Source organism: Cuculus canorus, chromosome 2, assembly GCF_017976375.1.
Source record: "Cuculus canorus isolate bCucCan1 chromosome 2, bCucCan1.pri, whole genome shotgun sequence".
NCBI classification, from domain to species: Eukaryota; Metazoa; Chordata; class Aves; order Cuculiformes; family Cuculidae; genus Cuculus; species Cuculus canorus.
This window is the reverse complement of record NC_071402.1, coordinates 46839214-46911302: the sequence shown is the minus strand read 5'-3', so window position 1 is coordinate 46911302 and position 72089 is coordinate 46839214. Positions and strand designations below refer to the sequence as shown.

The window sequence follows — 72089 nt, the reverse complement described above, 5'->3', positions numbered from 1 at the left end:
AGAACATATACAGACTGTAGCTAGATGCCCTTTTTAGAGATTCTACAAACACAAATACATTAAATATAGAATTCTAATGGTTTTCTACAGGGGTTTGGGGAACAAAACTTGAAGAGTTAGACCTAGTGGAAGTCAGTTCTGGAAATATTACATGTTCTTTAAGAAAGAATTTGCATGAGTCTTTTTTATCTCTGTAAGTACATGCAACTAGATTTACATTTTTTTTTTCTTTAAAGTAAATCTGTGATTTGATCCAATTCCTACCTATACAAGATTTCTTATGTAGTCAAGTGAGAAGTGAGCTTGGAGAAAATAATCTTGTAGCAAATTTGTGAAAATATTATAAATAAAATATTAATGGCTTGCTGAAACTTGTATAATTATGAAAATCAATACAGTTAAGGCACTCAGTTATCATATATGAATATTAGGAAAAGAGGAGTATAGATGAACTCAACTGAAATACAGAAAAATTCTTCACAGTAACTTGAAATAAATTAAGACATATGAAGTCTGTGAATATGTAAATGTTTTACACAAACAATAATCATCATTTTGAGAAAAAATAAGTCATGTTTTCCATTATAAGATGAATATGAATTTTTTTACTTTTATGAATGCATGAGGGAAACAGTGTAAAAAGTAGTATCATACGATGATAGAGCTTTTAACTAGATGTAAAGGGGGAGGAGGACATAACCAGGCTTGATCGAAAAAAGCCTGGGAATGGCACTCTGGTTTCTGAGGGAAAGTGCGCTTGCAAGGACCCTTAGTCTGCCACCTCACAGGATGTGAGGAATATCACTTCAAATGGCACCACAGAAGGGCTAGATAATTCAGTGAGTAGTTGCCTCGGAATTAGGACTATTCCCCTTAGGAGCGAGGCAGGATCAACAGCCCAGATGAACTGCTTCTGCACCAATGCACGCAGCATGGGCAATAAATAAGAGGAGCTAGAAGTTATTGTAGGAGGACTATGATGTATTTGATCTCACAGAAATGCAGTGGGATGACTTTCCCAGGGCTAAAGAAAAATTAGAACTTAGATTGGCCCATTCTGTGAAAGATAATAAAAAATCCGTCTACAAATATATCAATAACAAGAGAAGGGCCAAGGAGAGTCTCTATCCTTTACTGGACATGGGGGAAACAATAGTGACAAAGGACGAGGATAAGGCTGAGATGCTTAATGCCTTCTTTGCCTCAGTCTTTAATAGTAAGGTAAGATGTTCCCTGGGTACTCAGTCTCACAAGCTAGTAGACAGGGAGGAAGAGCAGAACAAAGCTCCCTTGATCCAAGAGGAAATGGTTAGAGGCCTGCAGATGTTACATTCACTTACAAGAAGGGCCGAAGAGAGGATCCAGAAAACTACAGGCCTGTCAGTCTGACCTCAGTGCCAGGGAAGGTCATGGAGCAGGTCATCTTGAGTGCCATCTCACTGCACTCACAGGAGAACTGGGTGATCAGGCCCAGTCACCATGGGTTTATGAAAGGCAGGTTCTGCCAAACTAACTTGATCTCCTTCTATGACAAGGCAATCTGCTTGATGGATGAGGGAAAGGCTGTGGACTTAGTGTTCCTCGACTTCAGTAAAGCCTTTGACACCATTCCTCACTCTACATGAAAAACTGGCTACCACTGATCTGGAGAGGTGCACCTTCTGCTGGGTAAAAAAATGGCTGGATGGCCGGGCCCAGAGAGTGATGATCAATGGAGATAAATCCAATTGAAGGTGTGTAACAAATGGTGTCCCCCAGTGCTCAGTGCTGGGTCCAGTTCTGTTCAATAACTTTACCAAAGGCCTGGATGAGGGGATTGAATGCATCCTTAGCAAGTTTGCAGATGACGCTAAACTGGGAGGAAGTTTCAATCTGCTAGAGGGTAGGGAGGATTTACAGAGGGATCTGGACGGGCTGAATCGATGGGCTGAGGACAAAGGGATAAAACTTAACAAGGCCGAGTGCAGAGTCCTGCACTTGGGACACAAAAAAACCCTGTGCAGCACTACAGGCTTAGGGAAGAGTGGCTGGAAAGCTGCCTGGCAGAGAAAGACCTGAGGGTGTTGGTCAACAGTGAACTGAACATGAGCCAGCAGTGTGCCCAGGTAACCAAGAAAGCCAACAGCATCTTGGCTTGTATCAGAAATGGTGTGGCCAGTAGGACCAGGGCAGTGATTCTGCCCCTGTACTCAGCATTGGTGAGGCCACACCTCAAATACTGTTCAGTTTTAAGCGCCTCAGTATAAGAAAGAAATTAAGGTCCTGGAGCGTGTCCAGAGAAGAGCAACAAAACTGATGAGGGGGCTGGAGAACAAGTCTTACAAGGAGCAGCTGAGGGAACTGGGGTTGTTTAGCCTGGAGAAGAGGAGGCTGAGGGGAGACCTTATTCCTTTCTAAACTACCTAAAAGGAGGCTGTAGAGAGATGGGTGTTTGTCTCTTCTCCTAAGGGATAGGTGATAGGACAAGAGGGAATGGCCTTAAGCTGTGTCGGGGGAAATTTAGATTGGACATTAGGAAAAATATCTTCACAGAAAGGGTTATCAGGCACTGGAACAGTCTGCCCAGGGAGGTGGTTGAGTCACCATCCTGGAGGTGTTTAGAAGGCGGGTAGATGAGGTACTTGGGGATATGGTTTAGTAACAGACAGGTACGGTTGGAGTTGATGGTCTCAAAGGTCTTTTCCAGCCTAATGATTTTATGATTTTATGATAAAAGTCAGGTGTAATACTGCAGTGCTGTTACATCTGTTGACAGGAGGAGCAGCCAACTGTGTTAGCCAGCATTGTACATGCTCTCCTTCACCTTCAGTCAAATGTTGCTTTCATTCATTTCTGTCATGGTTTAACCCTGGTAGACAGCTAACAGAGCCACTCGTTCACTGTCCTGCAGTGGGAAGAGGGAGCGAATCAGAAGGGTAAAAGTGCAAAACCTCATGGGTTGAGATAAAGACAGTTTGAATAGATTAGGCACATCGAACATCCGACCCCTGAGTCTTACAGTTAATTGGAGTAACTCCAGACATTTAAGCCTTTGGCTACAAGGCTAGTACCAGTCCCCTTATAGTAATAAATTATTGAGGTAAAGAATAATATTTGCTACAATCTAAGGCACGTAAACAACACTTCTCCAGCACATAGCAACAGTACGCATTTTTATCCCTAGTTTTCACTTCGGTGGTGTCAGTTCCTTTCTTAATGCTTTTCATGCAACTGGAACAGTTAAGATTAATACCTTGGCAAAAGAGATTGTCTCAACTAGAAAAAAAAATAAATTCAGTTATTGAATAGACTGTAGAAAGGTTACACTGTGTCAAAATGGGGAACTGGACAAAGGTCTCCTTCTGTCTGTCTTAAAGTATTTCATTGTATTATCAATCAGCCACATATTTAGCTAAAGTTGAGCAACCTGGGAGCCTGAATGAATATATAATTAAATCAACATTTGTTGCCAGCTAAGAAAGTGGGTTTAAAAGTAAGGAGAAGGATGTAAGAGTCATCTAAATTATTATGAGAAATTAACTCCAAAACCCCAAACTACCCAAGAAGATCAATATGCATAGAGGCACTACTGACTGATTGTACTGGCATGACTATGACAATGTTTCTCCTCGTAAGTTCCTGAGTTTCTCTTCAAGTTCTCTGTCTGGACAGAAAATCTACCAACTCTTTTATCCTTGAGAATAAAATGAGAATTCAAATACTGAGGGTATAAGTGGAGACTCGGTAATTTCAAGGGAATTTGATATGTCTTACAGTGCAGTTCTTTAATTAAGACCTATGTACTATATGTATATTCCACACTATAATAGCAGCAAGCTTATTTACAACATTAATTCTGTTTTATAGAGTCCACTGGGATGAAAAGATACCCTATACAAGGCTGCCTTTCGCTTTAACTAAAATCTCACTCTTTTTTCACACTTGTCTTTGCAAAATGTTTCCATTTCTCCCTTTCAGAAGGTTCAGCTGTTCATATCCAAGCAAAAGTCTGCTCCTGAGACTTTTTTTATGTGCTTATGATGTACAGCCACATCTGGTTTTGCTGTTTAGGAGGGACATGTGTCTGTGAAAAGGTGATGGACAGCTGTAAAACTGAACATCATTTACCTTTAAATCCATGAAGCACTCATCATTCCAGCAACTTCAGGGCAAAACAATCCACTTTGGTTTGTACCTGTAAAATGTCTTCAACTCAAGAGCTGAGTGCTGCAAGTTTGAAAGGGCATAAAACTTAAAGAAGTACTGACAACTTTCTCTTCTCTGCATTTGTATCTTAGATAGCAGTGAAATACATGCACTCCATCTTGGTTCACTTTTCCTCTGAACGTCAAGGGTTACCACTTACCTCCAAGAGGCATTTTTGCCAATATTTCTTTTGCTTCTAGTCTGCGTTTCCTCTGATAGCTACTACGTAAAACAATATTATTGTTTTACGTGTGAACATCATAAAGCATTTGGGAATGCACTTGATATGACCAGCAGTGAAAAAAAAAAAGAGTTAAATAGCAGCTCCGTCTACAAAGAACAGTGCAGACAAATAGAAACAGGTCTGTAGAGCAAACCAACTGATGTTGATGAGTAGTGTCCGTGCTACATGTGTTTGAGGGTAATTTATGCTCAACTATGGCTATTCTGATCCCATTAACTGTGTGTTTCTGTATGTTTCAGTCTTCAAGGTGAAGGTCAAAAGCAGGACAACGAAAAAGGGCATACAATGGAAGAACAAAGGATTTTAACGAGCAAGAAATAGAGATTATGTTGGTGACGTGTACCTAAGTAATCTAAAGTAAAGATCCACCCCTAGCTTCTGAACTGCTGCGTCTGGGCATTCACTGATCACATTTGTAGTTTGTTGTTCCGTAACAGCTCATTCACTTTGAAGAGTTTAATCTTTCTTATAGTTTAATCTTCATTTCAAATATGATTTTCTGACAACTATGTTGGCCCAGTTGCCTCACAAGGCATTCTATTTTAATGTTACTTTTCAGGAGAGTAATCTAAGGAGTCGTACGTCTTTTGGCAAAATTAGTTTTACTGAGTGTCTCATGTATCAGGAGTCAGCTTTACTTGCTCAACACCTCTCTTCTTGTGTTGCGTATGTGTTTGATCTTGTCCATGACTGAGTCATTGTTGCGGGAAATTTTGCAATTGTTGTTCTTTGAGAATTTTTATTATCATAGTAACTTTCTTGAGAACCAATTAAATTGTGTTGGTACATGTTTGGACAGTAAGAGGAGATTGCCTAATAGCAGCAGAGCAATACTCAGTGTCAAATCACATCAAGCAGCAAACCTCATGAACAAATATATTAATTTAATTTTGCTTTTTAAAGCAGGTTGAATGATCAAAATAAAGACTAAGAAATAAGTTCATGTAAATTGTATATTTGCACATCTGCTGATGTATGTATAGATGGAAAGAATACTTTAAAATATATTTTCTTCTCTCTTCCTTTATCCTACCCTCTCCTCTTCAGAAAGTTTATTCATTGAGCAGCTAGGAACTTTATTATTTTGAAGGGGTTGCTGGAATACTTTTTTGTCTTTGCTCGTTTCCTCTTACAGCCTTTCTCTTTCCCGTGTTTGCCTGGAATGAGAACGAACATTTATGCAAATCTTGAAGACAAACAAATCAGAAATACCATTTTGAGAAATGGGAAATGTTCATTTCAGAATACTAGAAGCTGAAAATGGCATTCTTTCTGTAAATGTGAACAATTACTTTCTCAGTGCATTAAAACTGTAATGATTTTGTTTATATATAAGCTCAAATATGTGTGGTTGGTGCAATAGTTCAACTTTTTTTTAAAACTTGGCTTGAAAATTGTTTTGAACAAATTATATTCATATAGCCATTATCTACATTTAAGATAACTAGTTCTGTCTTCTGCTTGATCTTAACTACTTTTAATATTCTCTTCATTCTTTGTATGATGCTATCAGTTGTCCCAGATTCTACACCTACTATGTCATCAAAAGTTCTCTGTGTTTCACTAGCAAGATATTCACCAGTTCCTGCACAACTATAGACTTACTAGGTGATCCAGACAAACTAATCCTGTTTTACTTCTGCATTTAAGTTTCACAGCCTAGGGTGCTTATGACCTTGACTTAAATGATATCAACAAATTTGTCATTTGATGTTTTCATAATATTAAACCTGTCTCCTTTCTGCTTTTATTGCAATGAACCTGTCTCCTTTCTGCTTTTATTGCAATGAACCTGTCTTTCCATACAGAGTGCCACAGATGTGGTAGCTGTTGCTGAAGGCAACTAGAAAAATATTATATTCTCATCTATCTCTAAATTTAGTGAAAGTTGATAAGAAGCACATGAAGAACCTTATGCAATATTAATTTAGGAATGGCTTCTTACTGTGTCAGGCAGAAGAGAGGTTTATAGCAGATCCCAGATCTCACTTCTTTGACAAGCTGGGTCATACAAACCCTGTGTGGGGCAAGAATGCCGCAGACATTGGAGTGTCTACATTGACACTTTGCTCTAGAGCATTTTGAGCTGAATGTCCCAGTCATCCCTACTTACTGCACCCTGGTGCAGTTCTCACAACAGTTTTGGAACCTGCAAACTGGGTTGTTTTACACAGAAACTCAATCAAAAGCTCTGCTTTGGGTGTTCATCGAACACAGTCACCACCCATAATGGAGATGTAGAGTTTCAGACAGTAAACAGTCTTTTGAATAGCCTCTAATCACATGAAGGGGACGTTCAGACCAGGAAATCACTACAAACCTTGCCTGAGACTACTTGAAATTGCCCTGACCATCTTCAGTGTATAAGCAGAGGCCTTGGCACTAAGTGCTTTAACCTACTGATCTAGTGTTGGTGTGCCAAATTGTTTGCTAGTGTAAAATTAGCCTAAGACATCTTCAACCTCGGCTGGATTAGCCTGTGGGGCTTTGGTTGTTCTTGCATGCAGTGCGTAGGGAGATTCTGGAAAAGCCACCTTGTGCTAGACATTTCCAGCACTGTCTTGTAATGGCCCAGCTGTTGGATTCTAGACAATATTCAAAAAGTAAGTGATTGCTCCCTTGTAACCAAACTGATGTATGAAGATGACAAATAATTTCCAAACTCAATTTTCACTCCACTTCAGTCTTCTCTTGCACTAATTAACTTATTCTACACTTCGTTTGTGCAAAAACTTCCATTTCATTTTACTTTTGCTAAAAAAGAAAATCAGAGTTTCAAAGTTAGGTCTGTTCTCATGATACTTATTGATCAATGCTCTCTCTAACTCATTCACTCTAGAACAGGTATGTATTAAGGCATATATGTTGAATAATTTGCCTTTTCTTGCAATGCCCATCACAGTGCAGGCCACAGAGAGGAAATATATGCTTTACATAGCCTGCAATGGATGTCCCAACTATCAGGCTGTTATTCTAATGTTGAAAGGAGTCAATTAATACTTCCGACTTTAATCTGAATTTACATGCGTCACAGTACATTTATACTCTCTCATTAGACCAATGGCTAAATAATGTTCTGTTCATTCTTGTTGACTGACTTCTGCAGTTAGTTTTTCTACCCTACTTGTGCTCCTATCATCAACGAAACCAACATTCTCTTGTAGTTGTGGTCCTTGTTAAAAGTAACAGTGCACTAAGAGCTTCACGCACAAATGGTAGGGAAGGCTGTATTCTGTCAGTAAGGTCTATCAGTTTCTACCTGTAGGTCTTTATGTACATAAATGTGTATGAAACTGATAGGCACCATCCAACAGCTTGCTATATGTCTGCAGTTGAAAACATAACTTCTGCTTCCAGGATCAGCTGATTAAACAGGCTATCTCCTGCTTAAATCAAACCATATTTTTCAGCTGCAATAACAACAAATCAAACTCTATTTTATTACAGCATCTACCTTGCTTTGTCCAATTAAACTTTCTCTTGTTCAAGTAGAAGTAACTGCCTTGGAACTGCTTAACTGTCCTACAGTTTGCAAGGTTTAGCCTTCCTGTTAAGATCATATCAAACAGATTCTTCATCCTATCTACATATTTTCCTTTTTTTTTACATATTTACTACCATGTGAACATATACCTCCCCCAAAAAGATCAAAAGTATTTAAAGGTCTAGAATATGAGCTCCAAAATATGTACTTGTCAGAAAGGCAGAACTGCACTGGAGAACTCTGAACTGTCAGAGGAGATGTTAGAATCAACCAGTATTCAGGAATGAGTTCCAGTTTTTCTGTAACTGTATCACATTTCATTACATGTATAGGGCCACATTTCTGGCAGGCATGTATTGAATCACCAGTTGGACTCTGCTCTTCCCTGCAAAGCCATTTCCAGAAACACCATGCAGAGCACAGCAGGCCTAGCATTTTTTCCTGGACTTGGCACCTCCTACAATTCTGGCCCGTGGCTAAGGAGCAAGGGCTGCCTCACCAGGGTGCAGAGCTGAGAACAATGTAGAAACATGCACCCTTGCTACAGGAAAGGATGCAAGGTATGTGGTAGATATTGCTGCCAGGAACTCCTTCCTGCCAACAGGTCGTACATGGGTAAGAGTTTCAGTTGTCCTGTCCTCTCACATGCTTCCTAATTGAATGGGTGAATACTAAAAATGGACTGCTGAGAGCAAAGTCACTTTTTTTTAAGTGGAGTTCTTAGAAAAAAAATGCACATTCTTCCAAAAGCAGTGCCTCAGAGAGATCTCACATCATGCATTATACCTTATTCTGATACATCAAAATGCAGTACCAAAAGAGAGTTTCAATGCAAACATCTAACAGAAATCAAAATAGGCTTTGATAAAATGAAATAATCTTAATAAGAAGGATTAGGGAGATATACTTTCATCAGTCAGTGTTCACACTTGGCTTCATTCAAAGATCAGTGAGCCTTACAGTGAACAAAGAGAACATGACTATTTCTAACATTTTCCTGTCATCATTTTTCTAGTAAAAGTGAGCCAGACTTTTTTTTCCTGATAATCACATTACAGACCAGTGTGATTGATGAAATACTGTCACACAAACAAATGACATAGCTACCCTAGGAAACAATCTCATTATCTAAAACTTTGTTAGAGAAAAAGTTTGGGGTTTTTTGTCTGGAATCTATAGTGCACACTAGATCTAATATTCTGTTGAACACTTTTTTTCTCCCATACAATGTCTGCGAGACAGATGAAGGTTAATAACGCTAACACCACAGAGGTTATGGTTGTAGTCCTACCTCACATAATGGTATGATATTTTAATTTTCATTTTGATATTCTTATTTCCTTCAAAATTTTTAAGTGTAAATGATGATATATTTTGTAAATGCTGTTTAATCTTTTCCCTTTAGTTTTATTACTGATGTAGCAACTGCTTGAGCTGTCTACAAAACAAACTCCAAGTTATAAGTTGATCTTAAAACCATGTGTTGTAGTGGCAAGGAAAAGGTGCCAACTGCTTTTGTGTTTCAGAGCACAAGGGGAGCATGAAATCTCATCATCTGTTCTTTGATCTGGTCAAATTACAGCCTCCTTAAAGTGGGAGGAAAGAGATGGGTCTTTATGGGCCTATTTGATCTGTTTAAATGTTTATGTGATAAGTCTGTGGTGGTTTGGTTGTAGTTATGGGATGGCTTAATTATAGGTTGATCCAGCAAAGCGACCTTTAGTTAAAGAGTTGCACAATGCTTCCTTGTTTGCCTAAGACTACTTTTAGTCACTCATAATAATTTCAACAGATGAAGAGAGTTTGCATTGAAAATCTAAGTTGCTGGGGATCAGATGGAGGCTGATTTTTTTTCTCAAGAGTATATATGTCTTTAGCTCAAAAATATAATGCTTTCTTAGAAGGTAAAAAAAAATAAATAGAATAAAAACCACACATCCCTACAGACAATCTATCTGTTCAAAAGTTCAGCTGTCTCTAGCTTTCTAGCTTTTTACAATAAATAAATGCTGGACTATTTCCCAGATATTACTCTGCTGTCAGATATATGTGTATTGGTATTCTTGGGAAAAACACACTGATGCCTGTCAGACTTGATTAAATCATGTGTCTGATTTGCACTTTGCCGATAACTCAGTGTCTGTTGGTTCATACGTACAGGATGACCTTTGTGAAGCTTGTTTCATTTAAGAATCTCTGAGGCTGACCAGGGCTGACCAAGGCTTTCCTTTCAGTTGTCACTGTAACCATGGGCTTTACAATTGAAATTAGGTACACAGGTGAAATTCATTTGACCAAATAGAGTCCACCCTCTTCATATTAAACGAATCATGATCCAAAACACTATTGTTTAAATCTCTTCCAACTATATACTCACTGCATTATGAACATCTCATCTGAATATGTCTACGTTTTTAAATGCTTGTGCTAAGTTATCTGCTTTTTCCTTGCACACCCTGTACTGACTTTTTGAGAGGTAAGAGATGATACCAATATTTATGCAGAGACATGCCCTAGAGCCAGGGCTGAGAACAAAGAAGGCAAAAGGGAACAGAGAACTAGGTAAGAGAGGGATCTGGAGGCTAGAGCTAAAGAGGTCAAGTCCTAAAGTAGTATGCGGAGGCTGGGCTCAGAGAACAGAACAAATTGCTTTGGGAGTTGCTAGAGCATAAACAATGCTGGTTCTCCAGACTCCTCCTCCAAACCATATGAAACTAGTATTTTGGGGCTGCAGATTTCTCCAAGGTACTTGCTGATGGAAAGCATTGCGTACAGAGTTTTAAATGTGCACCAGTCAAAACAAGACTCTAGATGTTTGAAATCTGTGCAAAACGATGTATCACTTCTGTACATTTCCTCGCTTAAGTTTGCGGATCATCAGTATTATCCGGGTAACTTATAGTCTAGCAAATCTCATTTTTAAACATAACCCTTTTTTTTTAACATCACAGACTTATCTGAAAACATTAGAAGTTTGAATGCATATTCATATTGTAATAATCAATGAATATTTGGGAGGAAATCAAGGACACCTCATGGGAAAACACACACTTTCCTCTAAAAAGATAGATCTACTAATGTCATAAGGCCAAAACAAAAATCATAGAAAACAATGATAGATTTCATAGTAGTCTGCTCAAAGTATAAGTAACTCTATTAGACATGTTGGTGCCCTTCTCTTTTAAGGTACATTTCTGTTCCACAAACACATTCCTTTTAATCAAAAAAGCTTGCCTTAGGTGCATTCAGAAGGCACTGAGTGTGATTAAAAAGGTAAGAATGGTGCCTTGTTAATAGCCTTCTGATAAAATACTTATTTGCCCCCTTGCCCTCCCCCTGGGAAAATACTTAAAACCAGGAAAAAAAAAATCAGTGGGAGACTTAAAGAACCATTTTCATCTTGGTGCTCAAGTATAGCTTCAACTTGACATTGAGGTGACTCAACTCAGTTTCAGGACTTTTTTTCTCTCTTCTCCCACCAGTTTCTTCCCAGCTTAGTTGCCCCAGCACTCAGCACTGTGGATTTAACAACCCTCCACCTCATGGATATGGCCAGCACACAAATGCTGAGCTCAGCCTTCTGACACACACTGCTCAATGAGGCAGCACGGAGTGCCAGGGCACACAGACCACATTCTGAGCTAAGGTGGAACTGGGTATGTTGTCAAGGTCAGCATCTGGGTTGATTTACCCTCAGTCATAGCGAAGCACCAGGAAGAAGCAGTGAGTGACAGCACTGGGTGACACTCCCATCTACAAACCTGACCTGGTGGTTAGAGAAATTCGCTGCTTGCTAACTGAGAGTATATGGGTAAGGATTAAAGAACAGACTGACATGAGTGACAAGGTAGTGAGTGTGCGCTATGGGCCTTCTGACCAGGAAGAATAAGTGGGTGAGGCCATGTGTGGACAGTGAGAAGCAGCCTCCCATTCACACAGCCTGGTCTTCATGGGGCATTTTTACCACCCTGAGGGAGGGGCAACAGAGAAGGGCATAAGAAATTCAGAAGGTTCCTGGAGAGCATCAGTGACAACTTTGTGACACAAGTGATAGAGAAGGATAGAAGGTGTTCTGCTAGACTTCATACTCACCAACAAGGAGAGGCTTATCAGGGATGTGAACTTCAAAGGCAGCCTTGGCTGTAGTGGCCGTGAGATGCTGATGTTCAGGACAGAGCAGGGTAAAAAGCAAAGTCACAATGCTGGACTTAGGAGAGTAGACTTTGGCCTCTTCAAATACCTGCTTTGTGGAGTCTCATGGAATGAGGACCTGAAGGGAAGTGGGTCCTGGAAAGGTGGCTAATGTACAAAGATCACCTCCTTTAAGCTCAAGAGAGCTCCACTCTTAAAAATATGAAGTGAGGCAAAAATGCAGGTGTATAGGTGAACAAAGAGCTCCTGGAAAAAAATCAAACTCAAAAACTATACAGGAGGTGGAAGTAAGGATAGGTAACATGGAAGGAATACAGAAACACTACCCAAGCATCCAGGGATGCAGTTAAGAAAGGTAAAGCTGAAACAGAAATCAATTTGGCCAGGGATGTCAAAAAGAAGCATTTCTGTAAGTACATAGGTGAGAAAAAGACAACTAGTGAAAAAGCGGGCCCGTTGCTCAATGAGACAGGTACCTGGTTACACAGGACACGGAAAAGGCTGCAATACTGAATGCCGCCTTTGACCTTTTTCTTTACTAGCAAGACCAGCCTTCAGGAATCCCAGTTCCCAGAGACCACGGGAAAGGCTGGAGTAAGGAAGACATACTCCCTGTGGAAAATAATGAGGGAATACTTAAGTAAACCAGACATATGTAAGTCCATGGGCCCTGATGGGATGCACCACAAGTGCTGAAGGAGCTGGCAGATGTCATCGCAAGGCCACTCTCAGCAATCTTAGGTCAATCATGGCAGCTGGGAGAAATGCCCAAGGACTGGAGGAAAGCAAATGTCACTCCTGTGTTTAAGAAGGGCAAGCAGGAAGGCCCAGGGAACTGCAGGCCAGTAAGCCTCATCTTGATCCTTGGGAAGATGATGGGTCATCTGATCCTGGAAACCATTTTTCAGGTACATGAACAAGAAAATCCCCAGGAGTAGTCAGCATAGCTTCACCAAGGGCAAGTCATGCTTGACCAACTTAATAAACTTCTACAATTAAATAACTGGTAGGTGAGGAGAGAGCAGTGGGTGTTGTCTACCTGGACTTCAGTAAGGCCTTTGACACCGTATCCCCTAAGAGCCTCATGGACAAACTGTTGCTGGATGAGCAAACACTAAAGTGGATTGAAAACCAACTGAAAGGACAGGCCCAGAAGATGCTAATCAGCAGCAAAAAGTCTAGTTGGAGGTCAGCAATTAGTGGTATATACCAGGGGTCAATATTGTTTACAGTCCTGTTTAGTATCTCCATTAATGATCTGGATGATGAGGCAGAGTTTACCCTCAGGAAGTTTGCTGTTGACACAAAAATGGGTTAAGTAGCTGATATGCCAGAGTGCTGTACCGCCATCCAGAGAGACCTCAACAGGCTGGAGAATGAGCCAAAAGGATGCTCACAAAATTCAACAAGGGGAAATGCAAAGTCCTGCACATGAGGGCCACCCACTTGGAAAGCAGCTTGGCAGACAAAGACCTGGGAGGTCCTAGTGAACACCAGGTTGAACATCAGCCAGCAGAGTCCCCTTGCTGCAAAGAGGGGAATGGTATCCTGGGCTGCTTTAGGAGGAGCGTTGCCAGCAAGTTGAGGGAGATAATCCATTCCTTCTTCTCAGCACTGGTGAGGTCACACCTGGAGTATCGTGTCCAGTTCCGGGCTCCTCAGTATGAGGCAGATATGGATGTACTAGAAAGTCCATTAAAGGGCCACAATAATTATGAAGGGACAGAACATATTTTGATGAGGAAACACTGAGGCACATGGGACTGTTAAGATTGAAGGAGGCTTGGGGGTATTTTATTAATGTATACAAATATCTGAAGGGCAGATGACAAGAGGACAGAGCCAGGCTCTTTTCAGTAGTGTCCAGTGAATGGACAAAAAGCAATGGGCACAAACTGAAACACAGGAGGCACCACTGGGAACACTTCTTTACTGTGAAGGTGACTGGAACAGGTTGTACCATCACCATTCTTAAGAGATACTCAAAAGCCATTTGAGCCAGCTGGAGATAGCCTTGCTTGAGCAGGGAGGTTGGTCAAGATAACCTCCAGAGGACCCTCCCAACCTCAGCCATTCTGGGAATCTACCTTTTCACTTGAAGCCAGACAACAAGACCTGTTATTACACTGGTCCCTTAGTCATGGTATCATAGGGGTTGCATGACTGAATACTAATATCTTGCAGCTTTATAACTGCTAAACATGAATGTTTGGCATATCTGCTGCCATTGGTTTTCCTTAAGAGCTTTTGAAAATAGTCACTATGTATTTTTTACAATGAGATGGTAGAGTAGCTCTTTTTACTTTTAAGACCTTCAATTCATCAAGTATTCTGTGATCATTTTAGAAGCATTAAGGAAACCCCACAGACAAAATGCCAGCTTGTGCTACAAATCTTCAGCTAGAATTCACCAATGTTCATGATTCAAGTACAAATGCTATTCGTGTAAAAGCAGTGCAACATCGCAAAAAAAATTCGACTAAAATTTAGAAATCCAATCCCCATAAAGGATAGGCCTACTCATCCTCACAAACTAGCTAATGTACAAGAAATGAATTGTTTTTGTAGAAGTTCCTTTTATTTTGCAAAAAATTTATTACTCACTGTTGTACAAAATATACCTAAAATGTGATGTCTTTGCAAATTGTCTATTTGAAGAGAACAAATCTTCACAATTTTTAAGCTGATTCAACAGTAACAACCAGTGAATTATACATCTTGAAGTATTTCATTTGTAAGCTTTACACAAATGTTATTTGGTACTTAGTATTAGTAAACCTTAGTATTTTACACAAAGTTTTCATTCACATGATTAGAAGATACAATGAAAATGATGTTTTACAGTTCATGTTTTAAAGCATCTCAATTACTTTTCTGCCTTTGGTTTTACAGAAATAGCTGGCTTAGTTCAGTAATTTAATTTTTAAGAGACAAACAAGTAGAAGTGATTACAAATTTGTCCTAAAAATGAACAAAAACACAAGAAATTAATTATCGATGTTTGTTGAAATGTACAAGAAAAACTGAAAACACTAAGGTTAATTAGACTAGAAAACATTATTTTTATTTCATTAAGTTTTTAACTCCACTGTGGAAAGTTGGCAGCCATCTACCTAAACCAGACAAATCCAATTCAACTAAAGTTTTAAAACAATATATCAAATTTGTATTAGTATTATAGTTCATGAGGAAAGAAACCGTATTTCCAGAGGTTTCTCTACACCACCCCCAAATAACTTTCAAAAAGAGTGCATTCTGTTATTTATCCCTGGTCCTTCTGAATGATAGGATTTTTATATAATTTAAAAAACAACATTAAACATTTAAGGGCTGGGGGTAGAAGACATTAACATTACCTTAAAAGGTGTATAGCCAACAACCGAGGATAAAAATACAAGGCACAAAGAAGTAAGAATCATTAGGGGACCGATCTTCACCTTGCATAAAGTCATCAAAGCTCCACTTGCATCAGCAGAGCTATCGCGACATACATGAGCCACAAGTCTGCCTATCCATGAAGAGCAAAAGCAAATGATGTTAGTGAGAAAGAATAAAGAATAGTCTTCAGAAGAGTAGCATCAGCATGCATTTTTTAAATAAAGTAAGGTAATTAACACCTTGGTTGTCATCTAGTATCTTGCTGCTGGTCACTGTCACTCTTTCCACTGGTAGTGTATCCAGTTCAGGATTAATCTGTCATCACTTTCCAATGGTAGACCAATGTTAAATGTATTTTAGTCTATGAAGTTATTAACCACAACTAGTTCTTATCAGAAATACTCTGAAGCCCATTTACAGTGCGAAACAGAAGGTTTCAGAAGTACTGTTTTATAGCTTTGGTAAGATTTTATACTATTATGGGTTTTCACTGACCATTATCTGTGTGGAATGAACTGTAACCACCGGAAGTCATCAGCAGCTGTGCACTGAAATTTAGAGCAGTGTTACTGTTTGTTTTAATTCCTTTTACAGATCTTTATCTACAGTAAATTTTTTAAAAAATACTTCTCTATGGCCTAAGTCTACAGAGCAAATCCTAAAAGAACTACAGCAACAGAAATAAGTAATCGCACAAGTTTCTCTTTCTCACAGGCAGGAAGATGTTCTTTTAAGGCACAAGAGAAATCTTAGAGTGCAGAGGACTGATTACTTAACCAGGAGTGCAAATAATAAAACCATACAAAACCTGTGAAGCAAAGGCTGAATTCAAGAAATGGCTTATAGCAGCATTCAGGTTTCACTACTGTCATCTGCCAAAGGTATTTCAGACTTTTGCAAATATATATAGTGTATATGTATGCTTAATCCAGTAAAATGACAAATGAGATTCAGAGGATTTCTGCCAGAGATCTGTGTAAAAGCTTACCTCTACAACAACCACATAATACACTCAAACCAGACAGATTGTCACAGTGTAGTTCTGCATCTCAAACAGAACTGTCTTTAAAGCACATTGTTAATGCAGTGTATCCTCGATTGATTTGAGCTGTATTTTCTGTCAAGTTCTACTCACAGAAAGAAAGTTTAACAAAGTCTGTAACAATGCAAATAAAAAAGGTAGTGGTAGCTACACTGGACATAACTCTTGGCAATGTTCATTATTTATGCAACGATACTATGTTAGAACTCACAAGAAACCGAGGTACAAATTTAGGTCACGTAAACATGAGATTTGTCTTGCATTCACCCAAAGTACAATAGTTACCTCTATTTCCTGATTTTTTTTTTTTAATCTTTTATTTCCTTAAAAGAAAAATATATACTCGCATACAATGCTGATATTCTATGGGGTGATGTAATAAATCCCTTAGGATAGCAAGTTTGATGGGTGGTAACCCATTAGGAGAAAAATATATTTTTTAATATTATTTTACATATATACAATATATATATTTAATTTTCAATCAAAATATAAAGTTTTCTAATGTATTCATCAGTATTTTTAATGTGAAAAGTGTTTTGTATCTCAGCTTGTATAACTTAAAAATTAACAAGGTATTTGATATCTACCAGTAATATTTTTGGTTTATTTCTACAGAATTAAAAGAAATCAAAGAAACAGTGAGTTAAAAAGCTTTCCTTCTCCAAAGCCAAATACAATAAAATTTTGAAGCTCAATAATTAATTAAAAAGACAACACCAAGTTTTGCATTTTAAGTAATCACAAAGAATAAGAAATATAATCTAAGTAGAAACTAGCATTACTACATTAATATAGTCTAAAGAAAAAATATTTTTAATCTCTTATTTTTGATGCATCGCGTCTAGTAGAGAAAATTGTAAATTTAAAGTAAGAGTTCTTTACACTCTCACCAGTCTACAATAATTTTCACAAACCTCTCCCCCCCTCATTTCCAGAATACCCAATGTCACAAAAGTATGACAGACACTTATGTACAGTTTTTCGGCACTGTGAAAGGCACATTTATCTTTTTATGCATGTTTCTGCTAATGTCCTAAACTTGGGTTCCAGCTGATCTAAGAAGTCAAGTGCTTCTTCTTCATGCTGATCACTGCAACAGCCTACAGAGCCAGCCAAGGATCCTCTTCCTTCATAATTATATGAAAGGAGATAATCTTCAGAATGCTTCTGTTCTTCATCCTGTCTGCATAGGTGCACCTTCTGCATAGGAAGAAAAACACACCTTATTATTTTCTTAAATTGTTATCCTAAACATATTGCATAAAAATAATTTCTTTTGATTTACCTTTCATTGATTAATTTTTAATCAGAGTGTGTCCTCTAATGGATTCCTACATACAAAAAATGCACATGATTGGTCTATATCATTAAGACTACAAAATAAAAGTATTAAATAAAGAAATAATTTCTACTAATCATGTATGTAACAATAGAAGAGGAAGAACCTGTTTAAAAAACCTGTCGAGCAACTAAAATCCACTTGAAATTAAATGACTGATTTACACACAACTAGTTAGGCAAGTAGTGAGTTTTTGATCTCCGAAGATCAGAATAACTACATTTCTAATGCTTTACCTTCATTCCTGCACCACTGCTAAGATAAGTATCAGGTTTAAGTTAGTACAAAGCAAGCAGTAAGAATAAAAGCAAACAGACATTGTCAGAAAAAAAAAAATCACAAAAGCCTGAGTTATGTAAATCAGACAATATTCCAAATTAACAATAGCATACTGCCTATGTTTAAGCTAAAAAAGAAAGCAATTTACATTTGTGTCTAAAATAGATAAAGGTTGACTTTTTGACAGGGCAGTATTCCAAAGGAGAGGCAGGGAAGACAAGGAGAGAAAAAATGCAACAAAACCAAAAACGGAAAGCCACCTTTCTAGCACAAATTCATATCTTCCTTGAAGTCTGCATATATTGATCATAACCTACACTCCAAAAAGAAAGAAAAAACAAAACCAAAACCAAACCAGTTTCAGAATACTTACTTCACCTAAACGAGGGTGTGTGAAATTATGCCACTCTGAGTAGGAGTATCTACATGTATCCATCATAGTCTGTCCTCCTTCTTTGACTGATCCCAGAGACTGATGTCCGCCTCCCTTGACCGATTCCAAGGTATGACCCCTTCCTTTTACCATTTCAAATGTTTGATGGTCTCCTGTTTTTATTCCATATCCTCCTTGATCATTTGTGTTTTGTAGAGGAATTATATTGTGATCCTAAAAAAGATGCAGCAGTGGGGATGCCTTTACTTTTTTTTTTTTCCATTCAGAGATGAAACAGCAATCAGGAACTGCCATTACTGAAAACTGAAAAGTCTCCAGCTTTGCACTATGAAATTCTGAACAAAAAAGCTATCCTTATTATTGTGTGTACCAAGATCAATAACTGATCTTTGGAAATGATGCTATGACAAGGTGTTCGGGGAAGGAAACCTGCCTGTAAAAACGATATGAGATCCAAAAACTGAATCTTTATCCCTGTTAAACAGCTAAAGCTGTATTATACTCCATATGCTGATTTCTTAAATTATCATGTAAAAAAACCCCCAAATTTTCAAATTCAATAACCTGTAATCCGTTAAACCTGACATACAGTCATATGCGTACATTTAATTCTGTTTCTTCACACATTAGCTCTGTCTACCGAATGAAATATGGAAAAACTACTATGGGACCACAAATTAAAAACTACATTATCAGTTTATAACAGCACTACATCATGCTTCATAGGCAATGAGAAATTTGATACTTTTCACCATTAGGATTGCCTGGTTTTCAAGGTGAAGTAAACTCAATGGTTTTCAGAGTTATCTCCTTTACTTGAGAAGGGCAAAGTCTAGGGGTCAGGGACAGACGAGAAGGGAAAGAGTCTGAAAAGCTAGGTCCTTGTAGATGACCACAGTCCTGGGCTGGACTATGTTCATGGCAAACTGTATCTTAAAAAATTTAGCTGCCAAAAGTAAGAACCCATTTCATGAACACAGACAGATCAACTATATTTTTTCCACTGGTTTAAACATTAACTGTATTCGGGGTCATTTCTTAGGGCAAGGGTAGAAATTGCACCTGTGACAATGACTTATCTGCTAAATTTAAAAAACCTTCTCCAAGAAAAAGCAATAATGTTTTATATAAATACACATTTAACATAGGAAAAATATTAAATTTCCATCTAATCTCATTGCTGAAAATGACTGAAGTGATTAAAATGTTTACCTGAAATATCCAACCAAACAGGTGAAGTCTGGAAGAATTATAAGCAGCCGGGCTAACAAACACAGGATACGCTTAAATATGTATGGTGCTACCAACTCTGCCTGAAGTAAGAATTTTCAAATGCTTGTTAAATAGCTAAGTACATCTAATGATCCCTGCATTTACTGCTTATTTCCTTTACAAAATCACTTACCTGCAGGTGGTCCTGTTACCCATAGCATTTCAGTTTGACATCTTAATTACGTGTTTCTACATTGAAGTGAACAGAAAACTTACCATCACTTCTTCTCCTGGAGCTTCTGTATTTGAAATAATTAAGTTGTGATTGGCACAATCATCAGTCACTTGTCTGTGCATTACTCCAGAGCCACAGCAGCCACAAATTGTGATCAATATTACTATGGAACAGAAGTAAGTGAGGAAGATATTATGAACTTTACCTCATAATGGTATCTACTTCTATTTGGTAGTGAATTTGTTGTAGTAGCCTTTTTAAATAACTTAACATCAAGAATGGTTTAAAAAAAAAAGAAATCAAAAATGCTCATACTCAAAACTGTACATACAAACTTTTTTTTTAAAACAGTATATGGAGTTCTCACTACACTGTTGGATTATTTCAGTTTTCTAAAATGCATCTTGGTTTCTCTGAAAGAAATGCAAGCATCCCTTACAGAAATGCTGTGATGGCAAAATTTCACCGTAATGAAAAATTAAGACCAAATCCAAGTGAAAATTTACATCTTATGTCTAGGAGATTGTACACAAGTTATTTTTCATGTATGAACATGCAGATGTCAAATCATGTCATAAGGAACTAATATGCAAAGCTAAAGGTCCAAATACCAGAAACTTCTGCTTCACAGAAAAAATTACCAGAACCCTGGAGGACTTCAAGTATTATGTTATAGAACAATCTTCTTTAATTCTTTGTATTCAGCTTATTCGTCCTATAATAATACTTTGAGTTGTCATGGAGACTCAGACAGAAACTTCATATAAAAGAATCATGAGCAACTAATACCTCTCCTAAACAAACGACTAAACATTTAATTCAGAGAACAACTCTTTCCTTCTCTTTTCAAGTTCATAGCTTAAAAACAAAGAAGCCCATGAGAAATGGAGCAGTTCCGCCCACTACCCACTGAGCAATCTGATCTCTGAACACAAACTTCTCTGAAAATTGGCCAAGAGCCACTATCAAGCTCATCTAGCTTCTGCAGCTATCAGCTGTCAGCAAGATCTGTATCGCTGGTTCCAGCAGGTCGCCTCCTGATGCTGACAGATGGGAAGAAGATATCCATGACAGCACTCAGAGGATATATAAGGTAAAACCTAGCCACTATAAAATAATGGGTCTATCTGGGAGAGATGCAGTCAAGTGACAAAAGGTAGTGACAAAAAGCTAGCTGATTTTCCACACAGTCCCCCTACTGAGCACACCCACATCTGAAAGTTGCATCTCCAGGCTACATCATGAATTTGGGTACCTGTTCTATTTAGAAAAAACATGCATCTATCTAACCTTCAAAACACGTGTAGGTCTCAGTGTTCTATCCACCTGAGTAAGAACAGCCAGCTGAGACTGAACAGGGGTATGATGATTGTCACCACAAAAAATTATGGGTAGAAAAGAAGAAAGAAAAAACCCGAACTCTGAAGTACTTGTTACTGTAGCATGTCTGGTGATATTTAAAGGTGTTAGTCAGACTATCTCTGATTCTTGTAAAAAAAATGACCTGGCTTTTCTATTACATATCACTGTCACCACTTCACTGGTTAACAGTAATGTTAGTCTTTGGGGAACTCCAGCAACATAACATGTTCAAGGGTTTGGTCTGCTGTGAAAGTATCCAAGCTGTCCTTCAACATTACGCTGGCTCTTATAAAATTCCTTGTGAAATCCAGTGTCTGAGATACTCCATGTTTTAATTCATGATACAAGAAAGCCATGAAAAACTCTAGGAATCAGATTTAAGCACAGAAATGTACATTCCAAAACTAGCACTGAACTCAAAACCAAACTTTGCCATACTTGCCACAAGACAAGATCTGATAAGCACCACAAATCCCATGACCTTTCAGCTCAGCGCTGAATGCAGGTTTTTTTGGCCTTGCTGACATGAACACACAGAACATCTTACATAAAAAAGTACTTAAAAGAATAAGCAAAAATCCATACACAGTAACTACAGGACACGATGAGAGCAAGAAGCCCATGGTACTGAAACAAACAGAGCACTTACATTAAGTTAGTGATGAGGGTTAAACAACTGTCTAAATAAAAAATGCAATACTTGAATCAAGTTTGAATCAGGTTCTCTCCATTAATTTTAAAATTAAATGTTCTGCACTTAATGTTAAAAAAAGGCAAGTGTACTTACGCAGCAATAACAGTGATCCTAAGATCATTGCAAGGATGGCCCATAAACCAAGGGTAACATTTGACCCAGCAAACTGACGGTTCCTGATATCGCATTCAGTTGGAGTAACGCAATCACAGAAGTTAACTGTTACGTACTGCTCTCCTACCTTTCCTCCATTATCAGTAACACTTACAGGAATAGTGTATGTTCCAAATGGAATATCACCCTTGGGTGAAAGATACACAGAATTATCTGTAAAAAAAGACAAAACCAGATCTAGTGTTAACTGTATCTGAAACTCTCTTGTCACAAATGTAACTGTAATCACAATCTTTCCTTCTGTTACAGCTGCATTGCTACCAGATCTGCATTAGCTAGTTTAAAGCCAGCTTAAATGTACCGAGACAAAACTACATCTTGGAAGGATTTATACTTTCAACACATTTTTAATGCTAGAAATGAAAAAGCAAACCTTATACATTCTTCTGACAATATTTTATTTAAAACTCTGAAGTTGATTCAGTTCATTATAGTAAATGGCACTATTTGGGCTTACTAATAAAGACCATCAACTGAACTGGTAAAAGGACTTGCTGAAGTGTGATTGGAATAACTAATCGTAAACTTAATTTATACCCCTTTCACTCTTCAGCTCTGTCGCTATATTCAGTGGGAACAGCTTTAACCAATGGGAAGTAAAATCCATTTAGGCTGCTATCCTGCTTAGTGGCACTGACTACTGGCCATGTATTTTAAGAGGCAAAAGAAATAATTTGTAATAAATATGTTAAAGACAGACACCAATGTACATAATGGTTGCTTTATGACAAAGTATATGAAGCTACGTGTACCTTCTAAAACATTTTTTCAATTTGCCTAATATAAACCTTGAAACTGTCTCACGTCTTTGTTCTCAAACTCTGCCATCTTTTGCCTTTCATCAGCATATATTTGAAAGGACACTTCAAAATCAGATTCTTTTCCTGACAAGACAGTAATAAATGTAGTAAATGTATGCGCTACTCTTCTTGTCATCATTTGCCACCCACCAGCAAACCACCATCAGCTATAATTTTTTTATTAACAAATCTTATGAAACAGTCATTCATTTTGTAATAAGTTATCTGCTTCTATCAAAATTATAAAAATTAGCATAAATATATTAAGAGAGATAGTAATGTTTTCTTTCATCCAGCTCAGATTTATCAAATATGTGCTGGCTGACAGCAGTACTAATAAAAAAAAAAACAAAAAAAACCCATCAGGGTTTTTTCAGTCAGTCTCTAATCAATTTTAGATAAAGCTTCAGTTTTCCAGTCCTCCACCACAACAGCAGCCTAAGAAAGGTTGTATTTCTCTCTGGAGTAATAGCCATTTCATTCTTAAATTCCTTATGAATTATGAATGTATATTTCCGTTCCCAAAGGTGTTGATGCAATGTATTACATTAGTTTTTGTACTCCCACCTAATCTTTGTACATCATAATTTCAGATAGCAGCTGATTGCACCCAAGGGTGCTTGGGACAGATTCTCATTTATGCTTTAAGAGGCAGAATGTAATATCTTTTTCCTTGCTTTTGTGACAGTAGTTTCCTGACTTCTGCTAACTGCTTCAAACTCAGGACAGTTAAGATAAAGAATATTTTAGCTGTTCCTCTTTATTCCTGGCAGATTCTTGATCTCTTGTACAGCAAATGAAACTGAGGAACTGCTACAGATCATCAAAGCTACCTTGTTAGCCCTACTGACTACTCCAATTCTCAACATACATTCATCCAATCTATCCTTACCGTCTACAGAAGACAGAGGTAGTAAAGCTTCCTCCAGCAACCTACAACTAACTGAGGAGGAGAAGGAAGTTGTAACATACCATTGTGTTGAGTTATCTTCCATGAGGAAGCCAAACTACGGTCAGTTATGCGATATACAAAGGGTGTGCTGTAAGGAGACTCATCATCATCCTGTGCAGTAAGACAGATCGGTTTTCTGTCTCTGCACATTATATAATCGGTTGTAGTGATTCGTGGGTAGTTCTTGTTCCCAGGCCGGATAACAACTTGGATTGTTCCAGTGCCTGTTTTGCCGTCTATGAGATGAAAAAATAACCAAATACTTTTAACATTTACTTCTAACATTCATTTATTTCTAGTCCAAACTTTCACAATAAAATATCATCAACTGTAATTCCCAAGTTTAGAAGTAGTGTGGAAAGCAGATGCCGATTTAGCCAAAAGAGAGAGGTACTTTTTAAAGCTCTTTTTGGCTGCTTCTCTTCTCTTGGCTAGTTGTAGAACAGATCAACAGCTCCCTAAGCTCCATATTCTGCATGTACAGACAATGTCTTTTGTTAAGCATGTGTATCTGCGTGGAACAGATACTGTTCTAACAGGAGGATGAGAGGAGAGAGTCCATAAATCTGGGACAAAGGACACTAAGGCAAAAAGAGTCAAAAGCAGAAAGTGAAGGTCTCCAAACTTTTTACTTCTGCAAGGAGAAAATAAATTACACTTCTCTTACCCTCACTTCACCTGGGAACAGAAACACTTTCAGAAACATTTGGCTTCCTTCTGCATCCTTCCCCCTGAGTGACCATGGGGCAGCAGGATTCAACAGTGACACATATTATGTCAAAATCTACATGCAAGAAGCCAATGAGCTCTCCTTTCTAATTACACTTTTTTCCAGTACAGGAATGTCAATGCTTGTATATGCATTCCAGTAAAGTTACATTAAGTCTACTTTTTAAAACTTTCTCTAGAGATAACTGACTGTAGATGCATTTATCGTGTTTAATTTAAATGCAACAGAAATTCTAAGCAATGTAAATTCATATTATTTACATTTAATTTTAATATGTAAGCTTTGGTCAGAGTTAGAATTTTTAGCTGTAATGCAGCTTCCAAAAGTCTGCTCTTTACTCCCACTAACGCTTAAGAATATAAGGGCTCAAAATAAATCCTGCAATTAGATTTATAAAGGTAGTCTATTTTTTTTATTTTTAATGTAAGATACATTGTAGAATTAGAAGTGTGACCTGTAAATCAAAATATTTTTCTTTGATATTCCAATTCCTACATTTAGCATTTGGGAAGTGAAAGGTGTATTTTCATCTCTTTGGCTAGATGATGTTGAGGCAAAACTAGGTCTTTTATATAATAAATACACATACTCAAATTAATCATAAATAATAGATGATCACTGACATTAAATAAACAAAAATTTGCTTTAGAAAGAAAAAGTGTACGACCCTTCCTTTACAATCAGAGTAATTTTTAAGAGCTTGTCACTCAAGCAATACATAGTGTGAACACTGTTACAGAACCTAAATGACTAAGAGTTAAGAATTTGGCAATATATATCAGTGAATACAGCTATTCTTAGAGGTCCTTTTAAATTAAGAGTTTTCCAAGATGTCAACAGAGGAGGAAACATTAAGAGTTGCAAGGTCAACTTTTTTCAAGAAGGTCTCTATGTCCGCTCTCCCTGTTGTCAATTTCATCGCTGCTGGGTGCTACCACTTAAAAAAAAATAGCAGGAAAAGAAAGGAATACAATCCACAGGAAAATCTCTCAATTTAAACTTAACACAAGATTTTAAATGGGAGTAGATAACTTTTGAAAACACTGAGAATTTGCTCCAATTTCTTAAATGCTTTCCTGGCTATATAATATTCTCTAAGCATTTGATAGAGCTATCCCAAAGACAGGACAATGGACTAGGTGAGCCTCTGGTCTAAGCCAGTATAGTTGTTGCCACAGTAAATTTTCACATAAACATCTGTCATAAAACACAAAGAATATTAACAACATTTAGTACTCACTTCTGTCTATTGCAAGGACTGTGATATTGCATTGACCTCGTCTCATTTCTCCTATATCTCGGTCCAAGACTTTAACGGTTCTGACTTCACCCGATTTTTCATCTATGCTGATCCAATTGCATTGACCAGGTGGTATTCGGTAGCTGTCAAGAATAAACTTTGTTTAGTTAAAGACTTCAAATATGCATACACACATATATGTATACGTACATACATACAGATATATGTATTCATATGCACTTACTTGTGTGCCCATACACACACTATATATATAATACTCTATATATAGAGTATTAACAACCATTTCCCCCTTCCTGTACACTGCTTATGCTGTACTCCAAATAAACCAGTAGACAACATTGTTTCATACCATATGCCTTCACTATTTCCAGTTTCTGGATCTTCTGCTAGGTATCTCCCAATACTCGTCCCAATATCCTCACATTCTTTAACTTCTAGGAGTAAGTGACAGGGTTTAAACACTGGTCCCTCATCCATATCCAGGACATTTACTGTAACAGAGCTGGTGCTCTGTGAAACTTGTTGTGAATGTGGTGCCAGCATGTAGGGTGCATCATTGTTGACTGCAATCACGAGGATCCTTTGCTTGGCGCTTTCATAGTCCAATCCCTGTAACAAAGGTGAGGTGTCGTTTCGGGTTTTTTCCATTCAAACCAATACAAAACTTGCTATTGCTTTCACTGTCCAGTTATTAACTAGATAAAACTCTACCACATTTATTTACAAAGAAGCCAGCTATCCTTCTGGAATATCCAGACTGAGACACAGTAAGGGGGCATAGTTTTAAGAAAAAAATGTTAAGTTCTAACTCAGTCAAAAGAATGTAACCTGAGGAACTACCCCTCGTAAGATAAGCAGAGCCAGTGCAAAATTTTAGACGAATACTATTAATAGCTATTTACCAACAGAACTGAGATAAGAATTAAATGTAGTGGGGGATTTTTTCCATATCTAGTTGGCCATTAGTTCAGGTCACATATATCTCCTTTCCAGCAAAAGTCAATCACGCTTCTTGCTAGCACCTACATTTATTTCCTAATAAGACTTTGCCCATTTCAAATATGTCTGAACTTGGAAGTATATATCATATATTCTTCAGACACCATCTCCAAGGTCATTGTATGCCTTTAATAGAGCTATTTATATCCTGAAGTTATAATACTCTCTATTCTACTACAACATTACACTAAATGTAAGAAATTTCAGCTAAGGTTGTATACTAGGGACACAGCTTTAGAAAAAGCTCTAATATTCCGCAAAATAAAATCTGGAGAGCTTTATGCTGAGTTATTAAATTTAATCATAAGTGCTCATCCCTCTCCTTCGTTGCCACAGTGGCATTTCTGTTAAAAACAGCAGTTACATCCTTAAGTCTAAACCCCTCCAATCATGGAACCAGGCAAAACCACAAAGCATTTCTGGAATGATAAAACAAAGAATTCCTTCAATTCTGTGCACGCAAAACTGAGGAGTAGTCTGGAAGCTGAGTTTTGTAGGCCACGTACCATACACAAGCCTCATTTGCATTGCATTATACAATGCGCTCTAGAAGACAGTACAGATCCCGAAGAAAGCATGATTTTCCTGATAGTTACACATACTACTTGAATAAAAATGAGTTCTAGATTATTGGCTTCAAAAGTAACGCCTGAAGACATACAAACTTTCCTCAAGCAGTTCCATATTTACTTACCTTAACAACACACAGTATTCCTTCATTTGTGTTTTTGTCTGTTGTAATTTCAAAGGACCGATCATCATTTCCTTTTATAATTTCATACACTGCTGCTGAGCCGGGTGAACCAGGTTCATCAAGATCCAAAACAGTGAGTCTCAGTATTTCTACATTCACTCTGTTTTCCTCCACTTGTGTTTCATACTTTGAGTATCCAAAAAAAAAAAAAAAAAAAATCGATTTAAAACTGAAAATACTGTTCCATGATGCAAGACTGAAGAACACTGTATTTAAATAAGACTACGTAAACCCAAGGGGTCAATTTACCAAGCTGCTGTAATGTTTTATTTTGTTTTCACGCATTAGAACATTTCTCCCATTTCTCCCTTACACCTTGAATGAAACAGTAAACCCTTCCTGACAGCACAGTCGAAATCTCAGCTCCTTTCTACACTCAAACTATCACTCACATAATTAAGTCTGGACTTCTCCTTTCAGGAAAAGTAAATTAACATAGTTCCTCTCAGTTACATCAGCTATCAATGCAAATTTGCATACATGATAAACCAGAGGATTAGAAAAGCATTGAGGTAGGTAAAAGAAATATATATGAACAAACCACAAGAACTTGAAGAAAAGACAAGAAGGGTGAAATACACCTCTGTTTGGATGGTAAAGGATGAAAGTATTTTTCTTCTTTTTTTTATCTTTTTAAAGAGCTGGGTTATTATAATTATGATTCTTAATTAATATTACTGGCAATATTCTATAGCACTGAGTGGAAAGAATAAGGTACATGTATTCCTCATAGATAATGAATTATTTTACATAAACTTCATATTACAAAATCTCCTGTGGTGTTTGAGCTGTATGCATGGTTATTGAGACATACACTCTGTCCTGAATAGTTCAGATGGCTGCAATAAGCAAAGACTTAAGGCTGAGTGAACAAGAAGTGCTTTAAATAATCCTTCTAGAGAAGAAAAAAAAAAAAAAAGCATAGAAAATCTCAGTGAAAAACCTTGCATCTACTTCACTGACACTAACATTTTCATTTGCAACACAAAAGCAGCTAACAGATGGTTAAACAGTAACAAAGTCATGACAATGCTTATAAATTAATGTCTTCTTGAAAATGGTTAAACTATGGGATTTCTAAGACCATGCATTGCAGAACTGCATGAATAAGTTATGTCAGCTTTTTCCAAATGGACATAAGGCAAATGTCTCAAAACAACTAATGTACCAATTAGCCTAATTAACAAAGAGCACAACAAATAACAGGGCATTCCCAACTGTCTATATTGGCATTAAGCATCATGTTTAAGGGACCACTCACGAGGAAATTTGGAAGGGGATAAAACCAGTCTCTTTTTTCTTCACCTTTTCACAGATATTTCATTTATAAAGACTTACATGTTTCTGTTTAAAGGATGGTGCATTGTCATTTGTATCTTCTAATCGAATCACAACTGTTCCTGTTGTGCACAAACCATAAGGCTGACCATCCATATCTCTCACTTCAACTAGCAAAGTGTAACTGGGAGACATCTGAAAAGACAAATAAAAGCATACTGATGTTTGACATTCTCATTTTTTTAATCACAGTTATACGTAAGAGTAGAACTTCCTATTTTATTCCCATTCCCCAAACCTGCTCTAAATTCAGTGCTCCCTTGCCAAACAAGGCAATTAGCTTTAGGGCTTTTTCCCTACAGTTCAAAAAGGAAAATAAGTAAAATATTTTTTAGTGGCTAAGCAGCACTGAGCTGAGCATCTGTAACGTATATGCTGAACACAAAACGAGGAAGTTTGTAAATCAAGACAGTAACTCCAGTTCTGAATGCCTGGAAGTAGCACTAGGTCTCTCAGGTGCTCCACTTCATTAGTTTGTCTTTAAAAGAGAGACAGTGGACTAATTTTTCAAGCTTTCCTTCCCTCTGTAGTCAGCTGTGATTGTCTCTTTAGTAGTCATGGTGATGTTCGCAGATGCTGCATTTCTCTCTTGCTAAAGAAGTTGAGCAGTGTACCTTCAAGCACACAATTGTGATGCTAAGGTGGATTTTCAGCCAGGCAGCATCATACGTATGCCAGAATATGATTCTTGTTACCCTAAAAAACATGTGCCTATAGCAGTGGTTTTTTTCCTAAAACGACTGCCTTAATAGTAATTTGAAACGCACACACCTATCAGTGTTTCTAGCATAAATAATCTTTCTCATTTCACACTTTATCCAAGAAGTCCCTCCAAATAAAATAAAAACTAAAGCTTCCTGTATCTTATTAACTCGAAAGCTAGCTGATAAGAATGTTGTGCTTTAATTTTAGGAAATGTTATATTATTGACTACGCTTCAGATATGGGAGATATTTCTGTTGAGTAGCAGATGACTGACTACTTCCAGAAATACTGCTTCATCTCCTCTGTAAAGAAGCAAGCAGCACCTCAAATGAAGCATGATTAGGAGGAAATAAGGCTCATGGGACGCATGAACAGAGAAAAAGTAAAAATCCATAGGATTTTCTATCCATAGCTTGCATAAGAAAGCAGCAGGAGGTCCCCTACCAAGATTAGCTAGAACATGGTAGATCTATGCAGAAACTCTTTAGACCAGAAGCATCTTAGAGGGAAACAAAAACAAATGTTAAGAAATTTATCTGTCAGTTCCTGGTCCAGCAATTCACAGTTAAGAAGCTATCTGTGTGCTCTAAATGACAGTTAAAGATGTTTCAGAAAAGATCACCTCTCTATCCAGCTGTGGTGATAATACAGAAATGTCACCTAAGTAAGGATGTATAGAAAATGATCGGACTGATTCTGGAATTTGTGACACAATGCTGTATTTCAATGTAGTATGCAGAGTATAAGGCTCATCTCTGTCTTCCGCAATCACTTTTCCAACAAATACACCTGTGAACACAATACAGTATTTTTAGTTTCAGAAGAATCTGTAAATAATCAAAATTTATTCAAACAGCTATTTCTATTTTAGATACATGAAAACAGCTGTTAGGTCATTGAGCTCTAAATGAAAAGAATATTGAAAACACAGTAAATGGTAGTGAAAATACAGTAACGTGTGAAATTGTCTGGTTTAATCCTCTAGCTATTCTTCCCCTTTCCTTGACAAAGTTGTAATTACTGCAGCTGTCACAAAGGATAATCAAAAGAAATACTAAAACTTTAGACTTCAATTAGTCGTTTTGACAGTGACTTCTAGTCGAGTATTCCAAACACAGCTGAAAAGGAGATGCCAGGGAATATGGGGAGGAGGTTTGGTGCTTTCCAACATAGTTCAAACTGCAGCACTGCCTCTCAGGAGCACTGCTTTACTTCATCCCTACAGCCCAAGTGGTTTTAGAATGTCAATCTAAATAAGTAACTCACCCAGAAAGAAGTAGAACAGCTCAAAGAATGAAATGCAACCAGTGCTTTGGAATGAAGGGGAAGATGGTTTGTTTCTTTTTTCGTGAAGGAAGTTAGACTTTCCCTACTCAACTATCCTTAGCCTAGGAGATGAGTGAGAAACGGCAAACTGTTTCTTATTCTCTGGGGTCCACCTTTCTCCCTGCTTTTGTCCTCTGTTACACATGAGGTGAGTAACGGGGAAATCCCTGCCTTTAACAGGTACAGGCAGACACAAGACTTTTCCACCCACCATTCCCAGGAAAAACCCAATCTCAATTTACCAGCTCAGACAAACACTGTAAGCTTAATAAAAGGCTTTTACATCTTAGAACCTTAGAAACTAAAATGCTAAAAACTGCTGTTCTGTCAAATCAAAACATTTTAATGAAACAGATGATTTCTGATAAAATGAAAAGAATAACGTTCTGAAGTTCTTATACCTTTTTAGGAACACTGAATCATCTCAGTTTAAAAAAACTTATTTTTTACACAATACTCATCACTACAATTGAGATGGTGTTTCAGAATTTCTAATGATTAAGAAATCTTGAGCTGCTCTTTGCAAATTCAGCCTTTGCTGTTAAAAAAAAAGCATTCCTTAGGAAATCGCTGAAATTAACAAAAATGCAAGATTATACCTAGCCATACTGGTACGTAACTGAGCTGAGTAGTGGTAACTGCGTTCAGTATTTTAAAACTACTCTTACCAGGTTTGGAATTTTCCGGGACAGAAAACTGAAAAACCTCCTGCGTAAAATATGGGGCGTTATCATTATCATCCTCTATCCTGATTGTATGTACAAGTGGTACCTCTGGAGAATAACCATCTGGAGTGGTTGCAAAGCAAATGATCTGTAAGACATAAACTCAGTAATTTCCTTCATGCTTAAGCAACATGAAGTATTACTACAGTTTTAGTTCAATGGAGGAGTCAATAAAATTAAGCAAAGCATGACAAGCATATCCTTCTCAAAATCAGGCTCTTCAGCCACTCCATAGAAGGGGAAGTGACTGATATCTTATGATGACAGCAACACAAAACCTTCAAATGCTTTCCAACCTTTCCCCCTTCCATTGTGCACACTACAAGTATTTGAATCACCTTCTTTTTTGCCAAAAACTCTGTCAAACACTTTTTCCAATACTCGTGAATATATTTTTTCCAGGTGTCTGTGAGGCCTTACCAAAAATTTACATGTAAATATTGCTATAGAACAAAATCAGGAACAGCAAAACTCTTTGCCCATTACAACATAATCTAATAAAATGCAGTAATATGTACTGCAAATTACCTAACTATTTAGAAGCTGTTTGTTGCTACTAACTGCTTTCTTACACTTCTTAGCCAGTAGAGAGAGCAGTGTACCTTGTTAACAAAATACCAAAACTGAAAAGCTGGAGAAAGAGGCACCAAAAATATGAGTTTGTCATGATTTTGTTTTTCAGTAGACCTTTTCAACCTTCCCTGAAAAACTCTGCGATAAATTCAAACTCCTCCCCAAAGTGATGCAAATCCAATAGCTCACTACATTTATGTCGTAATTAGAGTCTAAGCAGTGAAAAGCAAAACAACTCTCAAGATCTAGATGACCAGCTACTTCTTTGTCATTGATTTCACCTCTACAACACCAAAGACATTACTCAGAATACATAGGCAATTCCAGATCTTGTCTGCTCCCAGTTTTCCTTCTGATCTAGCTTTCAAATATATGCATGACAGAAAAAAAAAAATAATTACATTTACATAATTTAGGCCTGTACCTGAAAGCTTGGATATTGTTCACGGTCTACTGCACGAGTAGCAAATATGTTTCCAGTTTCTCTTTCTATGTAAAACAAACCCTTCGGATCTTGATCAATTCCCGGTCCACTTGCAGAATAATAAATGGTGTAGTTCTGAGCAGTGTCTGACTGGACCTATAAGGAAGATGTTTTTAAGCCCAAGGAAAAACAGAAGCATCGTTCTAATTTACTTTCTCATATTTAGCACAAGTAGAAACTCTTTAAAAAAGAAACCCAAAACCAAACCTTATTTACTTCTACTGCTTCAACAGCTTAAACTTCACACAGTACAAGATCAGGTTGTCATGTAACTGCCTTCCTTTATAATGTGCATTCATGAGAAGAGGTAGTTAATTCAAACTCAGAAATGCTTAGGACTATCAAACTGTTAAAGAAATAACTGTATAAAAAAATGATGAAATCTAATCTCTCTAGAATACTGAACACAGAAGGCACATTCAGTTACAGATGACTTATTATTTCTGTCTCTTTTCAAAGGATTTGGGGTTTAGTGCACTCATTGAGAATGTTGTTTGAAACTAGAGAAGAAAATGCAAAATGGAAGGGGAGGGATTCGAGCGCAAGGGCAAAAGAAAGACAGAAAGAATAGAGACAATGTGGACCACCTAGACTGTAGCCCAGAGATATGCCAATTCATATAACCTCTTTGCATTTCACTGTGAGCACCAAGGAAGTAACATCCGCAGTCATCTATTTATAAACAACCTCCTCCCCAAATACCTTCCTCATCTACAGAACGCCAGAAGTTAGGAAGGTAAGATTAGTAGAAGAATGATTGCTCTGCACAGACTCTGTTATTACACTTGTCTCTACACATCTGCTACCCGCCACTCTGTAATCTAATGAAGACTAGATGGATCTACAATAACTTCAGTTCTTGCTTTCCTTTTTCACACCCACTTGTTTTCTTACAGTAAGTGCTTTTCCTAATAATATAGGCCATACTAAGTCTCCAGTGTTACACGTATACACCTTGAGTTCCAGAAAGGATGTAGACATGCAGGCGGGATTTCCCCCCACTTTGTCTACAAAATCTTCTTCTAGGTAATGTTTCGGGGGGGTTGTCTGTTGTTGCTGTTTTTTCCAATTACACACTTCAGTGATTTCCAGGCCAAAGAGCTCTCTGATAGCTCACCTCTCTTCTTTTTCACAAGTTTTAAACATTTCCAATTCACCTCAACAACTATGATCAGAAGTTATTTCGGCTGCAAGATCACAAGATACACAATGAACAGGACAAAACAAGACAGAGGAATAATAGCAGGAAGGGTATCAGTAGGGAACACAAAAGAGCTCACTCCTTCTTTTACAATAAGTGACATACAAAACTAGCTTTTGTCATAAAATTAGGATCTTATAAAATATACCTGCTGAATTTGTAGTGGAAAAGGTCCCAGGGAGTTCTCTATCATAACAGATGGAATAGGGCCCCACCTTCTTTTGGTTCGCTTTAGAACTGTATCTCTAGCATGCCTGGTCTTCTGTGTCTGGGTCTAGAAGATAAAAAGACAGGCAAGAATAGACCAATATATTCTTAACTGTGTATATTTTTGCTTAACTACTGTCCAGCATTTCCATCTTTTTTCCCTCTGCTCCAGTTTTCCCACTGAACACTTGGTTTTCCCAGGTCTTCATTTCTGATGACACCTGTGATATGATAGTATTCCATGAGGTTTTTCATTCATTGTAATACTTCCCACAAATAAAATCTGCTTTGATTCCTCCAACACGGCTTTTAACATTCTTAACATTCTTGTCTAAGCTCCTTGCTAGCATCTCCCATTGCAGAAAGGAGGCCTGCTGACCTAAGCTACACAGTACTCAACAATTGCTAAATAAAATATACTTTACATCACAGTGCTCGGCCTGATTATTTGAATTCCAAAAGTCAACTACAGTTACACAGCATGAGGCTGTACTCCACAAAACAGTATTTCACATATATACAGTATCTTGAAATTAGAAGCCCACCTTTTTTTCTTCTTCTACCAAACTGACATGTATTTTCTTTTGTACGTGTTCTTTAATGTCTTTAAGTAATATTGTAAAAGTCTTTTTCTCAGCAAAAGAAACAGCAGATGTTGTGTACACAGAGCCATCCTCTAGAACGTTGAAGTGCCCATCGCTGGAACTGATGAACTCAGCAGATGGGAGGCACTCTTTCAAATCAACTGTAAGAAAAAATATTCAGACAATAATGCAAAATGCAAAGAGAAAAAAAACCCAAAACATTCCCCAAGTAAAAGCTATATTTACTGACTCACGGAGTCTTCAAGAATTTGGCCAAACAGTATTTAAACATCACAAACATAGATTCTAGGATCCATTTATACACTCAGATTTGATCAAGTTTACATGAATTTCTACTTTAGCGTTTGTGTTTCCTAAAGGACATGGGTGCTTCACGGCTATCTTTCAAGAAGACTCTATTGCACTGGTAAAATTATTGAAGCATCAGAGACAAACTAGTATCTTTAAATGCAAAGAACACAGCAGACATGCTTATTACTGGACCAGTAGCTATCACATGCTCCATGACCTACAAAATCAGTGAAGGCGATTAACTAATGCAAATGCCCAAAGGAGATGTTACGGCTTATAAGTTTTGCCCTCAGGAGCAAAGTATTGACTGGTACTATGTGATTTAATAGTCTTGGGAGGCAAAAGGCCTTCAAATTAGGAAGCAGACAGATGGGAGACATAAAGACTAACTTCAGAACAAACAACTGACAATTTTTTAGTATGTACAGGATAGAATCCCATGCAGTTTATAGGAAATACCAGGTTAAGCTCAGCATACTTCTCAGGTATTTTGTACTGCATTTTCTATCACTAAAATAAATTTTAATGCACTTCAAACCTGGTTCATCAGTGAGTAGTTCAGCACTACAACTGGAAAAAAAGCAATATCAGAATAATCATAATGAACTGCAGTAGGACCACAGCACTACATAAAATGATTTTGCACCCTGAAAAAGATGAAGGCCAGAGACCTAAACTGTAGACAAGTACAAGAGGAGTCAGTGTCATGTGCTCAAAATCAAAACTTTTCAGTGATCTTTCAATGGTATTGTAGTGGATGGGGCCCTGCTCTATGAAAGCTAACTGAAAAATTTCCAGAGCAGAGTAGGTTCAGAATTTCACATAAATATAGTGTATGCAGATGATATGTTCAATAAAGAAAATTTCATTTCAAAAATGCAAGCAAAATTTTAAATATGACATGCTTGCTTTCTTTCTCAAGTCCTCCTTTTAACTCTTCAATTAAATATTTCCTAGACTTTATATAGCACCGCAGCAGTGAGTCCTCTCCTTTGCCAATATGTACAATAAAAATTTAGCACTGAAGAGAACAACACTGCCTAACTAGAAGGTGTCTCATACTGCCGCATATTACTGCACTGCATTTCCGAATATATCAGATTGAAGATTTTGTTTCTGATGGTTATGGTAGTCAACATCACGCTCAGTTTGCCATAGTTTACTGGAATCTTTTTTTTTTTTTTTTTTTTAATAGCTTCTCATATACATTCCATAAATCAAAAATATAAAATTATAAAAAAAAAAAAAGGAAAACCCTGACTCATTGTACTGTCAAGGTACGCTCCTTGTATCAAAGTAAAATATATTATGCTCTCTCAATAAATATTGAAGCAAGGCCATTCAAGCTACAAACTTTTTTTTCCCCAAACATTTAACAAAACCATTAAGTTCAATGTCATGTAATTTCTTTCACAGCACTAAAAAAGCATGAAGTTTTGAGTTTATATAAATCAAGTTTATTTGCACATGGAAATGCTGAAGTCTCTGAGAACATGTTAAACACTCAAACAGCAACCTTTGATTTTAAAATTTAACAGCAATAACTTTCATTTTTCAAAGCTAGATTTTGTGAGCACTTGTACTGTGATGAACTACTAATCTACTTTATTTGTTCCTTCCATAGGAATATGGATTAGGACTGCAGATTTGGAGCATACTCTTCTGTTGTCCTAGGACTCATACAGGGCACCTCAAAACCAGGCACAGGCAGCAGAGAATCCTGTAGCAGCTCCTATGCCACACCTTTAAAAACTGCCTTTCAAAGATCGGCCCTAAAAAAAAGAAGCGGGGTGTATTCTGGCTTCCCCCACCCTTCGCAGTCACCTGCACACTGCCCTAAACCAAGACAGACCATCCAGTCAGACAGGAGAGCTCTCCCAAACGAATGTGCATGCAGGACACCTTTGCAACACATCTCCTTTCACACCCTGGATGCCTCAGCACTGCTGAGAAGTCTCAGCCCCGTTTCACAGAGCAGCAGCTTCTAGGTGCCTAGTTGTGTGGGGTTTGTCTTCTTTTTTGTATTTTCCATTATCCAAATGACTTGGTGACTTCTTCATATGACTCTGTGGGTTATGGGTGCACTTTGGACTATTAAGCCACTTATTTAAATACTAAGCCCTAGAGTCCAAATTTTGAAAACATTAAACTCTGCCTTTCTCATTTTAAAATAAACACTGAAAGCTGACAATAGTTGTTTACGCAAAAGTCAAATGGATGCACAGAGCCAGCATTCAAATCCGTAACAAACATAGGGCGTATCCTTCATAAAAAATGCTGATCCAGTTGTTTAACTGGCTGTCCAGTCATCCATTCATTCCATTAAAAGAAAATTAAAAAAAAAGTCTCCTTCACTGTTAATAGCATCTCCAGCAAAGGTGCAATGTTGTATCATTAAGTTGGGCATCTCACAGTTTCTCACCTCTGCCAACTAAGGTCTCAGCCTCTAGTTCAGAAGGAACATGAAAAATAACTTGCTTGCAAGCTTCACAGCACAAACTCAGTACCTAGAAAACAAATGAAGAAATTAGGAAAAAAAAAAACCCCAAACCAACAACTATATGGTATTTTGAATAATAACTACAGTCATCAAAGCTGCCTTGGGTTTGTTTGTTTTTTAAGACAAGCCAACAAAATGGCATAGAAAACACTATTCGGCTTAAAAGACAGGTACAATGCAGCACAGCACATACAGTTTCAAACTGGAAACAAGATCTAACCACTGCTCCTGGATCTGTCCATGGCTTGTGGGTTTTTTTCCTAAAATCATGGCAGCATTGACATCAACACCAAGATTTCACCTACACTATTACTTTAATGGTGGAAAGATAAAATACAACTTTGCCATGCACTCTCTCCAATAGCATTCTTGGCCAATTCAGATCGAAGGTCTCTGTGTATTTAATATGGTTCAAATCGCCAAAACTCCACTCAATAGAACTGTAGGGATGTACAAACATTAAAGGGACAAGTGTCATATTAAAACCACATGACGACATTTGCACTTAAATATCACTCTGCATCTTCAAAGTACATTCTCAACGAACTAATTAAATCTAGCTTCGGCAATTAGGTATGACATAAATAAAATGTGTATCGCAGCAGTCCACTCCCATGTAACCAGTTACAAAATGGGGTCCTCCTCAAAATCCAAATGATTAGAAGGTAGCCAGACCTTTTTATAAAACAAATCATATGGAGGCATGAAGATCTTCCTCGGCAGAGCAATCCAGTCCTAACCTTAGATTACATATATTTGTGCCTGATACATATTGTGTCTACATATCTTCCGCAGTTTCATATCCAGATGTTTATAATTGTAAGCCAAAAATCACACAGACAATTAAACAGAGAGGTAGAAAAATGTAAATAAATGTATTCAGTCTTTCAAGTACATTTATTCTTTCAGGATGAAAGTCTAGTGAAAAGGAAAGTCATCTTTATTTTGCACATACCTTTAGGATTAAAGGTATAAGGAGGTAAAACAGCTAATGGAAATTCTGAAAATGACTTGCGATTCTTATTAAGAGAATATTTAGATAAAATTGTTTTAAAAACTTTAAGACATAAGGAACCTTTAGAAAAGCCATGATCAGCTAAAAAGAAAAGCTGAAATGTGGAATCCAGTCACTGCACTAAAGCAATTTAAATGCTGTGTCTGCATGATAAAAGCTCTTCATACTGTTCCTTTTATACGTACACATAGATACAAATACACCTGTATCTAAAACATCTCTGCTTAACTATGAGTCGGCATTTTATTTATTAACAGACACTTAATAAAACACTTCGTATTAAATTTTAAGTTATTAAAATCACACAACCTTATTACATTGTTCCAAGATATTTTAAGAATCAATGACATCTAATTTTCAAATAGGAATGCCAAGCTAGCCTGCTCTTAGTGCAAAGAACTACTCAAGAATTAAACAAATTAAAATGGTAGTTACTTGTGGATACCAAGATAAATGTAAAAATAAGTTGTGGTGTCCTTTCACTTCATACAAAGAAGACATTTCAGCATTTTGGGGGATTTGGGTGTTGGCTTTTTCCCTACTTGACAGGGGAATTTCTTTTATTCTTTTAAATTAGATTAAGTAGACGTATGAGTAATCTTGCTTGGGTTTCTTTGCGTTTTGTCATGAATATCCTGGCAAAGGCAGGCACACACTGTGTCTGGAATAGTAACATTCTCATTAAAATGCACATATATAATGAATATAAAATTAATAAATTCAGTGCTTCAACACTACCAAGTATTTTTCTTTCAGGCTGATACAATCATCTGCCCTCATTTTATGAATGCAATAATAATAGGGAAGAAAGGGGGTGAGAAACAAAAGACAAACCACTTTCACCTACCCACTATAAAAAATAAATGAAAAGAAAAGGGAAAAGAATTGGAGAATTCTCCCGCTCCCCCAGAGAACGGCCTTTCTGAAACACCTACAAATACAGCAAACTGAAGGCAAAGGAAACCGCTGAAATCGTTCGGCGCACGGCTAACTCTTCCAGAGGAGCCCAGCACGCTCCGCACCACAGGCATAAACCTTCCCATGGGGAGATTTAATCGAAACGAACCGCGGTGTTCACTTTTCCAATGGAGAATCCTTGGGGGCAAATCAGCGCTCTCGTCTGCCGCGTACCCGCACCGGACCCTCCTGCAGCCGCCTCACCGCCAGCCCTAAAGCCCCAAACTACCAAATGCTTCTCTTCTCCCCTTTCCGCACCCCGAGATGCGCCCCGCGGCCGCGCAGCCACCGCGCTCCCTGCGCGCCCCTCGCAAGGACCCCCATGGGGGAGCTAATTAGGAGTAAGACGCCGCAGATAAATCCCTCCAAAGTTGTTTTGTGAGTTGGGTTGGGGTTTTTTTTTTCGCGAAGCAAGTAGCAGGGCCAGCTCCGCGGCGCGGCCAGGTGAGCGCGCAGGTTGCGCGGCGGCGCCGGCTCGTTCCCCCCCCTCCCCGCTCCCACCGGGATGCTGAGGACTCACCAGGATGCCGAGGACCAGGCGGGGGGCTGCGGGGACCATGGTTTGCGGGGACAACGAAGCCGCCGCCGCGGCGAGCGAGAAGGAGGAGGTGGAGGTGGCGCGACTCGGCGGCGGGACGTCTCCCTTGTGTCCCCAGCCGGCCGGTGGGGAGGGTGGGACCGCGCGCAGCAGCGGCGACTTTAATTATCTCTTTCTTTTTTTTTTTTATTCCCTCCCCCTTTCGGGTAATGCCCGGCGCTGGCACAGCCCCGCCCTGCCCTGCCCTCCCGTCCATCCGCCCACCTTCGCCCGCCCCGCCGCTGCCGAAGCGGGAGGCGCCGCCTCTCGAGCGGCTCCGGGCGCGGCTCAGCGGCGCTGCTCCTGCAGCCACGTCCCGGGAGCCCCGCCTGCCGTCCTGTCATCTTCTCGGGGTGGGGGGAGGTGGTTCTGTCTAGCTGCAGGACTTTTTGCAAAGGCGTGTAGTGACAGGGCTAAGGGGAATGGCAGTACATTGGAGAGAGGAAGAGTTAGACCAGGGATAAGGGGGAAATTCTTCGCCGTGAGGATGGTGAGGCACTCCAACAGGTTGCCCGGGGAAGCTGTGGATGCCCCATTGCTGGAGGTGTTCGAGGCCAGGTTGGATGGTGCTGGGAGTAAACTGATCCAATGGGAGGTGTCCCTACCCATGGCAGGGGGGGTGGAATCAGATGATCTATAAGGTCTCTTCCGACCCAAACCATTCCATGATTCTATTTGATGAGATCTTATAGCGACCTTCCAGTACCTGAAAGGGGCTACAAGAAAGCTGGGGAGGGACTGTTCACAAAGGCTTGTGGTGAGAGGAAATGGGTATAAACTGGAGGGTGGCAGATTTAGGCTAGATAGTAGGAAGAATTTCTTCACCTTGAGAGTGGTGAGGCAGTGGCACGGGTTGCCCAGGGAAGCTGTGGATGCCCCATCCCTGGAGGTGTTCAAGGCCAGGTTGGATGGGGTCTTGGGCAGCCTGGTCTAGTGGGATGTCCCTGCCCATGATGGTCTTTAAGGTCCCTTCCAACCCTAACAATTCTATGATTCTATGATTCAGTTTCATGTGTTCACCTGCGTCGCCTGAGCCTTCCAGATTTCAGAGTACCATCAGATGAATAAAAGCAGAATAATAAACCCAGAAATGTTGGTTGCACAGGCAGGAGGTGGGCTTTCCAAGGAAACACTCTGCAGTTGAAGACCTTTCAGCCTGAGCCGGGAGTAGATGTGGAGATTCCTTTCACTCTTGTCTCATGAACAATTTCTATCAATGTATAACTTTCCTTTTTTGTCTGCAAATCAAAAAAAAGATCGAGTGGATTGGTAGATATGCTTAAATGTTTGCTTACATTCAAATGTACCATATGGTTTAGTAGTGGCCAGGTACAGTTAGACTCAATGTTTTCAAAAGTCTTTTCCAACCCAATGATTCTGTGATTCTAAGGAAAATTTTTAAGAAGTTCTTATGCAGCCTTCACACCTTATGATATCTCACTATTTTGAGCACATAAGGAGTTCAAAGACTTGGTTGCATCTGGAAGCATAAGACATTCACTTACTCCTTGAGGTCACCAGTAATGTGGGTGGCAAGAAGAGGGGGGTGTAACCATCAAACACTTGCAGTGGAATGCTCGCACATTTTTGTGGGCATGAGAAATGGAATGGCTGAAACCACAGACGTGTCCCCTTCTAGTGATATGGACAATCCATAGAGCACACACTTAGGCAGTGTGTGCCCTATGGATTGCCTACAAACAAGTGCGTCCTGGATGCGGTGTGCTGGGAAAATGAGGTGAACTGCCAGAGTTCCTTGGGCAAAGGGCACCGTGATAGCTTATGGTAAGGTACACAGCAGTGTGCAACAGTACCCCATGGAACGTAGGTGTTGCAGTCTGGCTCTGATGATGGTTGCACTGCAAACATACAACTTTGCACCGGGCTCCGTCATACAGAGTCAGTGGGAGCAGAGGAAAAATGGCTGCAATGTTAATGTTTTTGTTTTAACTAGTAAGGCCCAGTTTGTCTTAAGAAGCAACCTCATATTCCTGGCCTTCAGTTAACTTCACCTGATGTGTCCCACGTAAGTGCAGGGTGAAAGCCTACAGCCCCTTGCAGTCCCCTGCAGCTGTACCCAGCCCTTCACCTTTCCACAGTAGGTTTCACAGCTGGATGAAAAAGCATGGGGCCTCATTTCTAAACATTTTAATTCATTATGGTCTGCTCAAGTAATTGTGCACATAGAAAGGGAATGAATTTGTCTGGACCTGCAACCATTTCCAAACATAATAACCCTTGATACTAACGTTATGGTCAGAAGTTCATTTTTTCAGCTTAATTTTTTGTTTAGTGTCGGTGTGAGAGAAACCCACATCTGTCAGAATAGGTGCCAGGAATCTATTCTAAAGTCCTAATTAACAATCTTTAAACTCTGGCCTAGCTTCTTACCACTTGTGTTTTCCTCCTCCTACATGCTATTTAGTACTTGCAGTAACACACTGGACCCCAACACTGAATGGGAAGCTGCTTCTGTGGTCGCAAGAAATCTGCAGGAGTTCAGGGCAAGACTGATCAAATACTATCAGGAGAGATATAGACAGCAGTAGCAATGGGATGGGGTGGTGGTACCCTCAGCCCAAGACTGTTGGAAGTGTCAAAGCTGGCTGCCTTGTTCTTACATTTTCTGGGTATCAGCTTATGGCCACAGATGGAGAAAGCATGCTCAGCTGGATAGGCGGTTGGGTCTGACACAACGTGACTGGCCATTCATGTGGTCCTGCACTTCCGTGAGCTTCTCCCAGGAAATCTGGAGCCTTCCCTACTGTCAGTAACATCAAAGTTGCTCTGCTGTTCGAAAAACTAGTTGGAAATTCCACCTGAGTGAGTAAATGCCTTTTTGTCACAGCACTTTTTAGAGTCATTCACGCCTTCCTCATGACCAGGAAGCATTTGTGAGGCAGAGAGGTATTTGAAAATGGGCTGGTCTGCCCATCAGAAGAGTTATGTTGTGTAACTGCAGTAAATCCCTGCCCTATTTGCTATGTATCTGAATTTATGGACTTATTTCAAGGCTTTGGTTTGAATGTGAGGAATCTCTCATAGCTGGAGCTCTGAAATAATCTTTTTCCTTTGCAATGCCTTTGATCATGGGTGTGCACAGATATGCTTATATTTAAAATTTGTGTGAGCGCATTCTTGGGGCTAGACTCGAGGAAGAAGGATGTGAGGGGAAAAGTAATCCTTCGTTTCATGCAACTTTGGGCGCAGAGACTTTACAAGTGTCCACAACAGTGTCATGCTATTGCAGAATCAATCTTCCAACAGTGTTAAGTCAAACTTCAGTAGTGTTATGCATCATAGACTTGGAAAAAAAATAATTTTTAAAAAGTTACTTGTATTTTGGTTAGCTTGGAGCCCACATAGTATATGGGACTATTGAAGCATAGGCTCAGTAAGCACATGAATACATATGAAATATTGGAGAAGAATTATCATGACTTTTGTAGAGGGAAGTTTTATAGAATCACAGAATCATAGAATGGTTTGGATTGGAAGGGACCTTAAACATCATCTAATTCCAACCGCACCTACTATGAGCAGTGACACTTCCCAGTAGACCAGGCTGCTCAAGGCTCTGTCCGACCTGGCCTTGAACACTTCCAGGGAGGGGGCAGCCTGTTACAGTGCCTCACCACCCTCATCATGAAGAATTTCTTCCTAACATCTAATTGAAATCTTCCCCTTTCCAATTTAAAGCCATTCCACCTCATTTTATCAGTACATGCCCTTGTAAAAAGTGCCTCCCAAGTTTTCTAATAGCCTCCCTTCACATATTGGAAGGCCGCTATGAGGTCTCCTCAGAGCCTTCTCTCCAGGCTGAACAACCCCAACTCTCTTAGCCTGTCCTCATAGTGGAGGTGCTCCAGCCCTCTGATCATTTTCATGGCCCACCTCTGGACCTATTCCAACAGTTCCATATCCATTTTATGTTGGGAATTCCAGAACTGGACAGAGTATTCCAAGTAGGGTCTTGTGTGGGTAGAGTAGAGGGACAGAATCACCTCCCTTAACCTGGCCATGCTTCTTTTGGTGCAGCCTAAGATATGGTTGGCCTCTGGGCTGTGAGTGCCAACATTGCTGACTCATGTTGAGCTTCTCACCAATCAGCACCCCTGAATCCTTCTCTGCAGGGCAGCTCTCAATCACATTGTCCCGCATCCTGTATTGAAACTGTGGATTGCCCTGACCTATGTGTAGGACATTGTACCTGGCATTGTTGAACCTCATTGGATTCATACAGGCCCACTTCTCTGGCTTATCCACATCCCTCTGGATGACATCTTGTCCTTCTAGTGTGATGACTGCACCACTCATCTTGGTGTCATCTACAAACTTGTTGAGGGTGCCCTTGATCTTTCTGTCTATATCATCAATGAAAATATTAAACAGCACCAGTCCCAACACAGACGCCTGAGGGACACTACTTGCCATGGATCTTCATCTGGACATTGAGCTGTTGAACACTACTCTCTGAATGCAACTATCCAGCCTATTCCATATCCACCTGTCAGTCCACTCATCGAATCCATATCTCTCCAATATAGAGAGAAGAATGTTGTGCAGGACCATGTCAAAGGCTTTACAGAAGTCCAGATAGATAATATCCATTGTTTTTCCCATGTCTGCTGATGGGGTCACCCCATCATAGGAAGTCACTGGGTTGGTCAGGCAAGACTTGCCCTTGGCGAAGCCATGCTGGCTGTCTTGAATCATCTCTCTGTCCTCCTTGTGCTTTAGCATGGCTTCTAGAAGGATCTGTTCCATGATCTTCCCAGGCACAGAGGTGAGGCTCTCACAATTCAACTGTGATGTAATGCTAGACTCAATAAGCGTCTTGCTGTATTTCACCAAATTAGTACAGGAGCATTCAGAAAGTTTGATAAAGCCCATCACCAGAAAAATCCTAGAGAAAATTATAATAGAAGGAGAGGTTTTACTGTGATCATAGGTGATTTAAAATGAGGAAAAGAATAGTTACAGAAGTTCTAGTGTAGGGGGATGTTGACAGCGGGAGCCGGTCCACATAGTCATAAAAGATATAGGAAAGGACATTAGTAAAAATACAGTTAACTGTGGAGAATTAGTCATATTCGTTACAGCCAAATCTAAAGCTGACTACCCAAAGTTACACAAGCATATTACCATATTGAAAGAAAAGGTGATAAGTTGATAACTGAAATTTTAAATTAATATAATAATACAAAGATTAACTAAAGTGATAAGAACAGAATGATAAACTCTAGCCTTGCCATTACCTTGCTGAGAATAGATATGGGATAGTTCTCTGGAATATCATGAGCTCAGTGACCAATGTCGAAGGGAAATAAAACGAGTAATTATTTGGCAAGGAACAACATAAACCCCTTTGTGTTTAATTTTATATATTATCTGTAGCCACAAATACCTTCATATATTAAAACCAGTTTGCAATTCTATTAACCCATTTCTTTAAAAGAAAAATTGAAGCAAAAGCGGTGCAAAAAAGCAACAAGAACTGATTGTCGTTATGAAGACTAAGTGGAGCAATATTGTTAACCTTGGAAAAAAGAAGCAAAACAACTGTTCTGTCTGTGTTGGGAAGCATTGCATACTGTTTTTCATAGTCCAAGTACCAGAATCTTTAGACTGTAGATATTAAAAGCAGTGCCACCTCTGGTTCAGAAAGTTGTAAAATGCTTGTTATTGGAAGCTGGCAGTGTTTATGACATTTATATTGTTTATTCAATATTTTCTCATTTCTACTCTTTTTCTCTAAAAATCAGCTACTTTATACTGCTGAGGACAGCAGACTATTGAGCTAGCAAAGCAAACCAGTTCTTACTGCTTCCTTAGGAAGTTCAGAGTACTTTGCTGGCTGGCTGTGCTCAACTCTTTACAACAATGTGGAGCAACAGAACATTGACAAATTGTATTGGGAAAACATGGAGGCCACTTTTTCCTGTGCAGCAGGATGGTGCAACCTTCGCTAGTAGGTAACCAAGAATGTTCGGCCAGGTGTTTATGTTGGAAGTATCTTTGGATGTAACATTTGCTTCCTTGGTAGACCACCTCAGGAGACAAAGGTCCAGCAAGTATTTTGGTCAGGGATTTCTGTTACTGTGCGTTGTTAATAAAATGTGCTAAATGTTCTTAATTTAAATCAGGCATACTAATTACCTTAAGGGTGCCTGAACACTAAACAACAGTGATCCTTACTGAGAAACTAATTAGCCTTGAAAATTTGTCTCTCTTAATCATGAGAGAAGATAGGATAAAGCTCATCTTAAATTTAGAGAATAATTATTATCGGCGGTCCGAGGCTTTAGATGTTACTCATTCCCACAGGAGGGCTGGATTGAATAAGAAGCTGGAGCCTACAGCCTCATGCTGTTGCATTTCTCTTTTTCTCATAATAAAATGCAAGCATACGCTGAAATTTAAGATGAAATTATGATTCTGAATTGAAGTGGAAGCAATGAAATTGCTTTCATTGAAGTGTTTATCTAAATTTTAAGTTTTAACAGTTCTACATCACAGAATAAAAAATGAACCTTCTGTACTTAAAATAGCTTCTCTTGTTTCTGTTTAGTAATTCTCATTATTTTTTTATGAAAACCACTATTTGTCTAGGAAAAAGTGCAGTTTTCATGATCTGAGTGTATTTGTTGTCACAGCAGATCTTGATTTTCATGTGTTTTTATGGAACTGGGTAATCAGATATTTCATTGTGCTATTTCAAACAAATACTAAATAATTTAGTTTTTGCCATTTAAATAGATATACCTCCAGATATTTATATAAAAATCAGGGGTTTTATAAATTGATACCTGTTATTAAATTAGTTTTGCTTCAATAAAATCAGTTTAAATACAGATATCGAATGTTTATATTAAAATGAAATAAATTATTTAATGTTGCATGGTCATATTTAACTCTTGGATAAAAAGTTCTCTTCAGATGAAAGGCCACGAAAATAGTGTCTGTCATGTCATTTTATTTGGTCAGTTGATGTGGAAGTGAAGAACCAGAATATTCTACCTCTAAGTGACAGTGAAGGAAATGTTAAAGTTGTTTTTTTTTTCACCATGTTCCCGCTGAAACTGTTAGAAGTAGCTTCTTCAACATTAGATTAAAAGCTTGATCCAAACCAAAAAAAATTTAAACGCAGGAGGTTGGGGATGGAGTGTCATAAACCAACTTAATGCAGAAAATTCAACAGTAGGAGTCAAACTATATCTTGTAAATAAGAAATTCAGTGCTAGCTTTTTGTGTTTAAAAAGTTCTTCTAAGTGCGGCTTCATCCTCTTTGCTTTTGCCTTAAGAAGTGGTTTTCATGTAATGAAACTGAATGTAATATCAGCAATGGACGATGGTGGAAGGTCAGATGTATGATGAAAAGGTCTATGACAGAGATTTGCAATGTAACAAGTGATGTAAACACAGGGAATGTTAGTCACAGTTTCTTGCAGGCTGAGAATTCAGAAGGTATCAAAGGTATCAGACAATAAAGATAAAACAACTAAAAGCAGGCACATTTATTTGTACAGTAAATAATCAAACAAAGCCACTCAGTGCTGTTATATTTTGAAGGAGAAAAGCGTAATTATGTCACAAAAGGAGAAGAAAAAAATAACATAAGGTGTGCACATCAAAGTTTGCTGAATCTAATGGTCTTTGGAAGCCCCTAAATATAGATTGGCAGAGTTTGAGAGTGTACAGGGAAAAGAACATGTCATATGTGTTTTGCTTCTTATGCTTTACCCCTCCACACAGGTTACTCTCTGCTGTGAGAGACAGGATGTGGTAAAGCAATTTAATTTTCTTTTCGTCTCATGAAGTCTGGCTGCTGAGTTTTGCTAGAGAGGTAGCAGAGGTGAGAGTGTTATGTTAAGTGATGTGGGACAAATGTGATTTCTTGGTTTTTAAAAACCCCATAGGGCACATTTAATGTCTGGATTTAGTTTTGTATCATGCTTTCTTCTCTATTTTCCTCATTACATATTAAGATAATTATTTAAGAAAGCAGTATATCTAAATGGAAAAAAACCTATAAATTAATGAAAATAGCTTATTGAATATTTTTAAACAGGAAATATTTGTTCTGCACAGCTTTGTTTTGTCTTGCACCAGGGATGCGTAATGAAATTTCATAGGAGTGGCTGAAACGAGAGTTGCTTGGGTATTATTTATCAAATTTTTTCAAGTCCTATCTTTACTCATCCCATGACTCCTTTTTACTCTTCTCAGGTTTCAAAACCAAAGCTTCCTATATCCATATTTCTTGCATGGAAGAGAACAATTAGGTAGAAATCACTCAAAGAAGAGGTTATTTTAAAAAGAACAAGCGTGTTCTCCTAACATATTGAAGAGTTTTATAATCTGTGAAACAGAGTTGGATATGGGTTAGAAAACTTTTTGAAACAATGAGGGAAGTACGTAGTAGTCTGAGTTATGGGAAATTTTGGATTTCCTAGACACTGTTTTGACAAAAGTGCTAACAGGCTACAGTAGTAATCAATCATGCCATGACAGCAGCTCAGGTATTCTTGGAGATAATACCGGTCAGATTTCTTTACTGAGGTATCACTGAACTATAAATACTGCCACTTTGCATTTATTTTAAAAGACATGTATCTTTACTTAAGAGCAGGGACTGAGCAGTGAGGAAAGTCATTTGGGAAAGTAATCTAGGATGAGGAAAGTTATTTGGGAAAGTAATCTAGGAATAAGTGAGCACAGATAGATTGAATACTGCCACAGTAGGTTCAAGTGCAGGATAGACAAACAGATTGGTAGTAATTAAAGCTTCAGATTTCAGGACACCAGATTTTGAGACTGTAATGCAGGTAAGAGGTTCCCATGGACTGTGATGCAAGAAAGACATGGAATCGAATGAAGACAAAATGTCAATAGTCTGGGCTTGAGTTTCAGGCATAAATATGTAGATAGGGAAGAACTATGGACTGTCCTGAGGATTTATTGAAATGAGAGGGTTATTGATCTATGGGTCAGAAAGAGCAAAAATGCAGTGAGAATGGCAAAATATCTGAGCTAGAGCCTTCAAAGAAAATAAACGAAATTATAAAACGGTTTCTATGTACAGTACTGTAGAGATAATAGGAAGGGGACAAGCAGGGCTATATCCTGAGGATCAGATGGAGATTAAGTGATATGAAATGTGACACATACTTTGCCCCGATTTCAATAGAAGAAATTATGTATACGATTAAGGAAAGATTATCCAACAAGGATGAAAATGGAAATGATTACGTCCATGGTGGATACAAAAATAAGCATGCATTATGTGAAATCATAGCAGCCTGGATAATGTCTAGTAACAGTGATTTCAGAAGAGCTTGTAGTTTTTGGAGTGGTACTTTTATTTATTCCCGTTAGAGGATAGCAAGTGTGATACATATATCTGAAAAGGAGAAGTGAAGTATTCAAAGGAATTAATTTATCCTTAATACAGTATCATATAAGAGATTTTGAAAGGAAGAGTAACCAAGAATGTGATGTTTAAATAAAATAAATTCAATACGATTTTTGCAGAAGTAGATTGTGTCACGTTATAGTATATCTTTCTTTGATACCCTTCAGATGGGATCAGTGCAGTCAATATAATAATCTAGATTTATGTAAAATATTGATGCAATCAAATTAAATTAAAGTCAGAATTGATTAACAAAATATCTGAAGGGAAGACTATGAGATACATTGATAAGAGAGTGGTTCAAACGGATAGAGGCCAGAAATTATATTTTCCAAGAACCAGTCTTGGAACAGGTTCTGCTTAATATCATTATTCATGATTCTGCTTTAAAAAAATTAGATTAATGGTTGCATTAACAATCCATGGTATGGATGATGCAACACTTGAAAAATATTGCCAGTGTTGATAGGAACAGGTGGGTCACACACTGTGAAATCAAATTACAGAAGTTGTATAAAACAACATAGCAGAAAGTAGTGCACATAGGGGCTGAATCCAGAATTTTTACTCTGAATTGAAGGTTTATCAACTGGAGCTGGCACTTCAAGAAGACTATCCTATATAGAATGACAGTCATTTGAAGATCACAAAAATAATTTGAGTAAAAACTGAGGAAGTTTGGTGTTACGGTGCATAATATTAGCAAGACGTTCATTAAAGTACCTTTTCAAGTTTTTATCATCCATGATTATAAAATAATATAAATTAGTATAAAGTATATAGTATATAAAGTACATAGTATAAAGTCTGTAACCTTTAGAAGAGTGAATCTTTAGGTGCTTTTCAAATGAGTAAACTTCCATTGTTTGAATATGATGCTCATGAAGTTTATGAACTGTTTTACAGACTCATTCTTGGTTTTAAAATGCTGGCAATATTTGTTACAGTGTCTTTTGTTGAATTCAGTTTAACCCATGGATTATGGATTCACTTAATTTGTATGTGAAACAGGAAGGAATTTTTACAAGTTTTGATGCATGGCTTAGGCTCCAGGGGAATTTTTATTCCCTTACCTCAAAGTTTATAAGTTATCAAAGACTGGCAGCAGTCAGGGATAAGATATCATCAATCATTAGAGTTAGGATCAGAAAGTAATGTCATGATGTCCCTGTTATGTCCTCCTGTGGATGTGCATTGAAAGGTAGATGAACTACAGTTTCTAATGGAATCTTCTGGAATTTACATTGATTACGGAGTGTGGAGTTTATAATACAAATGAGTCTCTGCAATGTTGTCCTGCAAACCTCCTCATAAACTGTTTTTTTGAAGTCCTGTTAGCTTTAGCAGAAGTAATTTTGGGATGCTCAGACACTTGCTAAGCAATTTTTGCTGTGGTGATGTCTAAAAACATGTAGTTACATTTTAGTTCGTCATGAAGAAGAAACCCTAATTTCCTCTTTGCTCACTGAACAAAGATCAAAATAAAGGCACTGGAACTTTCAAACAAAGTCAAACGAGAAAAAAAACAACACATCTGGGCAGAGAAAAAACAGCAAACAACAAGTATTGACCTTGCTGTTTCCTATTACTGAAATTTTTGAGCAGGTAAGAATAGTGAAAACAAGAAAAGCCACCTTGCTATTAAAATAAAGGGCATGATTGACACTAGCTGCTTCTCTCGGTCATGAAGAAGCAAGTGAATGGTGTCTGAAGAGTTACACACAGAACAAAACAACTTGGAAGAATATCCAGCTTTGCTTTGGACACCAACGAGAGATTTTGCATAGTTTAGATTACTTTCATATTGATTTGTTCAAGTATGTATTATGTTTGTCAGATAATTCTAGCAATACTTTATCCATATAACATCTGATATTGATTTTTCCACTTTAATCTGTTTATTTTTATTGTTGTAGTTTCAGAGTCTCAGAAATGTCATCATCCACACAGAGCGTGACAGAGAGTCATGCTGCCATCCAGCAGGATCTTGATAGGCTGGAGAAATGGGCCAAAAGGAACCTCATGAAGTGCAACAAGGGGAATGGCAAGGTTCTCTGTACCTGGGGAAAAACAACCTCATGCAACGTATGCTGGGGGCCACCCAGCTGGAAAGCAGCTGGGCAGAAAAGGACCTGGGGGTTCTGGTGGACGCCAGGTTGAACATGAGCCAGCTGTGTGCCCTTGCTGCAAAGGTGAATGATATTCAGGGTTGCATTAGGAAAAGAGTTGCCAACAGGCTGAGGAAGGGGATCCTTTCCCCTCTTCTCAGCACCGATCAGGCCACACCTAGAGTACTGTGTCCAGTTCTGGGCTTCCCAGTACAGGAAAGACATGACAATACTGGAGAGAGTTCAATGAAGGGCCACAAAGATAGTTTAGGAACTGGAGAACCTCACATCCAAGGAAAAGCTGAGAGAGCTGAGACTCCTCACCCTGGAGAAAAGGTGGCCTGAGGAGGACCTTATCAATGAATGTAAATATCTAAAGGGAAGGTGCAAAGAGGATGGAGTCAGTCGCATTTCAGAGGTCCCCAGTGACACCAGGTGAAGGGATGTCTGTCTAAAAGCCTTTCCACTTTGAAATCCAGATGTGCAGGTCTCAATGGTTAGGCGTTTGCATGTCTTCAGGATGAAAACTTGTCCTTGGTGAAGTCATTGACAAAAATTCTAGGATCTTGCTTCTAGGCCTGTAACTGTAGCATTTCTTTGGTAAAACATAGTGCTATGACGGAGCAACACTGAGAGTTTCCTGAGCTCCCAAAGCCACAGAGGGTCAAACTCTTAACAAGACAGATTTAGAGGATAACTGAAACTGGGGAATGAAGTAGTGTGAAAGTAATACTGATACTATGATAAAAGTATTGCTGCAAAATTATATTGATGATTGGCCTTAACAAATATTTTATACTGACTGAGTCTTATTCCTGCCTTCTATTCTTTCTTTCCCTCTGACTCCTTCCCTTTCCGTTTGCCTTCATATTCTTGCTGATTTGCTGATGGTACCACATCAGACAGTTTATCCTCTCCACTCACTAATAAGCTATGATTTGTTATTTGTCCTGCATTCATGACACTATAAGTATTCTAAACTTCGCCTAAAACTCCGTTGAATTCCTCAGCGTTAGCCTGCTACAGTTTCCCAGGCCTTAATTTTTAGTCTGGTGAAAACTCAGGATATTTAAGAAGAGACTTTGATGTTAGCTTTCTTTAGTTTTCTGCTCTTCAAAACTAAAGTTGAGACTACTGTTTAGAAGTTAATCTATATGCACACCCACATATGAATATTAAAATTTTCCTTTAAGCTTAGCAAATATCGTGCAAATATTTAAACATAGAATATATAATTAATGTGTTATTAAGGATGCTTTTAGAATATGGATTACTATAGAATAATTTGCATTTGAAGCATAGCAGTAAATATTAGGATATCATTTTTTTATTTAGTGAATATTGATTCACTAAGAAACTTTTTATAATGCTTTTGCTTTGATTATACTTTATGTAGCAATATTATAACTGACACAGTAGCAATAAAAGGAAGATAATAGAATAGCAATATTGTGATGTGGACAGGGTGGAACAAAGGGTAAGAGATTTCGGTATCAAGGACCTAAATCTAAACACCTATTTTAATGATACAGTGTTCTGATCAGAATGTATGAGACAATTATGATAAAGGTAATGAATGAACCTTGCTGGAACACAGCAAAAGTGGCAGTCTGACATTGCCAAAACAACTATTGTTTAACTCCAATTAATGCATCAAACACAATTTGTTCAGGCAAATGAGGAACTTCAGTTCAAAGTTGCATGTTATTATTTTTCTGGTAAAAGATTTGGCTAAGTTCCTAATACATTAATCTATCATTCAGACTGGTTTCTGTTGAAGACAGAACTATAATTTATGTGCATATCATTGAGCTGTAGACGTGTTCTCATTTTCTCTTTCTGACAGCATTAGATGAAAACTTTTTCTGGAAGTTGAACCTTCCTGGAAGGGGAACTCTCTAAGGGAAATTACAGTGGGTTTTTTATGTACGTCAGTTGAAAGACCTAGCCATTGCAATGAGAACCAAAGCCAGAATGAAAACAAGTCACAAAGATTTGGAATTCTCTGTGCAAAGACAGAATTTCCCTGGAATGTTTTTCTCTCTTTTCTTTTCCTGTGTAAATCGATTATCTAGGTCATCTGATAATTTAAACAAAATCACAGAGTTAATCTAACAAGTAGAAGTATGAATTTAACAAAAGCAAGTATGTTTTCAAACCTTAATTTTCTTATAATAAAGAAGAAAAAAACATTTGATTCTGTAGAGAAAATAGTCATTTAATGGAGTTTATATACCGTGGTATGTCAAAAAAATGAAATAATATAACAGACACAAGGAAGAAAGTAGAATAACTCAACAAGATTTGAAATATGGTACTACACCTGGTACTTGTTTTGTAACTGTATTGTTTTGTAATTCTTTTACTACATCTTGTACTGCTACATCTAGTACTGCTACGTCTAGTCTGTTGCCTTGCTCTGCTAGATACAAATATCCTAGGGAATGGTATCTATAGATGTACTAGAGAAGGGTATGCCAACAGCATAAAAAAAAATGAAAAATGTGTTACAGAAGTATAATGCTTCTGCTAATGAATGTCATGCGTTAAACTAGTCTTGAGAATCTAAAAATAGACATTTGCATTGGTAACCAAAAAACGCCTTTCTTTTGGAAGCTGTGCATAGACATTTTCATTCTATTTTCATTCTGTTTCATTCATTGCTGAGTCTTGCTTTCTCACCTATAGGTGAAGGTATAAATGGAGATGCTGGCAGTGGATTGTTCTACAGCATTTCATCTATCGTTAGAAGAAAAGAAGTAAGTCTCAAGGTTCCTGTGGCTGCTTGTGACTGTTACTTGGAAACCTGTACAACTCTACGGTACTTCTTCATTTTTCTCTCACGCAAATATTTGCATTTAAAACAGTTTCCTCAGACATGTCTCCAGTGTCCTTGAATATGCCTTCCTATTAGGAACAACTTAAATCCCAAGGGCTTACTTATTTTTTTCCCCCCTAAAAAGTAGTAAAATATGCAGATACAAAGGTTTTCTGAGCAGTACATTTGGAAAAGTCTCTGTACAGGGGATTGGGAATTTTGAAAAGGCAGTAGTATTTGTTGTGAGTGAGGAAATGGGTAACTGTTGAGGTCAAGGAAAAGAATAAGAAGGGAAAAGAAAATTTTGAAATCCAAATTGCAATGTTGAGCTACTGAAATCCAAAATAAAGCTGTAGATACAACTGTCATTTCACAAATACAGTTTTGACATATCACAAAATGTTCCTTGCTTTCTAGCCATTTTTAATTTTAGCTCATATGAACTTCTGTAAGTGTGTGTTACTGTTATTAGGCGAGTGCACTTAGTGTAAATACAAACATAGGTGAAATGGCAGTGGCCAATTTCTTTTAATCAAATGACAATTGGAGCTTCTATAAGTTCAGTTAAGTGACACAATGGTACCGATGCATGTGACAGCTTGAAATACTACCAGTACTTTGGCTGTCTCACTATTACTATTCTGTGAGCTAGTCACTTCATCAGGTCAGGCAGGCAGGATGTGTTTTTCATAAATCCATGCTAACTACTCCCAGTCACCTTCTTAACCTTACTTTGTTTGCAAATGGCTTCCAGGATTACCTGGTCATTCACCTTCCCCGGGACTGAGGTGAGTCTGACCAGTCCGTGGTTCCAGGATCCTCCTTGGCCTTCTTGAAGATGGGAATGACGCTTTCTTCCAGGCCTCAGGAACCTCCCACAATAGCCACAACTTTTCAAAGATTATTAAAAGTGGCTTTGCAATGTTATCAGCTGGCTCCCTCAATGCTCGGTCCATGGATCTGTGTATATTCAGTGTGTTTAAATATTCCCTGACCTGATCCTCCTCCAGTGAAGGTAAGCCACCCTGGCTCCAGACTTTCCCTCTGGTCTCAGGGATGTGGGATTGCTGAAGGCAGGTCTTACCAGTAAAGACGATGGCAAAGAAGGTTTTAAGTGCCTTGGCCTTTTTTGTGGTTGGAGGATTTATACCAGAAGCAGCAAGTGAACACAAGTTTCCCATACAAGGGGTCAACAAAGCACCGTTAATATGACCCTCAGTTATAGAGTGAGTGGGGGCAAAAAAGCAGATTTACATCTGGTGAGAACAACACTAGACAAAAGTGCCTGATTTTTATAGTAAAGAGTTTAAAGGCAACAGATAAAATGCTGCACTTGTTATGTGAAAATTGGTAGATAGTCTACACTACAAGAGATTTTAAAAATTCAGCATGTGAAGAAAAAGGGCATGGGGGATTTGGAGACTCATGCCCCTGAAGATCTTAAAGCAAGACCAGAAACTTTTCTAAATAATTAGTTCTCAAGACCAAAAGGATATTTAAGTATTAATCAAGCAGAAATTACTGGACCTACTATTAGAAGAGCTGACCTGTGATGTAAAAAAAGATCAGAACATTCAATACTGTAACAGTTCTTTCTGTTTAAGTTCTCTGAATATTGAATGGAGATTGACTTACTTTTTGTATACCATATGACACAAAAGAAACTAACTCCAACTGAAACTTTTAATGGCAATTTAAGAAAGAAGAAACATTTTTATCGTTGGCATAATTTTAGTGATATATAACACATTTTCCATGTTGTTGTATAAAACTCCTCATCCAGTTCTGCAAGCATTGATTACATTTATCGCTGCTTTTAACTTGTGAGCTTCAGTGTCCACAGTGCTTCCTGCAGTTTTGGCCCTGCACTTGCCCAGAGAAATAGGTAGCAGCATACTGGCATACAGAGGACAGTACACATACACGAGTTTCCTTCCAGTGGAAATCAGGACAGAGAGGAAAAGAGATGGTGGGATGATTTTGCTGTCTGTCAGGATGTGGTTGAGGTTTTCACCTTGATGTTGGAGCACTCTCGAGTCTTCCTATGTGTGCTAGAATATACATAGAATTGCTATACTACCCAAAGCTGTTTCAAATTACAAAATAAGTATTTACTTCTTGACAGGGAGTAAAGGATGTTTTAAATAACCTCACATATTTCACTTTGCGCATTACTTCCGGATTGCTTACATTTGGCCATATTTTTTTCCATTTATTTTCAATGCTAAAAAAAATCTGCAAATATGTGCCTAGTTTGAAAATAAGTTAAAAAATTGACTTATATTACTAGAGCAAAGCTTTTCATTTGGAATTAGGTATCTTAGTCCCTAGTTGATATTTTTACATTGGTGAGGACACATTGTTCTTGCTGAGCTCAATTTCAAGTTCCACAGAATTTTGTTATAATGTTCTGGTTTGGTGGCAACAGGAAGCACAAAAAAAATAACAACAAAAAAAACATAAAGAAAACAGCCCTTTGTGATTTCTACAATGTGAAATGATTTCAGAAATATCCATTTGGAATGTCTTCATCCTAGTTAACACCCCACATTAAATTCTTGGCATTTTGGAAGTTTAATACCATAAGGATTTTCGCTGTAACATCTCAGCACTATGGCTTGCATTAACAAAATTAATGGTAAAACTCTGACAATAACAGAGCAATTAACAGATGAAACGCTTGTTTAATTATTGCGTTGATCAGATCTTATTCTGTCATGGGAAGAGGAAGCTGACCAGGTCTACCTCATCCGCCCTGCGTTAGTGATACATTCATTTAATATCACCACCTTTAGTAGCTTATACACACGCACATACAATTTTCTTTCACTCACTCATGCTCTTTCATGTTATTCAGTTTTACATGCTTTACAAGGATAGGTGTGGTTGTTTCTTTATTTTTCTAATTCCCTTGCTATGTTCTGTTTAAAGTATTCCATTTGTAAGCATTGGCAAGTTGATACACGTACATTAGTTTCGGCACACGTTTAACATTTATTAGTTTAGATGGGGTTTGAGATTATAAGGGAAGATGGCTGCAAAACCAAAATACTTTCCAGTCTAATTAATTTATACCCTTTCGCGTAATCAGTTTGGTTTATGTATCTTTTCTTTTCTGTCTTTCATTTCATCTCTACTTTTGTCTGATATTCAAAAGAATTAACATCTTATTTATAAAATAAAACAGTTTGAATTTCCTTCTTCATTGTGTTGCTATGACTAAATGACATCAGGCAGCTTTTATCTTTGGTACACAGCTTTAGGTAATTATGTGTAAATTAAGCAGACCGTAGTTCACATTATATCAGAGCATCATATACTATCTATAATATCACCAGTATATATCTCTCATTGACATACACAGGTCCTGCAGACAGAGACCTGCATTATGAGGTGCATTATTACAGTATATTCTGTCCATGACAGGACAAGCTTTCCTGGGTTTTCGCCCACCTTAAATTTTTTTCTTGAGTTCTTGTCAAAGGGTTCAATTGCACGTTAGAACAACGTGTTCATCCTTCAGATTTTAAACTATACCATAAATCACCATTTTTGGTGCAGCTCAGAACCAGAAATACAATCATTACCATCCTGCTTATCAGCCTGACTCAGCTTCTTGAAGCTTCTTATAGAAATTTTAATCATTCCTTAGCAAATCCATACTATACTTTGATCTTGTTTTATGACTTCATGCTTACTTTTTAGTAGACTAAATAAAAACACGAAGACAGTTGCAGAAGAGTACAATCATGTCACATGTTTCTTTCTCATGATAAAATGAGAAAACAGCTTACAGGAAGACACATTTTTCGTAGTTTTCCATTACAGGGAACTGCAATGAAAATATGCTAGTCAAAATGGAGAAAGGAGGTAAAGAAGATACGGGTGAGTAATCAATACTGTGTGATTATTGGTGTCCTTCAGGGGTCCATACTGGGACCAGTGCTGTTCAATATCTTTATCAATTATATTGACAGTGAGATTGAGTGCAGCCTCAGCAAGTTTGCAGATCACATCAACTACATAGAGTGGTGTAGTTGCCACACCAGAAGGACGGGATGTCATCCAGAGGGACCTGGACAGCCTGGAGAAGTGGGCCTCTGAAAACCTCATGAGGTTCAACAAGGTCAAGTGTAAGGTCCTGCACCTGAGTCAGGGCAAAACTCATTTTCATTACACGATGAGAGTTGACGTGCTTGAGAGCAGCCCTGCAGAGAAGAACTTGGGGGTGTGGGTCGATGAGAAGCTCGACATGAGCCGGCAAGGTCAAGGGAAGTGATTCTGCCCCTTTATTCCTCTCTTGTAAGACCTCATCTGGAGTACTGTGTCCAGTTCTGGAATCCTCAACATAAGAAGGATGTGGAGCTGTTGGAATGGGTCCAGAGGAGGGCTACAAATGTGATCAGAGGGCTGGAGCACCTTCCCTATGAGGACAGGCTGAGAGAGTTGGGCTTATTCAGCCTGGAGAAGAAAAGGCTAAGAGATCTTATGGTGACCTTCCAGTATCTGAAGGGGGCCTATAGGAAAGCTGGAGAGGGGCTATTCGTAAAGGTTTGTGAGGGTAGGACCGGGGGAACAGGTATGAACGGGCGAGGAACAGGTTTAGACTGGACATTAGGAAGAATTTCTTCACCATGAGAGTGGTGAGGCACTGGAATGGGTTGCCCAGGGAAGTTGTGGATGCCCCATCCCTGGAGGTGTTCAAGGCCAGGTTGGATGGGGCCTTGGGCAGCCTGATTTAGTGGGGTATGTCCCTGCCCATAGCAGGGGAGCTGGAACTAGATGGTCTTTAAGGTCCCTTCCAACTCTAACTATTCTATGATTCTATGATTATTATATCACCCAAACAACTGGTGAAAAAAGAAAAAAAAATTACGAATACAGAAACCAGACATTATTAGCATAGATGGTGGGGCTCAAACATGCAAGCAGAGATTCCTGAAGTGACTTACTAGAATTACTAAGCTATTTTATACAGCATGTAGAAAGTATATTTCATCACTCATCCGACTGTAAAACCTAAACCTGTATCTGCAGTAAAGAAGTTTATAATTCAGACTTTTAAGAGTAAAAAAGTCCTTTTTCCAGTTAAACTTTCATGAACTGTGTTTCTAATATACATGGGTTTTGATTAGCTATTGTATACTCATTGAGGAATTCTGTATGAAAATAGCATCAATGAAATTCTCCGAGACACCTGTACTGACAGTGAAATTGAGGTCTTGTTGTCAGTACCTTCAAAAGAGTAATATTTTTTTCTAACCACTCGGTTAAGTCATGAATAGTTTAAAATGTCATTAATTACCTTGAAACTGGCATTCATTATAGAATTAATATCATAGAAGTTATTCAGGCTCACAGAAACAAAACAATGGACCAGCACCAGCCTCACCAGCTCATGGTCAATGGAGGCCAAAACATTTCTAATGTCAACTTATTCAATTGTTGGTATTCATGGTGCTTGAATTCCTCACCTTTATCGATCATCATCTTTGTTCTCCAGCCCTCTACTCTTTCCACATCCTTTATGCTCCACCCAATGGCTTTGGGGAAGTCCTCTTTCATGTTTTTATTCTTCAGGGCACCACCATCCCTTGTAGGCTCTTATTATCCTAGGAAAGGAGGCTGGTACTCAATATGGCATACAGTGAGTCAGTCAAATTATGTTTATGGACTTTGCAAAGATAGCATTTTTTTTTCCTGTAGGACAACAGTGTGTTCAAGTCAGTCATCTTCCTTATTTTCTCTCCTCCCAGTCCTCTCCCCATCCACAGGGCTTGAAAGGCTGAGCAAGGCATAAAGGATACTGCCTCAAAATTATGAAGAAAACAACCATAGAGGAATTAGAGGTGGGAAAAAAAGACTGAAAGAGGAGTGTGAGGGAAGAACTGAAGAGAGAAAAGGAATGAATGAGTAGAGGAAATAAGGTAGCATTGGGAAAGAAGTAATTGAGAATAATGAAAGAAAAAAAGAATGCAGCAAATATTGTGGAAATAGGAAAGTAATAAAGCAGCCTGAAGAGTGAACAAACGAAAAATAAAGTTACATTGAAAAACTAGCTTTAAAAAAGTGTTTTAAGTACTAGAGAAGAAATAAATACTACTCTGAAACGTGTCACAGCATAAGTTAGGGGCATGATTTATAAAAAGAGAGATATTAAAACAAAGAGGAAAGTACTCCAAAAAAAAAAAATAGAAGGTAGAGGAGGAGTAGCTTAGTCCTTTTTAATGTTAGTTCTTGCCTCCTTTCCTTACTAATGAGCTGTCTCTTCTTGGGCAGGGAGCGTTTGGCTAATGGAGTCTTAGCCCCAGGGCAGACAGGAGTGCCTCACCTCACTCAGCAGCCAGCACCTCTCCTCCTTTAGGGAGTGGCATTCACAGGCTGAAAAGAAGCTCCAGGAGAATCCCCGTGCGTGTCCAGCAAGGAGAAGGGGCGGATAAGTCCATACCAAAACTCATGCCTCTTTCCTCTGACAAACAAACAAACAAACAAAAAAAGAAAAAGGTGGCTTCATGCTGATGGTGCAGCTCAGAAACTCCCCAGCGCTTCTCTCCTATGTGTGTTCAGTATAATCTTTGTTATAACTAGAATCAAGAGGCCCAGTTTTCTTCATCATCTGTGATGATTTCAGCTGGTATAAGACTACTGGCCTCGTGACGACTCTCTTTTTCCCTCACTGGAAATTCCAATTGTATTGAATTCCTCTGTCAGCTAACGGGGCATCACGGAATTAGGCCAATGCAGTGGTTGTGCATTATTCAGCACTCCAACTTTAAACTTTAGACTTAAGTAGTTTCCAGTCTGCAAGCAGGTAAGTAGACCCTGAGGAAAACAAAGTTCGGGTTATACTTGTTGGCTTGTCTATAGAAGGCAAATTGAAGAGTCTGTATCCTGATCTGGTATGTGCAAATCTTCTTAGGAATTTGACCAGGTAAAAAACAAGCCAAACAAACACACACACACACAAAACCAAACTAAAACTGGCAAGAGCAACAAAACAAAAAAAAACCTGGACATGATACTAGATGGGTTTTCTTATGTTTTTGCTTGATGTTCTTGTGAACATATTTATTCACATGACAGTGCTAAATTCCATGTGTACTTCAGTCATATGGATGTGAGTGAAATGGTCTTCTCATGCTAGAACTGGGCAAGTATATATTAGCAGTTTCCATAAACTTGCTTTCTTTTTCAATGTGCTATACCACATCTGGATATTCTGCTCTTTAAGAGGAGAACACCTTGACAAAAATTTATAAGTGTACAGTACCATTTATTCAAGTAAATTCTAAAATATATCATTTGAATACTACAGGATATAAAGTGTACAGATACATTCAATTGGTGAAAAAATGTTTTGAACCAATTTAAGAGAGTTGCAGCAAGTGATATAATTTCTGATGAGTTCAGCAAGGCAAGCTCAGTCATGCCAGTTTGGTGAGAAAGCTGAACCTCACCCAGCTGTGAGATTTTGCATTGGAACCTCAAAGCACTGTGAGCAATTAGGTTTGAATGTGGGCAATGATTATAGCCAAAACAGAAAAATACTTGGCTTGGGTGAAAAACAATCTACGTAAAATTAGCTTAAGTGTTGTGCTTCAGAGATTTTTTTCCCCGCACAAGTAATTTCTGTGCATGCACAACATGCTCAGTCTGTGCAGGTGTACTGAGGGATGGCATTGCTCTCCGACTTCCGAGCCACTCTGGCTGGCCCTGCCTGGGGAGGCAGCAGAGGGCCAGCAGAGGTTTGGGCCATGGAGACAAACACAACTGTAGTGCAAGAAATGCATTGACTGCTGTCAAAGAGATCACCCTTTGCATGTAAACATAGCCTGCAACAGTTTTAAGAGCTAGCCTTAAAAAAAAGCAGTAAGAAGGCATGGCCGCCAAGCTTCCCTGGGACTGAGTGGTTGAGTCATTGCCTACCATGGCCAGTTAAGTCCTTCCTTCAAGAATATTTGAATGGAATACTTGTGGGAAATTCCCAAACACCTGCAATTCACTTGGCCCTTTGCCAGAGCAATCATGTAGTTACAGAAGAGAAATGTTTACAGGTCAGCATCACCAAGGTAATCAAGTAGTAGCAATAAGAAAAATAAGAGCAAAGTAGTCATGATATTGGCTTCTATAGTTATGAAGAGCGAGCAGAGTTAAAAAATAACTGGCTCAATGGTTCATTTACAAAACAGACCTGACTTTCACTTCTTTGGGTTGTCTTTCACATCTTTGGGTTGTTATCTTTTTTTTCTTGTTTTCTCTGTTAAAGACTAATATTCAGACATACGTATCCGAAAATAAACTCCAAACAAAAGTTTTGGGGTTGTTTTGTTTTGAAAACAACTCTTTTTTTATTTCATTATTTATTTATTTTTATCACCAGTGCTTGAAGTGTTCAAGGCGAGATTGGATGAGGCCTTGGGCAGCCTGATCTAGTGGGACGTGTCCCTACCCATGGCAGGGGGGTTGGAACTAATGATCTTTAAGGTCCCTTCCAACCCAAACTATTCTAAGATTCTATTTTCTATGATTCTATGATCATTTTAAAGTGCTTTTACACAGTATTACTTGGCAGCAATATGCTTCCGTGCAAAAGCCAGACTTCCTAGTACAGATTTTTTTAGTAAGTCTTCTATGTTTAGTGTGTATATGTGTTCCATTAGGTATCGTTATAGTATCCATGCATCTTTTGACACTGGTTAAATATAGGTAGTTTCTTCTTGTATTAGTTTATAAGTTACTCTTCAGTGAAAGAAAAAAATACGTATCCACCTTAGTATACGTATAGAAGGGGAATAGTTAAAATCTGACATTGAAAAGAACATATACTGATTACCTAGTCGCATCAGATATACCGCAACCATTTGCCTTTCAACGATCTCTTTACCAGCTTCCTTTCTGTCAGCTTTTCTTCACTAAATACCTTTCCACTGCAACAAAAGTTTAAAAAAAATGTATCCTAACTGACAAAATAAATGAACTTTACTTTCACCTCAAATTAACAATACACAAGTATAACTATCTGTTAGAAAAATGTAGACATTTGGAAGTGTTCAGTAATAAAAGAGCATATTTATACTGTAGAGAGAGTAATAAAGGAGAAAAGCAGATTAAATACATTCAGTAAGTCTTTTCCCAAAAAAGAAAAGTCAATAGTATTATTCTTGCTACTGTCCATTATGATATCTACATAATTTTCAGATTATTTGTATTGTCATTGTGATATTAAGGGCTATACCTGCACAGAAATCTGTGTGCTATAATACTTAATGATCACAGCAGTGAAAGACAAATTACATGAGTTTCACTATATTGTGTCAGCACATAACACCAAGTTATGGTTTATATTTTAATATATTAATAAGTAAATCAGTATCACCTTCCTCCAGATACCTCAGATACCTTTTATTTATGCCTGTAAATTAAGTGACTTAACCTTAGTATTCTGAAAATGTTAGTCTTGAAAATAATTTATGAGTACTGAATTATTATATTTGCATGCCCTTAGGAGAGTTTTCTATTTATACAGAATTTAAAAAAAAAAATGTAATACTGCTTCTTACATCCAGTATTTTCTGAAAACAAAATTAGGAGTTATTGTTGTTGAAGCCTGAAGCACCAATTCAAAACATTCTCAACAAGCCATAGGTGAAGTTGCTGACTTTCAAGAAATAAACACCTTCTGCAGTCATACTCTAGCTTTCAAAGCTAATTTACAACTTTATCTTTTACAAGGCAATGTTTTTCAATCTTGTATGAAAGATAGAAGAATTTGCTGTGGACTGTTGATCTATACCATATCTAAAGATAAAGAACTTTGAAAATAACAATCTTTGTTAGTCCCTAACAAGTCTGAATTTGGTAGTTGAACACTGAGCTGTTCTGTTTTGTAGGTGCCCAAGCCCACCATGCCAAGCTGAACTGGGGAGCAGACACATTAACTGCTTCATGGAAGCCCCAGGCACAGTGCCCACAGCAGAAGGAAGCAGGCACGTGTTTAACTGTAATAGTTATAGGAGATGCTAGATTAATACTTTGTGCAGCCTTAGCAGAATCAAGGCCATATTTTTTTATTCTCTCTACAACTGCCCTGAATATCAGGTTAATTGGGGTGAAGTCATCTTTCCTGTTGAGGCTAAGCCCCACTTGGGAAGGAATGGGCAATGTAAGGAATCCAGATGCTTAGTTGATAAAGCACTCAGAGTACCCTAGTCCTAATAGGCAGCACCTTCTGTGCTATTAATTTACGGATTATTTAACACTAATATAATTCAAGTAGTAGTTATGTGCTTGACGCAGATTACAGAGCTTCACCTTTGTGAGATAATGGTCCCTTCTGATCTTAAAATCTGTGATAGTTTGATGCTTTTCAACGAGACTTATACACCTAAAGTCCTAAAATTAATTTTTTTTTAAATAAGATGAAATGTAGTATAATAATTCATGTTTTAATCTAGCAACTCATGTTGCTGGGACTGTACATGATTTAAGTGGGTCTGAGATCAAAGGCTGATTGCTGTTTTCTTCCCACTTATCTGGAGTTTTAAACTGCAATGTAAATAAACTGAAATTGTGAAGGAGTTTTAGAAATATTTTCCTGTAGTCAGCAAAAACCCCATTTCTAATATGTTCCTTTTCTTGAAAGAAATGTGCACAGCAACTGAGTTTGCACAGTGAATCTATCATTGCAAGACATTTTTTAGCTAATATTTATCTCCTTAAAAACTTCATGGAATAAGGAAATCTTATAAGAGTTTTTTTTCCTGATGAAATATAGACATTTATTAAAGTTTTCGAAAACTGATATTTCCTTAGTATTCTGTGGTTTTATTGTTGAGGGGCAGGAGGGAAGACTTAATGTAAAGACTTCATATGAAAAATTATGCTTTTTATTGGCTAAGAAGAAGCTACATTATATAATTACATGTTTGCACATACAACCTTCTTGCTTTGAAACCTTGTTCAGTGTCAGGTGTATAGTTACAAAAATCGCAGAAAGTTGATGCTGTTTTCTTGTAAGGTACCAGCCCTATGGTATAGAAATAAGTTCTTTATTAATGTTTCATGTAGACTATAAGCTTATATGTAGTCCTTTTTATAATTTATACTTTTTTTGTATATTGTATGCCATGAATATTACTGTAATCTAAATTCGAGCACACTCATGTCCTCTAGCTGTGAAAAGTGTCAAATGCTTTGAACAAGTCCAGGTACATGACATTAATTGCTTTTCCCTAACCACCAATGCTGTAAACCCCATCATGGAAGGCCACCAGATTTGTCAGGCATGATTTGCCAGGCATGATTTTCCCTTAGTGAAGCCACGCTGGCTATCACCAATCACCTCCTTTTATCCCGTGTTCCTTAGCATAGTTTCCAGGAGGATCCACTCCATGATCTTGCTGGGCACAGAGGTGAGACTGTCTGGCCTGTATTTCCTTGAATCTTCCTTTTTTCCTTTTTTAAAAATGGGGGTTATTATTCCCCTTTTCCAGTCAGTGGGAATTTCATCAAACTGCCGTGACTTCTCAACTATGATGTCCAGTGGTCTAGTAACTTCATCTACTGGTATTCTCAGGACATGTGGATGCATCCCACCAGGTCCCATGGACTTGTTCCTTGCTCCTTCAAGTTCCTTAGGTGGTCTCGAACCTCATCTTCTCCTAAAGTAGTGGTTCTTCATTCTCCTAGTCCCTGCTTTTTCCTACTGAGACTTGGGTAGCGTGGCTAGAGCACATGAAGACTGAGACAAAAAAGTTATTGAGTACTTCAGCCTTCTTCATACCTGGGTAACCAGGTCTCCCATTTCCTTCCAGAGATCCTATTTTTCCCTAGTCTACATTATCACAAATGTACCTGTAGAAGCTTTTCTTTTTGGCCTTGGTATTCTGGCCAGATTTAATTCTGTCAGGGCTTTTGCTTTCCTAACCTGATCCTTGTATTCCTCCCAGGCTACCTGTCCATGCTACTACCCTCTGTAGGCTTTCTTTTTGTGCTTGAGTTGGTCCAGAAACTCCATGTTCATCCATGCAGGTCTCCTGGCATTTTTACCTGACTTCCTCTATGTTGGGATGCATTGCTCCTGAGCTTGGAGGAGGTGATCCTTGAATAATAACCAGCTTTCTTGAGCCCCTCTTCCCTCAAGGGTTTTATCCCATGGTAGTCTACCAAGCAGATCACTGAATAGGACAAAACCTGCTCTCATGAATTCCAAGGTAGTGAGCTTGCTTCCATATCTCACTGCACTAAGGATCTTGAACTCCACCATTTCATGATCACTGAAGCCAAGGCTGCCCTTGAGCTTCACTTTCCTCAACATTGCCTTTTTTTGGTCAGAACAAGGTCCACCATAGCACCTCGCCTTCTTGGCTCCTCAATAACTTGGAGAAGGAAGTTACCTTCAACATAATCCAGAAACCTGTTGGATTGCCCTGCCTTCACAGATATCGGGGTGGTTGAAGTCCCCCATGAGAACCAAGGCTTGTGAGCATAAGATTGGTCCTATCTGTCTATGAAGGGCCTCATCCGGTCTTCCTGTTCCAATGGCCTGTAGCAGATCTCTACTATAATGTGACATATTCCTGTCCTCCCTTTAATCATGACCTATAATCTCTTGATCAGCTCCTCATGCATCTCCGGGATGGATGCACCATGCACTCCAGCTGGTCATTGATGTAGAAAGCAACACCTCCTCCTTATCTCCCTTGCCTGTCCTTCCAAAAGAGCCTGTATCCATCCATTCCAACATTCCAGTCATTAGGAGCCATCCCACCATGTATCCATGATGTCAATAAGATCATAGCCCTGCAGGCATCTGCACATCTCGTAACTCTTCTTCTTTGTTCCCCATGATACATGTGTTTGCTTAGGGGCATTTAAGTTGGGCTCCCAATAAATCTGACATACCGGCTGGAGTACCTGGAATTCTTTTGTGCTGCTCTTCAGGTGCTCTTCTGCTGACCTGTCTTCCTTTTCCAGGCTCTGGGCACCTGTTGCTAGCACTGGAATCAAATTAGTAGGAGTAGGATGGACTGAGGTTCTTCTCCCCCAGCAACTTTAGTTTAAAGCCCTTTTCACCAGATAGGCAAGCCTATGATCAAGGATGCTCTTCCCCTTCTCTGATAGATGGACCCCATCCAGTAGGCCAGATTTCTCAAAGTAAGGTGTGTGTGGTCTAAGTAACCAAACCCCTGGCTGTGTCACCAGTCCTCTAACCATTTATTGATTTACCAGACTCAACTGACCCTTTCAAGCCCCATTCCTTTGACAAGAAGTATTGATGAATTCAGAAATCATTGTCCATTCCTTCAATCATACTAATAATGACTATTACAGTTTTAGATTAAAAGACATTTCATCCACTTGAAGCTGTACAATTCCCTGTCCCTTTTTTCCACTTGTCTTTCATTTCCCATTTCATACTGATTTTGTTATACTTCTGAAGTCTTCATGTGAGCTCTGGTATGCTTGGTGCTCAGTCTCCTTGGAGCTCTAAGTCTGTAAGCAGTAGACTCATAGCTATTCTCTTTTTAAATAAACTTAAAACCGGTGGAAAGCAGGTATAAGGCTAAGACAATTTAAAGACTAAACTATTCTAGCAGACACTTAGTGCCTCTGAATTGGAATTGCTTTTTGTAACACAGAGTCTGTCGGTGGACATGTGCATCTCCAGGAGATGCTCAGTAGGGATCTCTCAGAGTCTGGCAGGGAGCCAGTCTTCTCTTTGTTGAAGTTTATTGGCATTCTCTTTGAAGTCAGAAAAAGTTTTGCCACCTTTTTCAGGAGAAATATTTGAGGGCTACTTCTGCATAATGGCAGATATAAATTTTCCTTTCACTGGAAAACTGGGATGCTGCTTCTGCAGCAGTTCTGTCCCCAGTTAACTTTCCTAGTGCAAAACCAGACCTGTGTTCAAGCTCAGAGTGTTTGTGCCACATATTTCAGTGAGACTAATTATACCTCCAATTAGCTGTTGGGGTATGCTCTTGTGATATCTCAGAATACAATTCTGTACCATTCCCCCAAAGTAATTTTGTACTGAAGGTCTGATATCTAGTTATAACTGATGCATTGAAGGAGACCACATCAATGCTTTTATTTTGTAAAAAAAATGAAGGCAACAGCCACACCTTCTCTTGGGTAGCAGTGCATCTCCTAAAGCCTCCATCCCAGGGAAGAGTCAGTCAAGTGAAATCTTAAAGTGAGTCACATGCTCTTGCAATTGGATTATTCATTGTAGGTGTAGTCACTGTACAGAATCTTGCCTTGCCTCTCACTTCTGCAAGACCAGATTTTGAAATGGTAATAGTAGTAGGTACATGCCAGAAATATTTTATCAGATATTTCAGATTCGTGAGGAAATTTCATCTGCAGTAGTATTTCCTAATTGTGTTTAATACTCTAAAGCTTTTGATCTTTTTATTTCATACCAAGGTTCAGAAGAATAATTAGTAAACTCCTGTATGATTTCAAATATTAGTTCTGCAAACTTACACATTCCTCTACTGAAAGGAACAACAGACAAAGTAGGATTAGTGGCTCCTGCATTACTTTATTTATCGCATTAAATTCTTCACAATGAGGGTGGTGAGGCACTGGAACACATTGCCCAGTGAAGCTAGGGATACTCCTTTCCTGGAGGTGTTCAAGGCCAGGTTGGATGGGGCCTTGAGCAGCCTGGTCTGGTAGGAGGTGTCCCTGCCCATGGCAAGGGTGTTGAAATTAGATTATCTTTAAGGTCCCTTCCAACACAAACTGTTCTATGATTCTATGATCTCTCAAAGATCCAACTTTATTCACAGATCAGTAAGGTCTGCCTAGATCTACTTACAAGAACTACCAATATGTGTTTTCCTCCAAATTATGACCAATAGTTTTGAATCAGCCACAAATTTTTACAATATATGCATGGCACCAAGAAAGATATAGGCTTTGGAAAAAACTGTCATGAAATTCCCATTTAAACAGTGATCCTATTTCCCTTTTGCTAACTGTGAAGTCACTCCTCATAAACCTGTAGAAATAAACAATCTGGTAAACAGTTTGTGTAAACAAGTTCCTTGCAAGAATATATGCCTCTGGCAACACAGCTCTTTAAGACAGAAATTCTGAAAATCTTGATATATTTTTCTCACTAGAGTAAGACTCTTAAAGCATCTTTAAATCATGCACATTAAAGTACAATAGTTTGAAAATAACAGGTGAATTTTCTTCTAATTTATATGGTTCTAGCCGTTTCCAAAAGAAGGTGAGAAAGCATTTTATAAATATTAAAATATTTATTTTTAATATGTTTGCTAGCTCCTGTCTCCAATTGTTTTACTGCTTTCAACATCAGAGCTTACAGTCCTAATTCCACTTCTGACAGGCATGGAGGCATGCCTTTATTCCTTTATTGGTTTTGTGAAGAAGCTTCACTGCTAGCTTCAGAGATACAAATTAAATATAGTTCGTAGGTGCTCTTAGGAAGACATGGTAAGACAACTTTCCTTAAAAAGGCTTCTGTTATTGTCACAATTCTCCAAGCATAGGTTACTGTTCAGATTTTACGTTCACACACATCCCTCCCAAACCTAACTGCAGCTTTCCCACATTGTTACAAAATTGCGGAGAAAAAATGGTAGCAGAAATCTCAGAGTATCTCGGTGTAACTCTACCAACAGTCCACTGTCTCTCTGTCCTTCACCTTCCTTCCAGCTTGCAGGAGTTTGTGTTCACCTGCTGCCTCAGGCATCTGTGCCACTGTCGCCCTGCTCCCCTGGAAGTTCACCCTGAGATCCCCATTTTGACCCGAATCAGACTGTCCTCTACTGAGCCAGAAGGAAGTGTCAGAAAGCAATGCCATCGCCTGGCTTTCTCTTATAGTGATTATCCCTATTCCCTGGGTCACTGTGGTGCAAATTTTGCACGTCTCTCTTCCTGCTTATTGGGTGTGTTTAAAAAAAGAGCTCGGCATTGGAAAAACAAAGAGAGCAACACAGCGATATGAGAAAGCCTAGGAAATGTAGGGACTAACCATACTCAACTTTTTGCTTTACCAAAGGGAGCTCAGTATTGCAAGGTTTATGCAATGTCGGTCTGACGGGATGAACCTCAACTATGACACTTGGCACATTTCCATTGTTAGAGAAACAGCCCCAATTCCAGCCTTGGGTAAGTTAAGATTATTTGCAGGATCATGTGAAGCATATTATTTATATAAAAGTATGAAATCTGAGTTCAGTCTGAGTTAGAAAGTGACTGGGAGAAACTGAACATACAGGCAAGTGTTGTGTTTCTTGGCATGTGAGCTGAGCTCAGTGTAGAAGGTGATGCTTCTATTGGTGGGTTTTATTTTTATAAGTTGCATAAATGGGAAATAGATTTGAGGCCATTAACTCTGGTTTTAGAGCAGTTTATGTGGTTAAACTAAATACAGAGAACACTTGATTGTCTGCTTTTATGGCTGCCTGGTCAACAAGAGAGTGATTTATTAGCCCGTTTGCTCTTGCTTTTCTACTACGGACTTGCAGAAATGGCTTTGGTTCTTAAGGGAGGGACCCAGGCTGGGTCAGAGGGCAGTAAGGATGTCTAAGGCCACTTGTCAGAACTAGGGCATACGCTGCAGCTGTGCTTGCTCCTCCCTTAGTCCTGTGTTTGAAGCACCATCTCTGCCAGGTCCATAGCTTCACAGGATTATGCTGTGGGGCTGTCTTAGATTGTTTCATTTTGTCCAGGGGAAGAGACTGTACTTGTCATTTGGCAGTGTGGGTATCGTTTGTCTTCTTTTACAGAGCCATTAATTGAGTTCTGCATTTTTTTCAGCATTTCTTCTTCACTTCTCCTCCTTTTTCTATTTTTTTTTCTGATCCAATTTGAAATACCAACACGCTGCCTTTGAAAATCTGTAAAAATAAATTAATAATTTACACTCCATGATTCAGTTTTTACTACAGACACAGTATACCCTGGGAAATGCAAATGTTTAGTAGATTATATTCTCTTCCTTTCATTGACTGCAGTGTGAAGCAAACACATTTCGTGTGTGTGTTGTGCATCTTCTGAAGTGCTATTGGTTATTATAAATTATTTCTTTGTTGTTTTGTTTGTCAAACAATATATATGCCAAAATATAGCAAAGAATAAATCTCTATAATTATTAGTTGAAATATCAACTTTCCAGCCATACTCTGAGTGGCACCAGAGATGTACAACTTGTAAAGTTTCTTTTTAGTTTTTACTTTTAATTCTTCTGTTTTCATGGATTGCTTTTTGTATCCTTTTAATCTGTGTCCTTTAGAAGACAGCTGTGTTAAAATGCATCATTTAACAGGTTCCTAGTTGCTTTCATAATACTAACTGCATTTCAGTCATGACATCTTTTTGTAAGCATCAAGCTTTATATTGAAGTCCAGTTAGGATTTACGGTTAAACTATATAGTCATAATGTATTCCTTTCAAAGCAGGTAAAGAAAGCAATACAATTCTGAAAATGAAAAATAAAGATTGCAAGTGTATCTTGTAATCTGGTGCATTACACAGCACTGCATACTCTTCACCCAATTTGTAACTCATTAACATGATAAGTATGTGCTT

The 72089-nt window shown here is 38.3% G+C and overlaps 1 protein-coding gene across 2 annotated transcripts; it reads right to left on the bottom strand.

The window, feature by feature from the left end:
* Positions 1-15372: 15372 nt before the first annotated feature.
* On the bottom strand, positions 15373-40284 carry LOC104059975 (desmocollin-1). Of its 2 annotated transcripts, XM_054060154.1 has the most exons (17): positions 40121-40284; positions 37551-37635; positions 34778-34977; positions 34174-34299; positions 32765-32920; positions 31711-31855; positions 30339-30505; positions 29012-29146; positions 27614-27799; positions 26270-26529; positions 25900-26042; positions 23950-24165; positions 22097-22330; positions 19989-20110; positions 18480-18713; positions 17774-17819; positions 17551-17688 (listed from the first exon to the last, which is right to left on the bottom strand). In XM_054060154.1, exons 1-16 carry the CDS (start codon positions 40157-40159, stop codon positions 17784-17786), a joined length of 2484 nt encoding a protein of 827 aa, XP_053916129.1. In that variant the 5' UTR covers positions 40160-40284; the 3' UTR covers positions 17551-17688; positions 17774-17783. The 2 variants fall into 2 exon arrangements, with proteins under 2 accessions (XP_053916128.1, XP_053916129.1); XM_054060153.1 differs by lacking the exon at positions 17774-17819 and having other exon boundaries at positions 15373-17688.
* Between the last annotated feature and the right edge of the window lie 31805 nt (positions 40285-72089).

What these genes read in the sequence shown, in the direction of transcription:
- LOC104059975 (XM_054060153.1), bottom strand. Translation starts at nt 40,159, where the DNA reads ATGGTCCCCGCAGCCCCCCGCCTGGTCCTCGGCATCCTG. An exon ending in AGTCCTTGCAATAGACAGAA is followed by an intron (nt 24,166 to 25,899) that starts GTGAGTACTAAA and finishes TTCATCTCATAG; the next exon opens with ACGGCAAAACAGGCACTGGA. An exon ending in CTCCAGGAGAAGAAGTGATG is followed by an intron (nt 18,714 to 19,988) that starts GTAAGTTTTCTG and finishes CATCTTTTTTAG; the next exon opens with GATCACAATATAATTCCTCT.